The sequence below is a fragment of the Erpetoichthys calabaricus genome, chromosome 1 (genome assembly GCF_900747795.2).
Source record: "Erpetoichthys calabaricus chromosome 1, fErpCal1.3, whole genome shotgun sequence".
Classification (NCBI taxonomy): domain Eukaryota; kingdom Metazoa; phylum Chordata; class Cladistia; order Polypteriformes; family Polypteridae; genus Erpetoichthys; species Erpetoichthys calabaricus.
Genome location: NC_041394.2, coordinates 270,592,853 through 270,664,941, shown reverse-complemented (window position 1 = coordinate 270,664,941; position 72,089 = coordinate 270,592,853). Strand labels below are relative to the sequence as shown.

At 36.9% G+C, this 72,089-nt stretch overlaps 1 long non-coding RNA gene across 1 annotated transcript; it reads right to left on the bottom strand.

Moving 5' to 3' along the window:
• Positions 1 to 14,764: 14,764 nt before the first annotated feature.
• LOC127526011 (uncharacterized) lies at positions 14,765 to 52,684 on the bottom strand. Its single transcript, XR_007933637.1, has 2 exons — positions 52,586 to 52,684; positions 14,765 to 15,012 (listed from the first exon to the last, which is right to left on the bottom strand). It is a non-coding gene; the product is annotated as an uncharacterized LOC127526011 (long non-coding RNA).
• Between the last annotated feature and the right edge of the window lie 19,405 nt (positions 52,685 to 72,089).

Sequence of the window (72,089 nt, the reverse complement as noted above, 5' to 3'; positions counted from 1 at the left end):
TAAAATGTATATTTTTAAAATATGACGTAGTACCACGTTCAAAGTAACATGACATGATTCATTAGTCAATAGTTCAAATTCCTTAAATAGCATGCATTATCCATATTCAATAATCAATTTGTCAATATGATTTTGTAATTAAATAACTTTATAGACTTAAATGCCCAATTCTTGTTGCATTTAAACTTGTATTTACAGTATGTTCACGTAAACATATAACATGAATCAGTACTTAGTTTATACTACATAAATAAGCAGTTTACCTAAACTTAGATGCTATATTAAAGATAAACATATGCATGCTTAAGGAACAGCAAAGAATCTCAAAACATTAGTGGAGTCATTGTACTAAAGAATCAAAAAAATTGTTATGGAAATCATAAGGAGATGTCATACTGCTTTCTTGAGATTTTCACCCCTAACTACCAATCCAATGAAGTTTGTATTTCGGATGGAAATTCCATGTAAGGATACTAGACATGTATGGTGCCATCTTTATAGGCAGGACATAATTTGTCCTGAATTTATTCATAAACTTGGACATCAGGCAGATAGCCCCACCATCTCAAATACTGCGTATGTGATTAAATCAATTATCACAAAGCTGACAATTATGTGGTAGCAACTGAATCTATTGTTATACACAGCATAATCACAACCAGAATAATCTCACACAAAACAGAAGTTCTCATGATGAAAACTTTAAATTAAAATCACAGCATGATGATGTGACCATCATAAAGATAAAATATATATTGTAAATGGATTAGAGAAAAACAAATGAAAGGTTGGGGTCTCCAGGGGATACCCTTGTTTAATGACCAGGCTGTTGATGACAAGAAATGCACAGGAAAAAGACAGAAAATTGGCAATCATTACCATACTTTCATTTGTCATGATAATAATGCATTTCGAGCAGGTCCATTCTCCTTGGAAGCTGCTCATAGAATGAACACCAACTTCCAGTAGCAATTAAATTTAAATAATGTTGGGAGCCAGAAAGGGTGGACCCAATGAAGGCTATGCAGAATATGTCCTGCATCCACTGAGGAGTTCTCCTCTGCTCTTAGGGTGGAAACCGAAAAAAGATATGCTGTATCTCACCCACAGTCTTCCCTTGTGTTTTCCTTCACTAGAACATATGATACACTCCCCATACTTATATGCTGTTACCCATTCTAGAGGGTTATTACCAAAGAGGAAAATAATATATGTTATCATTGTTTAATCCAAGGTGTATGGAGTTGGTTGTATATTCAAACTTTTTGCACCTGTAACTAATGAACTTTTAGGGTGTTGGGAATCACCATTACGTTTAATACTGCTAACAGTATTACAGAGGTTCAGATGTCCAAAAAACATTATTTCTTGCATCACCAATTCAATTCACCCCAACAATCTATATATATAAAATTCTTTTCGTGTTTGAAACGGAAATTACGTATGACCACGCGATATGGAAATTACGTATGAAACGGAAATTACGTATGACCACGTAATATGGAAATTACGCATGACCACAGAACATATTATAATACAGGAACTAATCTGTTTGTGGACGGCATTTTTATATCGTCTTTACGAATTGTTATTATTTGTGTGAGAGTTATTTTACTGATATTGAAAAGAAGTAAACACAAACACGCCAATCTATCCCATAGAAGTGCACCCTGCGTCGTCCTCTTCCAGCCCTCCTCTATGGACTACAGTGCTGAACCGCCCGCCTCCAGGCATGTTCTGACAGAGAAGTTTTATTTATTCATCCACGTGACTGTTGCGGAAACTGCCACATTGTAACTTTTTTTTAGTTGGCAGTACTTGATAGTAGAAGAGATGCGCTTTGAAGAGAACAGCTTTGCATCTTTCTACTTTTTAACTGCGGCGAGCTGTAAACAATGTGTGTGAGAACAAAGTGGACGCTGGGAGGCGCGGAATGTTGGGCTGCTTCGCGTGTGATATATTGCCCTCTTTTTGGCATACTATTCATTGCAGAAGTATGCGATTTGAGACACAGCCTGTAAATAACATCACAGAGAGCTATCCTATAAATATTTTCCACACCACCACCACCTCTCTCATAACCTGTGAAACAATCAAACTGAAGTAACTCACAACCAAAGACACATATAAGAAATGATAGAGAGAATGACATAGACAAGCTTGTAAGATGAAGTGACTGTGGTGCTAATCTGAAATGTCGAAACAAAAATAATGAGTGTGATGATTTTTGGGGAGTTGAGGGGGGTGAGACAATAGGTTGGGGATATTTACAGTATATAATGATGCGGCAGTTTTGGATCCTAATTGCAGTTACAGCAATGGACAACTGGTGCTTTGTCATGTGTTCTCCTTTACAACATTGAATGCAGAAGTGTAATGGATGGCTTAGTGAGGAAGAATTCCCAATCATAACACTATTTTAAAGTGGTTTGATAAATTTCTGTCTGCTGACAGTGTTAAGGATTGAAAACTATAAGAACAGCAGAAAATAATGAAAGTGCGAGACAGACTTTAGAGTGGAACCCTTGAGATTTCAGCACAGCTATAGCTGGTAGTATTAAACAATTTAGACTGCACTGTTCTCAGAATTTTTCATCATTATTTATGGTATCACTCTTATAAAATACAAATGGTGCATACAATTTTAACAAATAATTTAGCTACGCAACTCAGATTTTTCACTCAGGTTATTAAACTGTTATTTAAAGACTGGGGTATGCTAAATAATTTGCAAATGCATATATAAGACTGTAAATGTATCTGAAAAGTATTATTTTTAAAAAATTATATTATGTGAGACAAGGTAACTAAGCAGAATAATTAGTTTTTGTCTGCTTTATTTCTAACTTACAGTGTAGATGTTTGAGAGGTGGAACACACAACACATCGACACTCTCCCCCACCATGAGTCAAGTGATGAAGTTAAGTGGCCATTCATGCTATCCTTTCAAAAATCATCATGTCTCACAGCCCACCTGATATAAAGAAGAAGTTATTTCTCTCAGCTTTACTAAAGGTTACACTACAAGTAAGCATTTACACTGGCAGGGATATACCTCTGGAATCAATTCCCTGTTTTATTGACAATCCTTTTGCTTTTTACTTTTGTCTTTTAGCAATATTCATGTGAGAAATATGCTTGAATGTGAACAAAAACTTTTACTATTTTGTAATTTTATAATCATTGTTATATCTATGGTTGATGTGTTATTACATCAATAATACAATTATTTTATTTGGTACCACAGATCAAAAAATTTTAACAACCTCTGCAATAAATAACAAACGATCAGAAATGTAACCAAATCATAAAAAAAATGATGTCGCTGAAATTATTCTTTAAATTAATTTGCTTACCAATCTAGTTTTTTCAGCTCTAAAAAGTCTTTCAATTATGTAAGCATGGTTCAGACAGTCTTCACAAAGCATCTTGTAACTTTAAATAAGATGTTGTCTGTAACAACATATGCCATGCAAGGTGAAGCAAGCCCTGCTATGAACAGCAATGCTAGTAAATGTATTAATTGTGATGACAAAATGGTAAAACATACACAAAAATAAAGAATTATATAAAAATACAACTAAACCTTAAAAATAATGCTTAACTCCTGATAGCAATGTAAAGATTAACAAGTTAGAAAATATATAAAAGCATTTTAGATAAAAAATTAATATGTCAATTTACATTTGCAAAAATTCAAAAGATAGAGTTATGTACCTGTACATGCAGAGATGAAAAGAGTATAAGGCTATAAAATGGATGCAAAAGGTGGCCATCTGATAAAATGAAGGGTGAACTGAAAGACTACTGGGAGGTGAATTTAAAACAGCTATTAGTCGCTGAGTGATACATACTGTGAATGAATGGATCTATACATAAAATGAATGATTGTTGTTCAAGTTCAGTCGATGAATGATACATGTTCTTAATGAAATGAATAAAAGTTGTTCAAGTATTTTGCATAGTGAATGTAGTCAAGAGAGGCATTTGGGGGTGGCAAGCGGGGCGACCGCCCCAGGTCCTGTGCCTAAGTGAGGCCCGCTTTTGAGGTCCGCACATCCTGTTCGAGAGGATTTGTCAAGTTATATTCTCCAGTTATATTTTGATAAAGTCCACATGTTATCTTGCAAAAATTTAGCTGAATACTGTAATGAGAATATCCAGTGTATGTTAACATTATTTTTATTAAATTTGCGTGCATGTTTATACAGTCCACACATACCGGTAACAGGGTTTGACATAACCGGCCCTGCGTGGGGTTGGTCAGCTCTAGGCCTCACACGCCCCTAAGGCTGTCTCTGAATACAGTAGAGAGTAAGTTAAAACACTAGCCAAGATCACACTTAACTTCAGGATACACACTGTCATAGCATCCAGATATCAGGACAACTCAAAACTCATACTCGTAGGCTGACAGTGCTAGTTTAAAAAAAATTCAATGATTTACAAACTCATGTTTAAAAATTATTTAGACATCAACCTTAAGAAACTGCAGGCACTAACTAACATAGTCCTTTGTTTAAGTTAAAGACACCACATGCCAAGGCATATGGGCACATCCTGAATAATATTGCACAAATGCCTAACACATTTCACCATGGTGCACAAACTGGAAACAGAAAAATTAATAATGTGTATAATAAAAATATTAACATGAATCAAAAGAAGCCAGTGACTAGAAACTTACACTGTAGGGATGTGAGAGCCTTAGTTCAAAAATGCACTTTGCTTCTACTGCTTTTCTTGTATTGGTTTAGATGGGGCTTTAATAGATCAGTGTGGCTATAATCAAGGGAAGAAAAATACTGTATGTCCCAGTATGCTAATGACAAGTTTTTGACCCTAATAGTTCTGAAATGATCTGCAAACTATACCCATTTCTGTGGATTGAAGAGCTATTTCTGCCTCCTAGCAGGTTTATGAGACAATCCGGTAGCTTACTTTTATAATAAATGATCCAAAGGAAGCTGATATGAAGTTTGTTGGAGATATCCATCCATCCATTATCCATCCCGCTATATCCTAACTACATGGTCATGGGGGTCTGCTGGAGCCAATCCCAGCCAACACAGAGCGCAAGGCAGGAAACAAACCCCGGGCAGGCCGCCAGCCCACCGCAGTGTTTGAGATATGTTCATAGTTAATACATTCCTGTCAGGACTGCCAAGATAAGCTGTTCAAATGCAACAAGAAGAATCTTAATTAAATAGAGCAAATCTGAACATATTTCAACTGTATTTAGCATTCTGAATTTAGAATTTGGAAATACTTTTTAATTGCTTATAAGACTTTAAACAGTCTTCTATTTCAGAATGCCTATCCTCAACTATCCCTTATGGTGAAGTATAAAAGAACCAGTGAGGAGGCCTTTTTCCTTTGTTCGCCTAATATGGAATAATTCGCTGAGAGAGATACATGAAGTTAACACTGTTTAAAACACACTTTGTTTTTTGGCTTTTCAAATTTTACTTATAATGCATCTGTTGTAAAAGATTAAAACTAGTACTGCATAATCACATATTTTCAGCTTTGCTATAGTTCACAGTGACAACAATAACTGTTTCCATAGAATACAGCTGTTTCTGGGAGGATATGTTGGCACCCTACACCATATACCCTGCAGAAACTTTTTAATTCAAGGAAGCTTGAGGATACAACCACAATGATGAAAATTGTGGCATGAAAACTTCTAGAAAATCTTCTATATCTATTACATTTAAATACAGTAAAATCCCAAGATTGGGCTTGGCACTCTTTTAGCCATAGAACCCTTATGGGTTAATTTTGTCAAGAATCCTTGCCAACTGAAGTTTTTGTTTTCTTCTCCTCTCCTCTCTGGTCGTTTTACCAGAGTTTTGTACCAATGAAGGAAAAGTTACAGAAAAATATTTTTAACTCGGGTATCAGGAAATAGAGAGAAAGATCATGCTGATCAGTGAATTTCAGCAAATCAGCAATGAAAGCCGGGTTTGAAGGCTCATATTTTCAGTAATTGCCAATAAAATTTTCATTGCATTAATGTCTTTTGTTTGGTTCATTGAGTTAACCTTAGAATATTTTGTATGCATTACCTGTCCCCTTGCTCATGTATCTGACAGAATAAAACACTGTTTGGCGGACAGGGTGAGAGATTGTGGCTTCAGCGCATCTTCGTAATTGAAACATTTTTTCCATGACTGCTTGTGATACAGCAATGGCCATGTCAGCAAAGATCTTATAGTAGGGATGTATAAAAGTTCTGCCACAGCTCAGTGATGCCACATTGGCCTCATAAAGCATTATGGGGCACTTGGAAAAAAAAATTTGCCCTTGCCAGCCGCACGGCAGATTTCTATGGAAGTATTTGCCAAACAAGGACATCAGATTGCCTAGAGCATAGCATATATTATCAAATGTTCCTTTTTATAAAGCACATTGTTGCACTTATATGTGAAAATGTCTTATGTACAGTGAACATATGTTGGTTCTGTTGTCATAATTTAGTGGCTTCTGTGAACTGTGGGGAAGATGTTTGTACAGGTTAATAGGAAGTCACAGGTAGGTATTGAAGAAATTAAGGAAATATGAATATTGTATTTCAAAAGAAGACTAAAATGGTAGAAAGGGAGAAAAAGCCAGATATAAGTTGTATTATGAGGTCAGTTTCTTTCTTGGCTGAAAGTCTCTTTGAAAAAAAATGTATTTGCACCAGTTGCCAATAACATTTTCATTAAATGAATATCATTTGTTTGGTTCATTTGTGTTAACATCAAAACATTTTGTATGCATTACCTGGTACTATTATACTTTTCCAGATGTACTTTCCTGGGATTCTGGACTCAGCTTTGTTCACAAATGTCCCTGACTTGGCAATTCACCAAATTCTTGGGATAGCATGCATGAGTGAAGGAGGCAAATAAAAGTATAATTTCTACAGAGTCAATGGAGTCTGGAACATTGTGAAGAATGAAGTGTTTAAAATTTGCCTGTGGTGGAAATAGCTTTAAAGACAGTATGAGTCAGTGGGCCTTTGGCAAAATGTACAACACCAATTCCAAAAAATGTGGAACAGTATGCAAATTGATAATGAAAATGAAAAGGGGTGATTCGTAAATTTACTTTGACTTGTGTTCAAACAGAAATGGGATGAAGACAAGGTATTTCATGTTTTACCAAATAAACAGCAGTGCTTATTCTGAAATTGATGCCTATTACACATTCCAAAAAGGTTAGAATGAGGTAGTTTAGCTTAATAGCAATGTGACACATTGAAATAACACGGTGATGTGAAACACGTGATGCTAAACAGGTAAGGCATTAATGTTATAGTATATAGGGACCCTCCAAAAAAGGCCTAGTCCTACAAGAGCATGCAAGAGCTGAGGCTCACTGATTAACCAAGAGATAAGTCAGCACATAATCCAGCACTTTGAAACCAACGTTCTTACAAATAGGTAGGATTTAGGGAACATCATTCTCTTTAGTGTAAAATATAATTAAAAAGAATGCGGTCAAAAATTGGTGCATAAAAGGAAAGGTTGAAAACCACTTCTGAGTACACGTGATCTCTGAATTCACAGACATCACTGTCTTAAAAACAGTTTTTTATGTGTTAGCTGACATTAAAGATGTTATGGACAAGCAAAACTTGCCGATTACTACAATAAAAGTACATGTGATGATAAAGCAGCGAAACTGAAAGGGTAACACAAAATTGAAAATCAAACGCAGAAATGAGATTATAGTAAGAACACAAATCCTATCACTAGGGACCTACTTTTCTGAAAACTGAATACTGCTAAGAATATCAAAAGGTTTTTATATTCACTGAGGAGTAAATTAATGTGTGATCACCACCACAGTTATACTATCATTTCCCGTAATGTCAAGACAATGACAATTATTGTCATGTGACCAAATTCAAAGACATTATATAAATACAGAAAAATAAAACAGTATCCTAAATCAACTTGTTGCACTGTCACATGGAAATGTTTTGTGTTTACTGCTTGTCTGTCTGGTCTGCTTGTGTGGACAAAGAAGATAGCCCATATGTTTGATTTTGGGAATAGACAGGTGGCTGACAGCAGCACCCCTGAAGGCTGGAGGACCAGTTTCAGAAGTAATATGCATAAATCATGCCATTTTTCGAAAGGGGGGGGGACCATTCAGAGGAACACAGCTGGCAAACTATCAAAACAGATCAACATCTGCGTTGGCAATGTAAAAGGAACTATAGATGAAGACCTAACTAGATAGGCAGAGGCCAGCAGTCTCCAGAGATGTGAATCCTGCATTGCACTTAGTTATGACCAATGAACCTCGGTGAGCTTGTTGAAGTTCTTTTTTTTATAATGGCACAGTACTAACTGTGGAAACATTTTACATTTAAATATTCGGCTTCTACAATTCATCCACCCATTATAATAAGATAACTGAAACTGGAGTATTGTGTGAACTTCAGGATGTGCTGGGGTATTTATTTCACTGTATATAATATTATTCACACTTATAGGGGATATTCTGTTTTGGGGAGGAAAAGGACATTGCAATTTTCATCTTTTTTCTTTTTTTCTGTCTTTGATAAATTGCCTTGTAACTGTCTCCTCTACATATACTGTATATATTCATTTGATTATTTAAAGTTAATTATATGGAAAGAGGGAGGTACAGTGGGGCACTTCAGGGAATAATATTGGCCTATCCCTTTATTAGTTGCTTTACAGTTTAGGAAAGTGAGTGGTGGCTCAGGACCTAGGCTAAGGATCTGTGCTGGTATATGGGAGGTTGCCATATACCATATATAGGTTCCTGAGTCCTTAAGCAAGGCCCTTAACCTGCAGTTGCTCCAGGAGTGCTGTATAATGGCTAACCCTGCGCTGTAACCCCAAGAGGTATGCAAAAATGAACAAATTCCTAATATAAGAAATTGTATAAGGCGAAATATAGAACAACAAAAACAGTAGCGATCAGCCCGCTTTCAGCATTTTGGGTCCAATCGTTATAAACTTTGTAATTTCATGTTTTAACATTAAATAAACATTTAATAAAACCTTTAATAAAATGTTCATGAGCAAAACCCCATAAAATTCACAAAATTGCACGAATGATTTAAATGATAGTTGAATGACAATTGAAGTTCTTTGATATTGTACTTTGGATACCCATAACAACTGTGAAGGCGTCATTGGAGCAAAGAGGGGATTGCTATTGTATGATTAACAAGGTCTTCATAATTCACCAGGCTTTATTGCATTAATACATTTGCATTCTACTGGAAGTAAACAGATTTATTGGTACTCCTCCATGAAAACAGAACCAACAATTGTCTGAAATAACTTGAAACTGACAAAAGTAACTGACATCCATCATTGTTTATTTTGTATTTAACAAAATCCGAATATTTATAATAATGATACAAATGAAAATGGCATGGACAAAATGATGGGATACTTAACCTAATATTTTGTTGCACAAACTTTAGAGGCAGTCACCGCAAATGAACGATTCCTGTAGCTCTCAATGAGAGGTCTGCTACTGTCAGCAGGTAGTGAGCATAATGTTTCAGCTGTGTCAGTTTGAAGGGTGCCTTCTGTAGACTGCATGTTTGAGAATAATCCAAAGTTTTGGTCTTGGCCATTTTTGGGTGTTTTTAGTTGTTATTTTGGGTCATTATCCTGCTGGAAGATACTTGACCTGTGACTGAGACATAGCTTTCTGATACAGATTCTCGCTTCAGAATGACTTTGTAGTCTTTAGATCAGTCTTTAGATCAGGGTTAACCTGAGGTCTGTGGACCCCTAGGGCGTCCCTGGATGGATTTCAATGGGTTCGTGAGGGCCCGATAAAAATTAACATTCGTTATTCACTATACAGCGGGTACTGTTGATTTAGAGTAAATGTAGTAGTTGTGGTAGCAATGGTAGTAGAAAACATAGTAATAGTAGTAGATCTGTTTTAGTTTGCACAAGAGGATAGTATTTCATAATTATAATGAGTGGCCATTACTTTTTGCATAAAGTTTAATAATACTTTGTGTATGAGACAATCAAATCTCAATAAATAAAGTACATTGTATTCATTGCATGCAAACTTAAGTTTATGTGAGTATTTCTAGGGAAGGGGGTCCATAGCTTTCATCAGACTCTTAAGGGGGTCTGTGACTCAAAAAAGGTTAAGAATCAATGCTTTAGATTTCATTGTTCCCTTCACATTGTTCCCTTCAATGCACTCAAAGCAACCCCAAAACATAACCAAGCCTCCTCCATGTTTTCATTTTCATTAAAAGATGCATTTTTATGTTTAAGGAAAATTTAGAAGGCATCAATATTTGTTTAATTTTATGAAAATCATTTTGGTTTAATTCATGGAATGGTTTGATATTTTTCTGAAGCTTGGCAAAAGTAAAACTGAACTGTTGACAAATTTAATACAATAATGTATGTATTTTTTGGCATTATATATACAGTTAAGGTCTTAACCACAGATTGTTACTTATGTTCAACTAGGAATAAATGTGCTGACTGCCAATATTCATCAAGAAAGGCTTGTACAATTATGCGGTGAGACTGTTTATGATATATTTGTTTAAAGTAGTTACCATTCTCCTTCAGAAATGTACATTAATTTTTTATGTTGGCCATTTACTGTATGTGTTTATGAGTACTGCTATATTAAAGAAACTTTTTTTTAGATTGAGATTTAGAGGAGATATCCAAAGTTTTTTTTTTTTCCATCTACTTTTAACTTTAGAAATGCAGACAGCGGATATTTTCCAATATATCTAAATAATTCTTTCATGATTGGTATAAGTGGCAGACTATTTAAACACTGACATTTCATGTGAACAAATGCTTTGAAATAGAGCAAGCACACTAAATATGAGTATAAGTGAACCATGCCAGACATGAAAGCCATCCCCTTGTGTTATTGGCTAGTTATTTTTCACAGAGATCTATGAACCACATTAATCTAAAAATGATGTCAAACCTGTGGAGACCTATAATGTGACAGTAATTTAGTATGTATAGTAACTGAACCCACATGCTTCTAATGGTTCTTAACTTCTTAAGGCAAAATGGTTCTTGTCTATTCATATATTCTACATCAGGAATTCAAGCATGGCCAGTAATTATTAATGTACACCCTGTATACAGATGATTGATCTGATGCAGTTGGGCTAGGGTCGATTTAAATTTATTGGTAGGCTGAAAATTATATGCCATATTTTGTTTTAGACTAGTAATAATGAATCCACAATAATATTGAATTTATAGTGTATACCTTATAAAAACTATTTTTGATAGCAGTATCCTCTGTATATCTTTAAAGCACAATTTTTGTTTCTTTGTTCTTTATGCACCACTTTGTTTTTCAAGCCACAGAAATTTGGCATAGCGGTTAGGGTTAGTACTTCTCAAGTCAGTTTTTTGGGGGCAGCAAGGTAATTCAGGGTCAGTACAAGACACTCTAGTGTGATCAATCAACATAGAGACAGCACCACAGAGTCTGTAGTAGTAGTGTAGTGGTTAGTGCAATTAACTTTCACTATTTTATTTTTTACCTTTACTATTACATTTAACTTCTGTGAATGATATACAAGAGACACAGATAAAGATTTGGGGGGTACCAATGTGGTAACCTCATATGCTTGGCTTAGACACGTTAATAAACAGTTTTTATAGACAGGAGCTCATAACAGAACTGAGGTAAAATGGCAAATGTAGGATTTATATGGCAGGTTGACCAGAAGGGGTTGGTGCAGAAGAACGGGAACCAGAAATGACGTCAGCAGTGGAGGGGTCAGTCAGCTGGTCTGCAGAGGGAGACAGAGAGAAAGAAAGAATTAGAGCGACAACTCCTGGCTCGGCGGGTAATCACAGTTATTCAAACCCTTAAGCTGTCTCACCTAGGCACATGAGTAACACGCTAACTCCAGAGCCCAGACCCATCAGTTTGGGCAGCCCAAACCAACAGGTTGTGAACCTGTGAAAGAGCATTTCCATTGCTATGGAAAGTGCCCTGGCGATGGAGGACAGTAAACGTTTAAGGCTGGAGATCTAAAAACCACCTTGCAACTTGCAGGTTCAATTCCTTGTGCACCGCCAACCATTGGAGAGAAGCATGGTTAGTGACAAGGGTAATCTCATGCTCTAAGATGTAACACCTCAGTTGGGTAACTGCCCATTTGATCGGCAGAGCCCTTCATTCCAAAGTCGCTTACCTGGTTTCCCGGACCAGCAGTTTCTGGCTCAGAAACATGATGGGGAGTTCAACACCACCGATGCTCAGCTCAGCATGGCACCAAGATCTGTATCCAAAGTGTCAGTCTGGAGGAGAAAAGGCAAAGAAAAGTGCAGAGCCATTAACATAAGTGCTAACATAAGGGCTCGCTTAACACTAGAATCCCTGAAGCCTATGAAAAAAGTTGTAATGCTGAGCCACCTTAAATTCCTTCACACCTCTTCATCAGCATCTTTGTTTTGCAAACGTAACACACATGAAATGTATGTATTCTAAATGACGATATATTATTAACCCTCTACAATTACAGACACCTCACACCCAGATAAACAGACTTGAGTGGGGAGAACTTCAGCTGCGGCAGTGGGGGGATGGGATAGTAGGCTGCTTGTGCTGATTGACACATTTGCAAAACAAAGACGCTGATGATTTTGAATACCATATCACTGCATCTGGAACCCGTTTCTTTGTTAGGTCAGTCAAGGGTGCCACCCTCTCAGAGAAGCGAGGCACAAACCGGCGGTAGTAACCCACTAACCCTATGAAGGCCTGGACTTGCCTCTTGGTCTTCAGATGGGGCCAATTGAGAATGGCATCTATTTTGGAACAATGTGGTCTTACAATACCCCTGCCCACCAGGTAGCCTAAATATATGGTCTCCGTTAGCCCAAAGTAGCATTTTTTTGGGGTTCATCCGGAGGCCGGCTTCATCGAATGTATGGAGCACAGCTCTAACCTGCTGTAGATGCTGCTTCCAGGTGGTGGAATAGATGACAACATCATACAGGTAGGCAGCACTGTATGTGCTGTGTGGGTACAGATCTCTATCCACCAGATGCTGAAAAGTCACTGGCGCCCCATGCAACCCAAATGGAAGGACACAATACTGCCAGTGTTCGCTAGTGGTGCTAAAAGCGGGCTTTACCTTTGTAGGAACCTGCCAACACCCTTTTGTCATGTCAAAAGTGGTCAGATATTCTGCTTTACCGACTCACTCCAGGAGGTTGTCCACTTGTGGCATTGGATAAGCGTGAAATTGGGAGAATTGATTAAGCTGACGGAAGTCATTGTAAAACCTCCAACTTCTTTCTGGCTTAGTGACCAAGACAGTGCTCATCGAGGATGTAGTGAGTCTGCTGCCTGTCACCATTCAAAAATAGAATGAGTATTTTGGCACACTCTGCTCGGTCCCAGTAATATTGGATGGTAGTATGCTCAAAAATAAGAAAATAGGATTCAAAATAATAGCTGTTTTGCAATGGCATTAGTACCTGATTGCACACAACAATATAAGAGCAGGTCGTTGCTCAGTGATGTTTGTTCTTCATAGAATATTCTTCATTTAGATTTGTTCCAGGTGATTTTAAATATGTATTGCAACAAATAGCAATGTAAACAGTTAAAGTGTTGGGGCTCTGTGATAAAAGTAGTTTAACTTGGCACAAATTAAACAAAATAATTTGGTGTAGGAAATTTCTAAGGACCTACAGCAGATACTAATTCTTCCCTGTTGGAGGATCCATCTTCTTCAGTAGCAGGTCCATGTAGCAGCAGTGACTTCCAGTTTGGGAATGTCTTAAGTAGCGGAATCAATGGAAGGGGCAGAACCATTATACTGTAGATAGGGGAGACATTATGTCAGAATTCCTCCAAAAATACCCACCTCCATTCTAAGGTTGTCACCCCTTTATCACTACTCATGTTTTTTATTTGGACAGAGCCCACAAAGTTTTGCCCAGGACTTGCATATCTAAGAGTGTATACAAAGTACAAAAGAAGAACAAAAAGTCTCTGAAAATGTTGCATTGATTTTCTTCAGCTTTTTTCCCATGTATAGTTTTAAAAATTATGACATGTTTAAGATTATACTATAGAAGAAATTAAACATAAGGACTACGGGTTACTGGTTTAATGTTCACAGTACATAAAGAACAACACAAAAACAGACTGCACAGTTATGACAAAACCTGGGCTGGGAAATAAAATACCTGTAAAAATATTGTAATGTTGTACAGTTACTTGGTTTAAACAAAATTTACATTAAAAAAACAGTATTCTGAATAATCAGCATTTGATAATATTTTTCGTTAAGATTACTAGCGTGCTGAGGAAATGATGTAGGACATTGTACATGTATTACACAACCAGCAAAAGTGTGTACTATTGTGAACATGATTTATTTTACCAAGCAGTATGGGTCTTTTTTATTTATATGTACATATTTTTGAAATGATTGAAAATTAATTTGTTGGCTTTCAATAGTTTTATGAGCTCATTTGGTTTATTCATAAATGCTGTTTTTGTTAATATCAGATTTTCCTGAACTGAAACATTCCCTGTCCCATAACTACTACAAACCATGTAATTATTTACTTGTAAAACATTTTGGCAAATATTTGTGACAGAGGGTTTTATGTTAATTACTGTATCTGTCAGCACATGGACAGTACATCTGTTGCAAGAATGCACTAGTTTTGATACATTTTTGGAAACTGTCTAGTGGAGTGTTTCTACTTTAGCACTTGTTTTGTTGTATTTCTAAAAAAAATAATTCAAAAGGTTTTCTAGTCGCCATCTTCTTTCAAGTTACTGTACACTGGATTGTGGTTCCATCAATGAACACAGACACATTAATACACTATGGAATGCCATTGTATTGCAATCACTGTGACTGACAATTCTTTTTACTGGTTTGGCACAATAATCTTGCTTCAACCTTCATTCCTTTAAGATTTTGCACTGCTCCTCCAAGCAACTGTTTTTTTCTGGTGAAATATAGTTAATGCTATCTGTTAAAATAAAAGGGAAATATTATAGACCGTTAAAAAGAAAACAGTGTATACTTCAGTCATACTCATGTACAATGAGATTTTACTTTATTGAGCATTTATATCACATTGCAATAAGTGTCACGCCAGAGAGAATGAAAGAACCAGATGGTAAACTAGAGGTAAACACCAAAGCCGAAGTCAGAAAACCAGGAAATTAAAAAAGGAATCTAGCAACAAAACCGAAACATGACGTGAAACTCATAGTTGAAAATATCAGAAACATATTTTTAAGCTTAAACAAATAAGAATCACAAACAAACTTGGCATTTCTTTAAGGAATCCACAAAATCAGATGAGGAAGTTATCCCAGAGAGTGACCTTTATACCCCTTGACCCCTAAAATCACTTGCTTTGTGACCTCTAACGTTGCTTTTAATAACTACATAACAACCATCAAACAAAGCTTCTTGTGAAGAAAAAAATGGTGTAACAGGAGAACACAAATTAATAAATAATAATGTGTTAATTATAATAACAAAACATAAAATGATCCTCCGAATAAGAAAATAATCATCATGTCAATAAGAAAAACAGTTCAGTCAATAATACAATTAAGGTCACATTTCATATATGTTTAAAATTGAATTAAAGTCAAACTTTTCACCCCTCTCCTAAATAATCTATGCAAGAACAGTGCCCATTATGAAGTAGTTGCTCACGTATATTGAGACATAAAATTTGGTAAACAGAAGTCTGACATGTTTATTTTAAAATAGTATGCATGAATTCTTGACAAATTCTGGTGAAAGCTTTGGACCATTCCTTGATGAACTCTTTATCTAGTTTTATATTATATAGGGCATAACCTACCTGCTCTGTTATGAAGGGAGGGTTTCAATTCTTCCAAATGAGTATGATAAGTCAACATGCAAGCAATGTAGTGTAGGATATCATGATAGAATTTCTGTGACACGTTGTTCCATTAGGTCTTATTTTAGATAATGCTTCTAAAGGAATAATGGGTTTTGGGGTTGTAAATTTGAAAATTTGACAGATAAGCAAATATTTTTCCCCAGAATGGGGAAATTTGATAGGAGATAGGTACCTGCGTTGTAATTTTTAAATGAATTACAACATGTTTTGGACAGATTTATCAACAATGTATCGGGTCCAGGGCTAAATTACATTTCTAATGTGAGATTTTAAATGACAGATCCTATTTTCATTGTTACCTAATATCATTCCAGTGTGCATTTCTTCTTGCTGAAAGACTGGTACTGAAGAGATATAAAATAATGGTGATGCTGCTTTTCTTCATCCTTACTAACTAGTACAGCTTCTAGCGCAGATATTGATGGAAAATTGGGGAAATTGGCAGATTTCTTTTGACAGGTTCTAACATGTACATTGAAAAAGAGGTGGTTACTGAAAGATTGTATTTGAATCATAGTTGTACAGAAGATGTATACATGTTGTCTGTACATAGTTCTCTAAGGGATATCGAGAGACGTCTATTAATTAAACACGGTGTAGATCAGTGGTTTTCAAGTTCAGCCCTGGAGAACCCTTACAGCTGCATGTTTTCATCCCAACCAATTTCACATTTAATGTGTCATTCTTACCTTTAATTGTGTAGATTGTATAGATTAGGGCAGGATTATTTGATTTTCGTGCATGATAGAATATGAGAAAAGTATCTCAGCCTTAAAGTATCTATGTTTGTAATATATTTTGTGGATATAATGTACTACCAGATAGCTTAGAAAAATAATAGTTATTTACTATAGCACAGAACAAAGCATACAGAGACAAGTTTACAAATTAGGAGTGTGTGACCTTCTGCAATCTCTTCAGTATCTTCCAAGCACCATTTTTGCATCTAGATATTACAAGAAGAAGCACCAGATAGAGCATTCCCTATTCTCCCCAAATATACACCTTTCAGAAGGATACAATGCTGAAAGAGTGGACTGTGGAAACTGTAATAATTATAAATGTTATTTTGAACATATAGGGAAAAAAATTCTACACTTATGAGTAATCTCAAGGCTAACATTCCCCTCTTCCCCAGCTGACTACTTTATTGTTATCTCTTACATTCACTTTTTTTACATGACTTAATTAGGGCAAAGTAGTGTGCTTAAGGAACCCACATATATAATGAAAATTTGTCCTTTTAGTGCACTTGGATAATAAAATCAAACATATTGTTTTAAAGCAATGAAAACTCAAATATACTTGCTTTTAAAATCAACCCATTGGTTGCAGGTTTTCATTCCAACAGCTTTCCTAATGGCACTCTGTTTCCTATTTAATTTGTAGTCTTGTTCTCTGTTCTTCAACAACGTAGAAGGAGGGTGGGTGTGGTGCAGACAGCCTATTGTCCAAGCGAACAGTTATGGGCTGTAGACAGAACAGTACATATTACTTTAAATGGGGGAGAGAGTGAAGTGGCTTAGAACTACTTAGATTCCTGTCTTGCTTCAAAATGAAATAAGAATGAGTAAGAAAGTATGCAATATGGGGAACCAAACATGAAATTTATGAACTATAAATAATATCTAAAGGAAGTGCTCAGCACCTGTATTTGAAGTGTAAGGTCTGCAAAGTATGACTTGTAAAGTTTTGAGTACGAGTTCTGTAAAGATTAAAATAAAACAATAATGCAATTGCACCCTGAAACAAATCCTGACTGAATTTAAAATTGCTTTTAATTTTTACTGGTTATAAAAGCCATGCCTGAAGGAAGTTGAATTTGTGGCTTCCAAAGATTTATGATTTGCCTGTGTTTGAAGAACAGAATTTATTATTGCTGTGTCTTGGTACATGGTGTGATATGCGCAACATAGCTTACTAACTCTTTTTGGTCTTTAAGAAATGTCCAATTCTATGTGAAAGCATTTGGCACTACTAAATTAGCAAAGGATCTGATTAAGTACAAAATCAGGATGGAAGATTTAAAATCATGACACAGAGTATTACACTCAGCAATGAATAAAATAATGTAGCTTCAAAACAACACTGCCATTGTTTCTCAAGGATTACAGTAGGATCTAAAGTGTCAGGATTAAGCCTGGCTTTTAACAAAAGGGTATTTGATAAAAATATGTCTAGCAAAATCCTCATAAGACAGCACTGTTCAATCATAAAGAGGTGCAGTTTGATGATGACAACAAATAATATAAAAAGAACCCACCAAGTAATTTGCAAACATAGCATAAAGTAATAATATTTATATACAGTGGTGCCTTGGTTTGCGAGCACAATTCGTTCCGGAAACGTGCTTGTAATCCAAAGCACTCGTGCATCAAAGTGAATTTCCCCATAAGAAATAATGGAAACTCATGATTCATTCCACAACCCAAAAATATTCATATAAAAATGATTAATACAAAATATAAAGTAAAAATACATAAAACAAATCAACCTGCACTTTACCTTTGAAAAGAATCGTGGCTGTTGTGAGGGAGAGGAGAGGAGGAGGATTATTGTGTAGGACGACTTTTAGTATAACTATTGGAATCACTGCTCTCTGTTACCTCACTGGAATCTTTTTCTTGTTTTTGCGACTTTAACAAGGTGCCTATTCAATGACAGTTGCTATTACCTCCTTTTGAGGCACTGCTACAGCCTTATTCACAATTTTTTTTTGCTGCAGTACAGTTACTAAAGAACAGTCACTACACTTGGACACAAAATAAAAAAAGTAAACAGTAAACAGTATATGCTCATACGGATGATGACTGTATGAGTGACGCACGCCGACTAAGACCAAGTGTGGGAGACAATTACCCACAATCCCGCAGGGAGAGAGAGAGAGAACCACCATTGGCTCAGTTGTGATCACGTGATGCTCAGCAGACAAAGCGTATACATGCTACTCGTATTGTAAGACCTGGCTCGTTTATCAAGTTAAAATTTATTAAAAATTTTAGCTCGTCTTGCAAAACACTTGCAGAACAATTTACTCGCAATCCAAGGTTTTACTGTACAGTGATCCCTCGCTATATCGCGCTTCGCCTTTCGCGGCTTCACTCCATCGCGGATTTTATATGTAAGCATATTTAAATATATATCGCGGATTTTCGCTGCTTCGCGGGTTTCTGCGGACAATAGGTCTTTTAATTTCTGGTACATGCTTCCTCAGTTGGTTTGCCCAGTTGATTTCATACAAGGGACGCTATTGGCAGATGGCTGAAAAGCTATCCAGCTTACTTTGTCTCTCTCTCTCTCTCTCTTGCGCTGACGTAGGGGGTTGTGAGCAGGGGGGCTGTGTGCAGCTGCTTCCTGAAGGACAGGCTGCACGGAGCTTCGCATACTTAAAAGCTCAAAGGGCACGTATTGATTTTTTTTATCTGTCTCTCGCTATCTCTCTCTCTCTCTTCCTTGCTCCTGACAGAGGGGGTGTGAGCTGCCGCCTTCAACAGCTTTGTACCGGCGGTGCTTCGCATACTTAAAAGCCGTATTGATTTTTTTTTTGACTGCTTGCTTTGCACTCCTTTGAAAAGGAAGATATGTTTGCATTCTTTTAATTGTGAGACAGAACTGTCATCTCTGTCTTGTCATGGAGCACAGTTTAAACTTTTGAAAAAGAGACAAATGTTTGTTTGCAGTGTTTGAATAACGTTCCTGTCTCTCTACAACCTCCTGTGTTTCTGTGCAAATCTGTGACCCAAGCATGACATTCTAAAAATAACCATATAAACATATGGTTTCTACTTCGCGGATTTTCCTACTTCGCAGGTGGCTCTGGAACGCAACCCCCGCGATGGAGGAGGGATTACTGTATATAAAATTCTCATTCCTGCTTCATCCATTTCAGGAACTCAGTTGGCAAGAGCCTATTCTAGCTGCATAACTTGCAGCAGGATTGAACTGTGAATGGTTCTCTATGATTCTTACTCATACATAAACCCAACTACAGATATCGTGCTAATTTTAAAGTAAAGTAAAAGGTAAATGAGATGTACAAAGGAAAATCAAGGTACTCATTGAAAGATTTACTTAGACACAGAATATACAGTATGTGTAAACACAGGGGCAAGGCAGGTCTCTTATGGCTATGAGCACCAGTGCTAACTGCATCCAGTAAGACGTTTAACATAATAACAGACAAAGCATCTACAATACTCTTAAATTCAAAAGCTTTCACAATGCCACTTGGCCAAGTGTTTTAATTACTAGCTATATATTACCTGTGATAGGACATGCTGCTTGTGGCTGCTTTTACACACATAATTTAAAAAAATGATACACAAAACAGATAATTCAGAAGCCTAAATAGACCTGAACAAATAGTTGAAACCTTCTGCACCTAATTAATATGTGTTACAGTCTTGCTATCTGGTTGGGTGGCTTTCCCACTAGGCTACCACAATATCATGCCAAAGCACACCCTGACTCTCCTTCTGTCTGTTTTACTTCAGCCTTGACTTCTTATATTCCTGCTAGTTCAGACATTTTCCATAATTCTCCCAACTCTACTTTCAATCAGCCATTGATGTTTTAATTTAATTTAACGCCTCCAAAAGGGGTACTTCCAGCAAAGCCTTTGTGTTGCTTCTGGGATTGGGATGCCAACACAACTTCTCCAAGGACAGCAGACAGAATTACACCTGAAGTCCATGTACCATTCAGTTGGTTTTGTAGCACCAGGTCTCCAAGGCAATTCCACAGATGCCTGCACTAGATGCCTGAGTGAACACACTCCCCATATATTTGCTTCTGGGATTATGTATCCACTAGCAGCTATGAGATGTAATTTCTTTCATTCAGCTCCTTGGTCTTACTCAGACTGGCACCACTGGCCATGGTCCTCTGCTCTTCAATGTCATTTGGAGCACTACATACTTCTCTCTCACCATTTTAAATTTATATTGTAGCCCTTGAAATATATCATATACCTCGTATACAAGACATTCTGATGCCTAGCAGCTCCTGTATTAGCATTGTGGCTCTCTCACATCTGTGGGACTTAAACCTGGTGGCATTGCCCCTTTCAGTCTCTTGCTAGCTAGGCACCCCTCCCTTGCATACCTGATTCAATTCTGAATGGGGTAAACACAGTGAGACGCCATAAGCTATAACTGCCTTTGCAAGCATACTGTATAAAGAATGAATATATAATTAGTAAAACTGTGTTGCTGATTCTGTTTTATACTGTTATATTTTTTTCCCTGCGATATTTGTCTGTCTTTATCTAGTACTCCTAGTATTATTTATATTCTAATAGCAGGGCTTTTTCTTAGAAAGAACAATCTGCTTTTTGTTATTTCAGCTTTAGCATTGAAAGAGTTTTTGTTAAAACAAAGAACTGGTCTAACAGAAAAACTAAAAACTTTAAAAATATTTTGCCAGTGGACAGTATATTATTTGAAAACATAAAAGTACATTTGGTCAGAGGTTTTGCTGTTACAGTGCTTGTTTTCCCATCTTTAAAAGATTTCTTGATGCACAATTCCAGAAACTATTTCTTTAAAGATTTCCAGCTACCACATATGAATCACATTAAAGGTAAGTAGACCAAACAATGTCCATGGAAAAAGTAACAGCTTAAGTGACTACAGTGCCTTCCACAAAAAGGCGCTTGTCTAATTTTATTACAACATGGTATATAATACAGGCTTATGAAGAGTTAAAAGATTAGTTGCATTCAGAAGATTAAAATTCCTGGATATTTAGATCTTCTAAGAGGCCCATAGTGTTACAAGGAGACCAAAGCTATTGCTTTGATTAACATAGATATTTATCCAAGAAGTCCGGTCTATGATTTTGTTGTGCATTTACCTTGTTAATTGATAAACAGTAGGCATAATTCCATTGAATCTACAACAGCATGACCAATGGCAAATAAGCTATCTTCTTTAACTATACATCTTTTTATAAATTACAGACCTGACTTTATCCATTGTGCTTCTAATCCCATTTTTTACTGTTTAAATTTTTATTTTTCACATATCTGTTAATCTTTTCAAAAACATGCAATTTGTAGTATGTTAAAAACTACTGTCATTACAGTGCAATTCAATATAATGTCAGTCATTTCCTTAAGTGTAAGGGCATTATGCAATACAGTGTATTGTGGTTTTCTGTTCTGTCTTGTTTATGAATTACATGACAACACTTTATTGTTGGATCTCAGTATATTAATTTTACTTAAAAGGCTCAGATTGCTAACCATACTTCATGTGAGATCTCTATAAATTATGTAATTTTTTTTGCAAGAGACTGTTCCATTCAGCCTCATTCATGCTTTCTTTCAGAAACACTTATCAAAAAAAACTCTCCTTGTCAGTTGCTGGGAACTAGATACAGAGTCTCCCATCTTTCCTTTTGGTATTATTTACCACAACATACAATGAATTATAATTAAATTTATGTCAGGACTAGGGAAAAGCATTCTGGAACTCATTATCACTACAAATTTGAAGAAGAAATATAACTAGGTTCTCATTTTTTTGAAAAGATTCTATTTAAGTGGATGATAAAAACCTCATTCATTATAGTTTAATATTGACACATATAAACTGAAACAAAATATTAATAGAGACAGTGTCTAGAGCCAGGCATAGAGGGTGGTCCAGGTTATCTGTTTCTCTTGCCCTGGCTAAAGGGTGAGAAAAATGGAGGCAATAGTTACCTTGGGATCCTTAAGGTTCACCCTGCAATTCCAGATCTCTTCTCCTAGCAATTGGTGTTGTGTTTAACAGGTTTGGTTACTTATTGTAGGCCAATGTCTTACATACGTCCAGTTAAAATCCTTAACCCTGCTTAACCCTTCAGTGAAACCCCTAGGTTGGAACACCCCCAAATGAACTTCTGGAAAAGTGTATCTAAGTCAAAGTAATATTAAAAGAGATTATTGTATTTATTAAAGCACAAAAATAAAGTAAAATGCAAATGATGTCAAATATACTGTAATACATTTAGCCTGTTGCTGCTTTAACTGTTAACTTCTATAATAGAAATATATCTCTATTATAAAAAAAAATCTTGGAAGGTTTGGAAGGAGACGATAAGTGATTTTCTTGGAGACACTTTAACGTTCTGCAAGACAAGGCATTGAGACAAAAGGACAGCTGCTGTACAGGCTTTTAAATGATCAACGTGCTGCGAGACAAGCACAACACGCAGCTCGGCAGCAGCAGCAAGCCAGTAGCTGATCCGTCCACTTATCCTTAGCATGCGTTCAGCCAACCCCCCTTCACAACGCGAGCATCAGAGACACGAAGTGGTTGGTGCATAGTGGGCCCCGAGGGTCAAGCGAAGCGAGCAGGGGGCAAAGCCTAGCCCCTAGTAAGTAACAAAGAAAATATTCATACAAAAATTCACTAGCGATGACACAGATTCAGACCTTCCACTCTGTCTTCAAGATGATATATATTTATTTCAAATCTCTTTGGGTTTTTATTTAGAATTCATGTTCAAAAGTATCCAGAGCTAGCTACTTCTTACTCATCTTTCGTCACACCCAGGACACTTCCTGCTGAGAAAGTGTACTACAGTACTTCTTATTGTATAGGCAATTTCTTTTTAAATCGAATAACCCTAATACATAAGATTAAAATATACATTTCTTTGCATAAGTAATTTTCCTAATTTCTAAATCTGTTTTCACTGCCATTTGTCATAAATGTCATACTATTCAACGTTACTATGATTAAACAATTAGTTAATTATTTCAGACCATAATGCTAGGATAATAAAACCAACTGGTTTAAAAGTTCATGTTTTCTTGCTGCACTTAACTGGGGAATTGGCTTTTGTGGTTTTAAATGAAACCCTTAACCTCATGTACAGCTCATTGCTTAATTTTCAAATTTTCCAGACTCACATCCATGTCATGACAGTCTCAGTCATTTGATATCTGAGTTCCTTTTGTCCATTTCTGACCATATCTGGTACTTAGGCTGAGCTTTCGTTGGTGGTCCTTGGTGAACTGTTTTCTTGACAACGGAATAGATACAGTTTTTGAGCTTTTATAGAAAATAGCCTTGTTGAAAACCATAAACTACTGCATGTAGTAAATAAACTGCCTCACAACTCCAGCTACCTGAGTTTGATTCCTGGCCTGGTCACTATCTGTGTTGAACATCATGTTCACTTGTTTTAGCAAAGGTTTAATCTGAGTACTTTGGAGTTTCCTTCTATTTTCTTCAATGTTTGTATTAAGTTAACTATCAACTCTAAATGAGGAATGAAGCTGTGAAAAGGTTAGAGTGAGACATAGCATCTGTAAAAAAAACGGAGTCAGTAGAGACCAAAAGGCAATCTGAATCTCTACTGAAATCTCTTGTTCGTTTCCCAGAGACTTTCTTTTTAAAAAGACTTTGAGAGAGTCAGGAAGCTCACTAATAGTAAAGGAGCTTCAAAAAGTGAAGCATCAGCCCGAGAAAGTTTGGTGAAGCTAATGAAGAAATGAAGGAGCCAAGTGCATCCAGAGAAGAGGGGAATCAGATGAAAAAAGATCAGTATAGAAATCTGCAAAATGATCATTCATTTCCAGGTTTTTTTTGGCAATATCTGTGTTTTGATTTAACAGCTGAAACAAAGGTGAAATATTCACATTTATGTATCCTGTGAGCTAACAGTTTACTTGGCTTTGCTTTACGAGTATAATATTGTGTCCTGGTATGATGTTCTTGAAATTCAGCCATATGTAAAAGTAGCCCATTGAGACTGCCCTTGGTCTGGGAATATAGACGTCAAGTGCTGGCTGTAATATGTAATGATATATGTATAAATTCCAAATTATTCAGATGTAACTTGAGCTGTGTAATTTTTTCTTCCTGTTTGATTTTTAAAACATTGGCTTGTTTTCAGTTTTAGCTCATTTTTCAAAGAACCTCTTTTACTTTAGTTTTTTTCATGTAGTACGAATAATAAGGACTACATAAGTAACAACCTATACACCACACTTAATTTGCTGGAAGTCACTTCATCCTCTGCAATTAAAATTTGTTATTATCCATATTTATGTTTTTACTGTTGTGTTAATGTTCCTAAAGGAAATACAATAGATATTTCCCTTTGATAGAGTGTACTTACACATAGGCTCAGCTATGGTACTGAAGGTTTGATTTATTATGTGTTTGTGCCCATTATTATATACTGGAAAACTTTAACACATGTTTAGACACCATGCAGCAGAACACAAGAGCAAGATTTGGTTAAACATGGCATGTCCATAATTTTTTCACAAACTAATTTCTTCTCAACTAAAATGTACTGTACTGGAAACCATAAAACTGCTCATATTAGACAGAAATTATGATCTGTTATGTAGGGAATTATTCTTGATTTTCACATTAAAAACCTTCAATCCATCTGGACATAATGTGGAAAATGATCTTAGCTGCTTACTTTAAATAGGGGAGGCTCACTCAAACAACCCCTATCCCTCTTTGGTATACACCATCCAACCTAATAAAAGGATAAGTGTCTGTGAGTCTGTCTGGTCTCTATATCTCTGTCATTCCAAACAATGGTGCACTACAAAGATTTTCTGTAACAAAATGCATTGCTTTTATTTTTCCAAAAAATGGTGCGTCACAAACATTAACACTACTTTGAGAAATCCGATACCAAGTGGCATATAACATAGATACATGAAAATGTTAACACTGAGGTCTACGATGATTACTTAGATTTTAACCCATTTTATACAGGAAACACAACCAGTGTACACATAATACTTTATGTAGATATAAAAATTTACTATCTTCATTGAAACCTGTTTTTAATCCAGATTTTTCTATTCTGAAATAAATGCAGTTACACATAAAAGTAGCTTCAAATTATTGTTAATTTTCTGAAATCTATTTTAACAGTGTCTGTTTCTTCCTATTTAATTTTTCTTAGTAGAGATGTATTCCTCCTTTCCCTATACATATACTTTGAAATAATGCCATATATATATATATATATATATATATATATATATATATATACAGTATACATCTTGAAAGTATTCACAGCGCATCACTTTTTTCATCTTTTGTTATGTTACAGCCTTATTCCAAAATGGATTAAATTCATTTTTTTCCTCAGAATTCTGCACACAACACCCCATAATGACAACGTGAAAAAAGTTTACTGGAGGTTTTTGCAAATTTATTAAAAATAAAAAAACTGAGAAATCACATGTACATAAGTATTTACAGACTTTGCTCAAAACTTTATCGATGCACCTTTGGCAGTAATTACAGCCTCAAGTCTTGTTGAATATGATGCCACAAGCTTGGCACACCTATCCTTGGCCAGTTTCGCCCATTCCTCTTTGCAGCACCTCTCAAGCTCCATCAGGTTGGATGGGAAGCGTCGGTGCACAGCCATTTTAAGATCTCTCCAGAGATGTTCAATCGGATTCAAGTCTGGGCTCTGGCTGGGCCACTCAAGGACATTCACAGAGTTGTCCTGAAGCCACTCCTTTGATATCTCGGCTGTGTGCTTAGGGTCATTGTCCTGCTGAAAGATAAACCGTCGCCTCAGTCTGAGGTCAAGAGCGCTCTGGAGAAGGTTTTCATCCAGGATGTCTCTGTACATTGCTGCAGTCATCTTTCCCTTTATCCTGACTAGTCTCCCAGTCCCTGCCGCTGCAAAACATCCCCACAGCATGATGCTGCCACCACCATGCTTCACTGTAGGGTTGGTATTGGCCTGGTGATGAGCGGTTCCTGGTTTCCTCCAAACGTGACGTCTGGCATTCACACCAAAGAGTTCAATCTTTGTCTCATCAGACCAGAGAATTTTCTTTCTCATGGTCTGAGAGTCCTTCAGGTGCCTTTTGGCAAACTCCAGGTGGGCTGCCATGTGCCTTTTACTAAGGAGTGGCTTCCGTCAGGCCACTCTACCATACAGGCCTGATTGGTGGATTGCTGCAGAGATGATTGTCCTTCTGGAAGGTTCTCCTCTCTCCACAGAGGACCTCTGGAGCTCTGACAGAGTGACCATCGGGTTCTTGGTCACCTCCCTGACTAAGGCCCTTCTCCCCCGATGGCTCAGTTTAGATGGCCGGCCAGCTCTAGGAAGAGTCCTGGTGGTTTCGAACTTCTTCCACTTACGGATGATGGAGGCCACCGTGCTCATTGGGACCTTCAAAGCAGCAGAAATTTTTCTGTAACCTTCCTCAGATATGTGCCTCGAGACAATCCTGTCTCGGAGGTCTACAGACAATTCCTTTGACTTCATGCTTGGTTTGTGCTCTGACATGAACTGTCAACTGTGGGACCTTATATAGACAGGTGTGTGCCTTTCCAAATCATGTCCAATCAACTGAATTTACCACAGGTGGACTCCAATTAAGCTGCAGAAACATCTCAAGGATGATCAGGGGAAACAGGATGCACCTGAGCTCAATTTCGAGCTTCACGGCAAAGGCTGTGAATACTTATGTACATGTGCTTTCTCAATTTTTTTATTTTTAATAAATTTGCAAAAACCTCCAGTAAACTTTTTTCACAATGTCATTATGGGGTGTTGTGTGTGGAATTCTGAGGAAAAAAATGAATTTAATCCATTTTGGAATAAGGCTGTAACATAACAAAATGTGGAAAAAGTGATGCGCTGTGAATACTTTCCAGATGCACTGTATATATATATATATACAGTATATATATATATATATATATATATATATATACAGTATACATATATATATATATATATATACTGTATATATACAGTGGAACCTCGGTTTGCGAGTAACTTGGTTTACGAGTGTTTTGCAAGACGAGCAAAAATTTTTAATAAAATTTGACTTGATAAATGAGCGAGGTCTTGCAGTACGAGTAGTATGTATACGCTTTGTCTGCTGAGTGTCATGTGATCACAACTGAGTTGATGGTTCTTCTCTCTCTCGCTGCGGGATTGTGGGCAATCGTCTCCTATTCTCTGTCTGAGTCGGCGTGCCTCACTCATATAGTCAACATCCGTACGAGCGTATAGTGTTTACTGCAGCATTGTGACTGTGTGCGCGCGCATGTGTGTTTATGTGTGTGTGCGCGCACGCGTTTGTGCTGTGACGTGCGAGTCCCCGTCTTGCACCCTAAAACACGAAGCTGAGTCTCAGTACTTTAGCAACACCAGCTTTATTCAGCTTGAAACAGGAACAGCGCGGTTAGTTATTGTAGCGGGATCTGCCGCTCTCCTATACACAGACACAGCAGTCAGGCAGGGCCCTGCACATTTATAATGTTCCTTGTGCCTTGTATCACCCATTGACGGCAGGCGCTTATAGCATGTCTGCGATCTTTTCGGATTCGCTTTTACGGCGAACTGCTACAGCGCTGGGAGACTGCGATTGCTTTGGGACGCTTTTCCGCGTGTCGTCCCATTGGGTGCAATCCCACAAGAGTTTAGAAACTCACTCACACCAGCCATGATTCTTTTCAAAGGTAAAGTGCAGGTGAATTTGTTTTATGTATTTTTACTTTATATTTTGTATTAATCGTTTTTATATGAATAGTTTTGGGTTGTGGAACAAATCATCTGAGTTTCCATTATTTCTTTGTACTACGAGCACATTTCCGGAACGAATTATGCTCACAAACCTTGGTTCCACTGTATATATACAGTAATCCCTCCTCCATCGCGGGGGTTGCGTTCCAGAGCCACCCGCGAAATAAGAAAATCCACGAAGTAGAAACCATATGTTTATATGGTTATTTTTATATTGTCATGCTTGGGTCACAGATTTGCGCAGAAACACAGGAGGTTGTAGAGAGACAGGAACGTTATTCAAACACTGCAAACAAACATTTGTCTCTTTTTCAAAAGTTTAAACTGTGCTCCATGACAAGACAGAGATGACAGTTCAGTCTCACAATTAAAAGAATGCAAACATATCTTCCTCTTCAAAGGAGCAAACAAATCAATAGGGCTGTTTGGCTTTTAAGTATGCGAAGCACCGCGGCACAAAGCTGTTGAAGGCGGCAGCTCACACCACCTCTGTCAGGAGCAGAGAGAGAGAGAGAGAGACAGATAAAAAAATCAATACTTGCCCTTCGTGCTTTTAAGTATGCGAAGCACCGTGCAGCATGTCACTTCATGAAGCAGCTGCACAGAAAGTAGCCAACGTGAAGATAATCTTTCAGCATTTTTAGACGAGCGTCCGTATCGTCTAGGTGTGCAAACAGCCCCCCTGCTCAATCCCCCTACGTCAGGATCAGAGAAAGTCAGCGCAAGAGACAAAGAAAATTAAGCTGGGTAGCTTCTCAGCCATCTGCCAATAGCATCCCTTGTATGAAATCAACTGGGCAAACCAACTGAGGAAGCATGTACCAGAAATTAAAAGACCCATTGTCCGCAGAAATCCGCGAACCAGCAAAAAATCCGCGATATATATTTAAATATGCTTACATATAAAATCCGCGATAGAGTGAAGCCGCGAAAGGCTTTCTAGTCCGGCCCTCACCCCCAGGCCGCCAGGAGGAGCTCTCCCAGCAGCGTGGACATGCCCTGAGTTCCAGCAGGGCCTCATGGACTATGTAGTTTTTATACACAGCCCTGCTGGATACCTTGGGGGCCACCAGGCGTCGCTGTAGGGGGGCTCGTAGGCTCGCATGTGCCCTATAACCCGGGAATACGTCACGGTCACGTGACAGGAAGAAACGATGTGCTCCCGAGTTGAAGAAAAGGACTGTTTACCCTGACCCGGAAGGGAAAAGGAACTGTGGACTGTTGAATGGGAACACCTCCGGGTCAGGGTGTATAAAAGGACTCTGGGAAGCCCAGTACACTGAGCTGAACTGGGAGGAAGGGTGGCGAAGTGTCTGGGAGTGTGGAGGATTATTGCTTATTGTGTTTATTATTGATTAATTATATGAGTATTGTGGAGTGGAGGGTGCTTGGTGCACATTATTATTATATAATAAATAATAATTGGACTTTTATCTGGTGTCTGACGTCTGATCCAAGGGTTCAAGGGGTCACGGAGACTCTTAATCTGTCACAATATATATATATATACGATTCACTTATTCATTTTTTTTTATAATTTCCATCTACTTATGATCAAGACTAACAGGACCATAATGTGAGCATTGTTACACATGCGCATCAGTGGATCATCCTCCGGACTCCTCTGAGGTACAGTATGTACTACCACCTCAGGTCAAGAGGGGGCACTGACAATAAACTTATACCCTTTTATTCCCTCCACTCCGGTCCTTCTGCTACATATCCCACGGTTCCTGAAAAGAGGTGTGACTCAATATGAGAATGCAACACAGGGTGGTGTTTCTTTCCACCGTGACTATAACCAATGTAGCCAACTTTGTTTGGCAGTGATCAAAATTCAATGGAATGAAGAGACATGGACATCCAGGATCATGAACAATAACCCATTAATTTCTTTTTACAAAAGTAGAAAATGGGCAGTATTAATGCACAATACATACACTGGCTGCTCTCTGTTCCATCTCAAGCATCTATTATGCTTTGAGAGAAAGCGCGGAAGAGATCAGGAGGTATGCCAGATGCGTCACATTAATAATGTCCCCACCAGAAACTGATTAGAAGGAACTCTGTGCACCACACTTCTGTACCCCTAATTACTATAACACACTCTACAACAAAATTAAATATATAAGACCACTGAAACTATTCTTTTCACGCTGCTACATTCTCCCTCATGAACTTCACAAAACTTTCCCATACAGAGCACAACAGTAAATGGTAGTCTTCTGCACACACACCGTAACTTTCATGTAGCATTAGTGCAAACCAAATCTTAAGGGTAAGTGACACCTAGAGCTGATCAGACTCAATAGTACCCCTTGCTTGGGAAGTGCCTTATACACAACCTTTAAATGTGACCAGAATGACTTTAATCATTTACTCATCCACTGGTTTCTCAACTAGAATAGGAATTTCTCAACACCCTTCATGACAGTAGTGCTCTTGCAAAATCTAAATTATGAGCAGCCTTCTGTCTCATATTGTGAATTAACCTATTCACAGCTTTGACTAATCTACCAGCTTGGGTTCCAACTTCAGCAATAATTCCTGAGTCATCTGGAACTAGTCCATGTACAATAGGTTTTGTAGATACCACTGACTTTGACATTGTGGTATTGCTGCGTCTCTCACATCCAACTTCAACTTGTTTGTCAGCTGGAAATGAACGGAATTTGGCGATATTCTGCCTTCAATGGCATGCTCTGGTTCATAGTCCTCAGAGGAATGCACTCTTTCAGGTTCACTTGTGGTGGACAGGCCTGCCTCCCAATGTACAGGCTGATTTGAACTCATGGCACTGAGCGATGGTTCACTTCCATCTTCATCCACATTGAAAGGCAAAAAGTTGATGTGTAACAGCAAATTTCACTGAATTACCTTTTCCTGGCCAGTGACAGTATTTTTGACGTGATAGGTATGATATCTAGGGTATTTTGACATGATAGATAGATAGATAGATAGATAGACAGACAGACAGACAGACAGACAGACAGACAGACAGACAGACAGACAGATAGATAGATAGATAGATAGATAGATAGATAGATAGATAGATAGATAGATAGATAGATAGATAGATAGATAGATAGATACTTAATTAATCCCAAGGGGAAATTCACATACTCCAGCAGCATACTGATAAAGACAATATTAAATTAAAGAGTGATAACAATGCAGGTATACAGACAGACAATATCTTTGTATAATGTTAACGTTTACCCCCCGGGTGGAATTGAAGACTCGCATAGTGTGGGGGAGGAACAATCTCCTCAGTCTGTCAGTGGAGCAGGGCAGTGACAGCAGTCTGTCGCTGAAGTTGCTCCTCTGTCTGGAGATGATACTGTTTAGTGGATGCAGTGGATTCTCCATGATTGACAGGAGCCTGCTCAGTGCCCGTTGCTCTGCCACAGATGTCAAACAGTCCAGCTCCATGCCTACAATAGAGCCTGCCTTCCTCACCAGCTCGCCACAACCGTCTGGTAAAACATCTGCAGCATCTTATTGCAGATGTTGAAGGACGCCAGCATTCTAAGGAAGTATAGTCGGCTCTGTCCTCTCTTACACAAAGCATCAGTATTGGCAGTCCAGTCCAATTTATCATCCAGCTGCACTCCCAGGTATTTATAGGTCTGCACCCTCTGCATACAGTCACCTCTGATGATCACGGGGTCCATGAGGGGCCTGGGCCTCCTAAAATCCACCACCAGCTCCTTGGTTTTGCTGGTGTTCAGTTGTAGGTGGTTTGTGTCACACCATTTAACAAAGTCCTTGATTAGGTTCCTGTACTCCTTCCTCCTGCCCACTCCTGATGTAGCCCATGATAACAGTGTTGTCAGCGAACTTTTGCACGTGCCAGGACTCTGAGTTGTATTGGAAGTCCGATGTATATAGGCTGAACAGGACCGGAGAAGGTACAGTCCCCTGCGGTTCTCCTGTGTTGCTTACCACAATGTCAGACCTGCAGTTCCCGAGACGCACATACTGAGGTCTGTCTTTAAGACAGTCCACGATTCATGCTACCAGGTATGAATCTACTCCCATCTCTGTCAGCTTGACCCTAAGGAGCAGAGGTTGGATGGTGTTGAAGGCGCTAGAGAAGTCCAGAAACATAATTCTTACAGCACCACTGCCTCTGTCCAAGTGGGAGAGGGATTGGTGTAGCATATAGATGATGGCATCCTCCGCTCCCACCTTCTCCTGGTATGCGAACTGCAGAGGGTCGAGTTGTGTGGCAGACCTGTGGCCTCAGGTGGTGAAGCAGCAGCCACTCCATGGTCTTCATCACGTGTGACGTCAGAGTGACAGGCCGGAAGTCATTCAGCTCACCTGGACATGATACCTTTGGGACTGGGGTGATGCAAGATGTTTTCCAAAGCCTCAGGACTCACCCCTGTTCCAGGCTCAGGTTGAAGATGTGCTGTAGAGGACTCCCCAGCTCCAGTGCACAGGCCTTCAGCAGTCGTGGCGATACTCCATCTGGACCCGCTGCTTTGCTGGCACAAAGTCTCCTCAGCTCTCTGCTTACCTGGGCTGCTGTAATTGTGGGTTGGGGTAAACTCTCACCTATGCTGGTATCAGCAGAAGGTTGGGTGGAGGGTGCAGTACTTCGAGGTGACAGTGGGTTAGGGTGGTCAAACCTGTTAAAAACATTGTTCATCTGGTTTGCTCTCTCCATGTCTCTCTCGATGGTGGCATCCCGGTTTGAGCTGTAGCCAGTGATGATCTTCATCCCATCCCACACTTCCTTCATGCTGTTATTCTGCAACTTTTCCTGTACTGTTCCTTTGCAGCCCTGAGCTAGACTCAGAGTTCCTTCTGCACGCGCTTGAGCTCATGCTGATCACCGCCTTTAAAAGCCCTTTTTTCTGGTTCAAAAGGCCCTTGATGTCACTTGTAATCCATGGCTTGTTATTAGCATAGCAGCGTACTGTTTTGACTGGAACTACAATGTCCATACAGAAGTTGATATAGTCAGTAGTGCAGTCAACAACCTCATTACGTAGAGGCTGGATTCCCAACATTCTCCTAGTTTCCATCAACCTTGTTCACCTTTGTTGGCGATTAACACATGGTCACCCTCCTCAATCTCACATCCCTTCACCTTTCTGTTGTAAAAGTTGGTATGATGCTGCTGACTCAGTAGCATTAAATTGAGCAAGAGCCGGAGTTTCCTTGAAATCAACATGGATCTTCCTGACATAGCTATCATCGTCCGTGATATCATTGTTTCTCTCAACACTGTGAAATGTGACATGCACTGGCAACCGGGGAATCCTTCTAAACATTAGGTAAAAGGGCGCATAGCCAGTAGACTCATGAACAGTACAGTTGTATGCAAACGTCAGAGTCTGTAGCATTTGTGGCCACTTCTGCTTGTGTCTTGGAGGTAGGGTCTGTATCATGTTTCCAAAGGTGCAACTAAAACGCTCAACAGCACCATTACTCATTGGGTGATAAGTTGTTGTTCTAGACTTCTTCACACCTGAAATCTGAAGTAATTCTTGGATAAGATGGCTCTTAAAGGCAGTCTGATCTGTAAGTGCCCTCTTTGGAAATCCATAAATACAGAAACACCTGTCCCATAGCTGACATGTCACTTGTCTTGCAGACTGGTCACAGCATATGAAAGTGTGGGACATTTTTGTAAAATGATCAATGATTACTAAGACATCCACAGACCTGTCCTTTGAATCTTCTACAGACAAGACGTTGATGTAAACTAATTCAAGTGGTCCTGTTGTCTTCACAACAAGCCGTCCAGTCTGGTTCCAATGTTTTATCAACTACACAAAGATGGCAACACTTGACATATTCTCGAATGTCCTGGTCTATGTTAGCCCAGAAGAATCATTGCATTGCTAAATGTAGTGTTCTGCCCTGGCCTTTGTGTCCAGCCTCATTATGAATGCCATTTAAAACATCTTTGAGCAGTGAAGTTGGCACAATGAATTGGTGATATTTGTTCCTTGTCAAAGGGTCTTTAGTGATGCGGTACAATGTTCCACTCCATAAATTTAACCCATATTTTTAGGACCTTGGGTCTCTCTCGCCATAATGGACTTCTGCCACAGACTATATAGGGAAAAATTTGGGACAAAGCAGGATTTTCTTGCTGCTTGTCTTGAACCTCCTTTGTTGAAAATGCTGGCAGTGCACTTTGCCCAGATGGTACTAGATTATGAATGTCTTGGGCAAGCCATAAGCTTACTCATTCTCTTGGACCTGTACTCAACTCAGTATTTCCATTCAGAATTACAGGAACCTCACTATAGGAAAGTGAACGATGCTCTAGCTCACAATCTGAGGAACTGTGCCCCACGACTTCACATTGTGCACTCAACTGGAAAGCACATTGAACTATGTCATATTTGAAATGTTCGGCTTCCTCCATCAAGGTTTGATTGGGTTCGGACACAAAAGGCTCTCTACGCAAGGCATCTACGATTACATTTCTACTTCCTGGGATGTATTGTATGCTATCTCTATTTGCCATCTCTAATTGCATGCATCTAACTTTGGCTTTGTGAGGATATGTGTCAGAGGGTTGTTGTCCGTCTATACTGTGAAGGTTTGGCCTTTCGGCCAATGACTGAACTTGTCACAGATTGACCACATTAAAGCCAGAAACTCTAAGTGATGTGCTTACTCAGAACAGAAGAGAGGGCTTTACTAGAAAGAGGTGATGGGGCTTTGCTTCAGTCTCACCTTCAGGGACTTGTGACATCAAGCAAAGCATCTGTTGAAAGAATAAATAAGCAATTGAAATCAGGAGGAGCAAGCACTACACAGTTCAGAAGAACACTTTTTTAAAAAAAATTATTGATTTTATTGAAATCACACAGCATTCCATATAAATAGATCAATTTTACAAAAATAGGATTGAACACAAATCAACACCCAGCCCTGAGAAAGAGAGCATGGGCAGCAGAATAAAACTTAAAGCTAGTAAAAATAAGTAAATAGATGAATTAATAAGTGAATAAAGATAAATGGAGAAGCAAAAAAAATGAGGAGAGAATCTGCTTCCTCAGTGCTTTAAAAGCTAATTCTAAAATATTATTGATAGCAAAATACCCGCGCTTCGCAGCGGAGAAGTAGTGTGTTAAAGAGGTTATGAAAAAGTAAAGGAAACATTTTAAAAATAACGTAACATGATTGTCAATGTAATTGTGTTGTCATTGTTATGAGTGTTGCTGTCATATATATATACATATACACATATACACACACATATACACACATATAAAGATATATTATATATACATATACACATATATTTTTTATATATATATTTTATATATATATATATATATATATATATATATATATATATACACATACATACATACATACATACATACATATACACACATAGATGCACTTACAATAACATAGAAATCAATATAAACAACATTAACATCATTATCATATGAGAATATGAAGTAATATATAAGAAGCACATTTCATATAAATATAAATTATTAAACAGTAAAATCTTCTTGTATAATTTGCTACCGTGGCTTTTCGTTGGTCTGTCCAGGATTTTAAATCACCTGTAGCTTGCAAACCGTTTCACCTATTGACTTGAAATCTGGTACACATATAATACGTCACGTCTGCTATCCGCTTTATGGGTGATGATTGTATTACTCTTTTTATGTTTATTTTATTTTAGAATCAACTCCTATCTGCGCACACCAGGGCGGCCGTGGGCAGATGCGTATGGTGTATTCACTCCATGTTATCGTGCATTGCGCTGTCACTGGTATTTTGATAAAAGAATTTGAACAATATATAAGAAGCGTATAAATTATTAAACAGTAAAACATTAACATTTAAGAAGTAAAGTTACATTGAGTACTACTGCAGTGCCTTCGGGTATACCTCATTTTTTGTTTGCCCATTACATGCTTAAATGTATACATTTTTTGGTGTACCTACCCGAGAACACGCGACATATAACCGAGCGTGGGAGAAGCATGGATTTTAAACACGCGTTGAGTTCATCTGCTGGTCTCCCTCGTGGAATAACTGGTAATGTTTGACTAAAATGTACAGCGAGTAAAACGACATTACCTCCTTTTTTTTTTTTTACGATCTCTGAGATCTTGCTTTTTTTGGTTCAAGGCTTCATAAGCTCTTTTATGTGCCATGGTGTACTTAATAAGTACTAATTATCCCAAACCATCATCTTTGAATGTTGCAAGACTTTCGCCTTGTATGTAGATCGGGGTAATTACATTCATTGCATTCCTAGTCTGAATCACAATCTGATTGTATGGGTGGTTACCTGGCACTGTAGGGTTGCCACCCGTCCTTTAAAATACAGAATCGTGCCGCGTTTGAGAATGAAATTGCGCGTCCCGTTTTGAATCAATACTGGACGGGATTTATCCCGTATTTTTTTATCATTTTTTTTTTAAAGCAGCGTGTCATGCAAATCATCCCACACGCATTTTATGAAGATGCCTCCTTTCCTACTTTTGATTGGGTAATACTTGATGTCATCGTTAGTTTGATTGGTCTTTTTAACTGTCCAGTGAGGAGGGCGTGTCTTTTAAGTAGAGTCTGCAAAGTGTTGGCACTGAGATGTGGCGTCAGCGCCATAGTTGAAGCCCCTAACGTTGCGGTCAGCAAGTCGGCTAACATCCGCCATGTGCCGTCTTTCAGTTGCGAGAAGCAGATCATAGAATGGTTGAAACTGTTGCCCTTAACGTTGCGCCACGGCGTGTGGTTCGTTTATACCTCGTGTCTTCTCATTAAACTTTTATCTCGCGAATATGTTATTGCAATCCGCAGCAGGAGCGTTTCTATAAACTTAATTTAAACTTACGTTTTACACCGTGCTTTGTTTCCCTTATGAACATGCTTGTATGCTTCACTCGCTCCGTTCTCAATTGTTTAATTAATTTTTTGCTCTTCGCTGTTTCCGGCTGTTCCTCCATTTCCCCCTACTTCGTTCTTTTATCTCGCGAATATGTTATTGCAATCCTTAATGGGAGCGTTTCAATAAACTGATTGAAAATAGTTTTGCATTTACCTTTTTAGTAAAAGGCGAGCTTTTAAGCCTGAGAAATCACCCCGTAAATGCACATGTTTAATTGCACATGTGTTAATATGTATGGTTACACAGTATTAAAAGACAGTGAACAACGTCAGTTACCTTTGTTCCCGCGTTTGATAAAAGGTGAGCTTTTAAGCCTGAGAAATCACCCCGTAAATGCACACGTTTAATTGCACATGTGTTAATATGTATGCTTACACAGTATTAAAAGACAGTCAAAAATTAACGTCATTTACCTTCGTTCCCGCGTGTGACTCGTGCTGTAAATCTCTTCCTTGTTTTTACTTCACGTGATTACGTAGGAGGCGTGATGACGCGATACGTGACTCTGCCTCCTCCATTACAGTGTATGGACAAAAAATATGTTCCAGTTATGACCATTACGCTTTGAATTTCGAAATGAAACCTGCCTAACTTTTGTAAGTAAGCTGTAAGGAATGAGCCTGCCAAATTTCAGCCTTCCACCTACACGGGAAGTTGGAGAATTAGTGATGAGTCAGTCAGTCAGTCAGTCAGTGAGTGAGTCAGTCAGTGAGGGCTTTGCCTTTTATTATTATAGATTAGATCCTGCCAGGTTTTGAAAAATTTCTGCACAGATCCTCTAAGTGAGAATTTGATTTTTTCCAGTTTCAAATAGTATATAACATCAGTTACCCACTGACTTAAAAAAGGAGAGTTAGGATTCTTCCAGTTTAGCAAGATATGTCTACATGCCAATAGTGTAGTAAAGGCAATCATAGTTTGTTTGTCCTTCTCCACCTTAAGCCCATCTGGAAGAACACCAAACACAGCCGCTAGTGGGTTAGGAGGGATTGTGACACCAAGGTTGTCTGAAAGGTATTTAAAAATTTTGGTCCAGAATGATGTTAATTTGGTGCAGGCCCAAAACATTTGACCCAGTGAGGCTGGAACTTGACTGCAGCTTTCGCAGATTGGATCTTGGCCTGGAAATATTTTGGACAATTTTAAACGAGACAGATGTGCTCGATATATAATTTTTAGTTGAATAATTGTATGCTTTGCAAATATGAAGCTCAAGTGAATTCACTCCATTGCTACCTTCTACTTCTTTTCTGAGATGTTGAGTGAGAGATCCTTTCCCCACTGTCCTCTTGGATCTTTGAAAGGGAGGGACTGTAAAATGTTTTATATATTGCAGAAATGCTGTCTAAGTCCTCGGAACTGAGCAATATTTTTTCCAGCATAGAGGGAGGTGGGTGGTGAGGAAAATCGGGCAGGCTATGTTTAACAAAGTTTCTAATTTGAAGGTAGTGAAAGAAATGTATTGCTGTAAAGTTAAATTTGGAATATAATTGTTCGTAGGATGCAAAGACATTGTCTATGTACAGATCTCTAAGTGATTTAATCCCAGATATTTTTCAGACATAAAAAACTGCATGTTTGCGAGGGTTGAAAAAGGTGGTTCTTGTGCAGAGGTGTCACCGATAAAAGATTCTCTATCTTAAAATGCTTCCTACATGGTTCCATATTCTAAGTGAGTGAAGCACAATTGGGTTGTTAGTATATTGGCAATAACTTGCATTTATTGAGGCACAAACCAAGGAATGTAAAGAAGTACTGCAAGATTTTATTTCTATTGCAGACCAACCCTGTATATGTTCATCTATTTTTGTCCATGTCCAGATTTTTATAGTTTATATGTTTGCTGCCCAGTAATAAAATTGAAAATTAGGTAGAGTCATGCCACCTTCTCCTTTTGGCCTTTGTAGGGTCGCTCTTTGGATACGTGAATGTTTGGAATTACAAATAAATGCGGTTATGGTTGAATATAATTTCTTAAAAAACAATTTATTGATGTATAATGGAATGTTTTGAAATAAGAAGAGAAGCTTAGGAAGGATATTCATCTTAACAATGTAAATTCTTCCAGCTAAAGTGAGATGAAGGGTTGACCATCTATGCAAGTCTTGCTTAATTTTTTCCGTATAGATGGTGAAATTTTGTTGATAAAGAGCTTTATATTTACTTGTGATATTTACCCCATGGTATTTAAACTGATCTGCAATGATAAAAGGGAAGGTGTCAATCTAATATTGTGTGCTTTAGAATTCACTGGAAAGAGCACACTTTTATTCAAATTAATTCTGAGACCAGAAATCTTTTGAAATTCTGTTAGTGTTGTTAGGACTGCAGGCACAGTATTTTGTGGCTCTGATATATACAGTACCATATCATCTGCATATAGAGAAATTTTCTGTTCAAGTCCTTCTCTTATAATCCCCTTTATCCCATAAGCATTTCGACAGTGAACTGCCAGTGGCTCAATGGTGATTGCAAAAAGTAGTGGTGACAAGGGGCTTCCTTATCTGGTATCACGTTCTAGTTGATCACGTCAAGATTATTTTTCTTGAGTAGGGGTTTAACTACAGCAGTCTTAAAACAGTCTGGGAAGACCCCCATATCTAATGACGAATTTACTATGTCAACAATATTATCAAGTAGCACGCCCGATACTTCTTTAATTAATATCATTAATTTTTTGGTTGAAAAATACAGCAATAGCCTCACAGGTTTTACTGGAAGTACTTTGGAAGCATTCCTTTGCGTTACCTGGGTTTAGCAGACTATCAATCATAGAAAATAAGACTCTGGGATTACTAGCATTGTTATTTATAATCTTAGAGAAATAGCAGCGCCTCTCAAGACGGACTGTGTTATTGTATTCTGTTATTTTAACCTTCAATATTTCATAGTGGATAGTTAGTTTAGTTTTCCTCCATTTACGCTCAGCTCTACGACATGTTCTCTGATTAATTAATACAAATACAATACAAATTAGTACAAACTTAAGCTTCTGGATTGGTATACAGTAGTTTGATCCATGCACAAATGTTCGGACCAAACCCAAATTTCTCCAATGTAGTGAAAAGGTAGTTCCATTCAATCATATCAATCAATCATATGAAATGCTTTTAACATTCTTAAACTTTTTAAACGAATCATGATGCTCATCCAGCAGGGCTCAGTTTTTTAAAAGTAGCAAAATCTTTTCCATCGGTTCTCTTTCCTTTTGACGCAGCAGTCAAGGCGAACAAAGGCTTGGCAATACTCAAGCAATTGGGTATGAAGCGCTGATAGTACATGACCATTCCCAGAAACGATTTAATCTTCCATTGTGACAAGGTGACACCATCCTCCATCATAAGATCAGCTTTAGAAATTGCAGCAATGGTTTTAACATTGTCATGGTCAGTTGCCATTCCACTTTCATTAACAAAAGCCCCAAAAATTTTATATTCTGCCCAAGTAGATGGCACTTTTTTGGGGCAAATTTCAGTCCATGTGCTCTGAGCCTACTCAAAACAATCTCAAGTCTCCTCAAGGCCTCACTTTCACTTGGCACAAAAACTAGCAAATCATCCAGATAGCACATTACGCTGAGAATGTTCTGGTCACCAAATATGTTCATTAAATGCATGAATCACACAACCGTTGTGGCAAATGGCTAAACTCTAAAAGTTCCCTTGGGCATTGTGAAGGCAGTGTATTTTTGGTGTTCTTCAGCCATTTTAACATTATAAAGTCCATGGCACCAAAGATGTTATTCCCTCCCTGGGCAGCTAAACAATCTGCTTGATGTGGCAGGCGGTGTACAGCTTTAACAGTTTGACCATTCAACCATCTATAATCAACACAGATGCAGAGATCTCCACTTTTATTCCACACCAACACCAATGAAGAGGCACACTCAGTAACAAACTTTCGAATTATCTTCTGTTCCTCCATCTCTCAAAGGACACATCTAAGCTTATGGTAGTGACCAAGGGGCACAGCCAGTAAGGAAGCCTGAAGGGCTTGTTATCTGTCAAATGTATGTGATGGAAGAAGTTAGTGGCTTTCCACAATCCAATTTATCTTTAGAGAAAACATCCTTATACTTACATACCAGGTCTACTAACTGCCCTTTCCAATATGGAGACAATTCACAAAACTCTATATCAATGTCATCCAGACCGATCTAGCTCAACTTTTCATCAAGTTTGTAGGGTTGTGGAGCACCTACAGTGGAATCAGTCAGTGCCTGACTTTGACTGTCCCCTGTCACATTATTGCAAGAATTCTGTTGGAAGACAATGCTTAGGTCTTCAAAACCAAACAGTGGACTACATTAGAAATTATTAAGTTTCTTCTAAGGGTGATTGGTCTGTCACCAGGGTTCAAAATTTTGACTGGAACTCATCTATTGGCATTCATAAATGCAATAACTCTCCCAACGATTACATTTTCTTTATGAGTCTGTGACTTTGGCTGTTCTGTGAGAACAGCACTTACCACTGATATTGGAACAGTTGAGAGCAATTTAGACCAGACAAGGTGCTCATGCTGTGCTATCAAAGTTACTGAAAGCAATAGTTTAGGCTTCTGCTCAGCATCTTCACTAATGGCACATGCCATGGACCCATTGCCCAGCAAGGCATGTAAGGGGATAGTACCTTGAACTAGTACATCAGTATAGAACAGACTGTTTGCTTTTTTATCTTCATTGCATTTTGGAATATAACATTTTTATTTATCATTGTCCACCAATCTTCCTCATATGACAATGCCTCATTTTCAAGAGTGAGGGTACAATAGTTAACACTCACATCATCCCCTCCCAAATGTGGGCCATTTAGTTTCCCTGACCCTATGGATTATCACTGTCTGGTATGTTGGTGAAACAGAACTTAGACAGGCTCTACATTGATGATCTGTCTCTAAACAGGTAAGACACCTTTTTTCTCTCATGCAATGTGAGCGAGTGGAATATGAGGTTTCACCAACCAGACTCAGCAAGCTGAGGAAAGAGCCCATCTTGTTGGTTAGATCTTTCTAGTACTTTTGCCATCATGTCAAGAACATGCTCATATGCACTTGAATCAGATGGGACCTCTTTTATGGGGGCACACGCTACTGTATTTACAGACACTGGTTCCACCTCTGGGGGATTTACTGGGCTTGTGATGGCTGCAGCTGCTACTTGGGTGTTCCGTGGTTTTGAAATGTTCAGGGATTTATAACATTCACTCCCCTTCTGGTGTTCTTCAATGGCCTCTTGTACTTCTTCAACTGACCTATTGCTAAAATAGCACCTTAATACATCATCAATTTTCTCTGGGGTGAGAACAGCATTGGATTTGCAACTCTTCTAACCAACTCTCATTGTCTTCTTTGCTCTACCAAAAAGGTAACTCAGGATTGTAGATCCTTTGTCTGAGTCAGGACAATTAATCTTCTGCAGATAGACATCCATAACATCTATCCACTCTTGAACCGTGTACTTGTCATCTTTATCTCCCCTGAACATAGGTGGTTCTTTAATGTCTGTCCTAACAATTACAGTGACTATGAAGAGTCAGGACATGTGTAGGAGATCTCAGGTCTTTCCCTGTCTAGCACTACTGCATGACTAGGAGGGCTCAGGCTTTGATTAGCTAGTATTTGGCAAGTAATGTACTCCCCAATTTTGTTCTCAATTTCACCTATAAGCTCCTGCAACCACTGAGTAACATTGTCACTACTATTGGCAGGACTGGAACACATTGGTTTCAATGGGTCACTATTGGGGCTATTTCCCAAAGCTGGAATGTCATCTTGAAACGACACCCCTGGCCTGACCAGTGGACTGCTGCCTGTCATAAGTAACCCTCTAAAATGGCTGGGATGAATACATTAAAGGTCTCTCTTCCCCTACCAGTCATGATGAATAATACAGATAAATGTAAGAATAGCACACTTTCAAGTATGTACAAATACAAATACAAAAAAATAACTTTAAACCAACAATGAACAGAAATATGGTCTTTTAAATGTCTAAGTGACACTTAATGTGTATCACAGATCTTCAGGTCCAGTAAGGTTACATCACACAAATTCATACATGAACCCTTGGTGATCAACAGTGGCTGATAAAAAGAATCTGAGTCATGACACCAGCTTTCTGTAACCAACTTTATTTGGCAGTTTGGCAGAAATTTTTTTTATACATTTCAAAGTGAGTATGGAAATGGGAGTATGCCACATTTTTGTGCATATGCACCATTTATATATGAGTCTCCAAATCTAATCAGGTTCAATACTGTTCATTAATGTAACGAGTATTCAGTCTGTATTTAAAAGCTGATACTAATAGGGTAACCTTTAAACAAGCAGACAGATTGCTCCACAGTAGCTAAAGGCTTGGCCTACCATAGCATTTTTGTACCATGTGAATGTCACTGAGAGAATAAAATTGAATAATAAAAAAACAAGCGCTAAGTTTTACAAGTAGCCAAAATTTACACCAGGTGTTACAGACTCAAATCAAATGTATGTTTTTATTATATTGCAGAAATAATAATAATAGCAGCTCACTACTCAAAACACAGAGTGCCAGGTCTCAAACCCGGAACTTTCAGGTTATAAGGCAGCAGGTCTTACCTCTGCACCATTCAAGAATACATGTAAACTCCCTGTCGATTGACATTTGAGCATGAGTTTTTAACTCATTGACAGTCTCATGTAAATGGAATGCTTTTTTTCTTTGGTTATATTCTTGAATGAAAGCACACATGTTTATTTGATATTTAGACTAAAGTCTTCACACATGATAAACTTCACATCATTATTAGTCTTTTCTTTTTCTTTCGGCTGCTCTCGTTAGGGCTCGCCACAGCGGATCATTTTTTTCCATACCTTTCTGTACTCTGCATCTTGTTCTGTTACACCCTTCACCTGCATGTCCTCTCTCATCACATCCATGGAAAAAGTTTCTGCTTTAGGTATGTGTTCAGCATTTCTTGCATTTCTCACATTTCCTTTCATCCTACACTTACCCAGATCTTTGTAGATATGGAACACACATGAAATGCATGCATTCCAAATAACAATACATTGTTTTATTTACCCTATACAACTCCAGGCACCTCACACACAGATAAGGAGCCTTGGCTTGAGCTGGGAGAGTTGAGCTCTGTCAAGGCGGGGGATGGGACAGCAGGCTGCTTGCTGCTTGTGCTGATCCGACACAATTACAAAACAAAAGATGCTGATGGAGAAGTGCAAAGGGATTTAAGGAGGGCCAGGATTATGAGTTTTTTCGTAGACTTCAGGAATTCTACTGTTAAAGCCTGGCAAGGTAAGTGATGTGATCTGGGCCAGAACCAGAAGTGACGCCATCAAGCTTGGAACTGGAAGTGATGTTGTCGGGCCCAGAACCGGAAATGACATCATCGAGTCCAGGCGAAATTTCCCATAGCTGATGAAAAAGAAGAAGTATCAGTGCACCCTGACACCCCTTGGTCTGGCATGGAATTATCCCTTTGTGAGCCCTTCAGCTGCATCCCGTGTGCATGTGCGTGACACACAATAGAGTGGTTAATGTTATAAATAATGAATATAGCCCATGAAACTGTAAAGTATTTGTAAAATTATGCTTAAATATAAAATTTTAAAACCTTAATGGATGTGAAATCACCTACATTTTGGTAAGCTATAGTACACCCATCTTATAAAATGGACACCCATTTGACTAATATTTCTTGATTTATGAAAGAAGGCAAAAATATTGTATAAGCCTGAACTAAAGACATTGTGCACTTGGTATTATTTTCTTAGTGTTTCAGAATGGCTTTATTTCCAAGCAAGGGAATGGTTAGCAAACTACATTTTAAAAGTCAATGACATTTACTTATCTACTTGTTTTATACTGTTAGTTTTAATATAAGCTACATTACCAAAGCAAGCACACCTGCTGGAATATCTGATTTTAATTCTAGGTCTAATTATCCTCTTAGTTTGTTTGATTGTTAGTTGATTTCAACTCTGTTAAATAATTCAGTTTGTATAATGCCCAAGTACCTGAATTTTGTGTTGCAGATGCAATTTCAGAATCTAAGAGATTACTAATTTGTGATTTAGATTGTACTCTGACAAGTTAACCACATTTTGGCATAACATGTAACATACTTTAAACTTGGAATGCAGACCATCCATCTTGAAAAATCATCTCAAATATTTACAAAGCCCAGGCTTTTATTTGTAGTAAAAGGAATTCAGCTTCCTATATACTAACAACCTTCTATATAATCTTGGTAAGAGCCAAATACAATTAAGTTCCAAGATTCACTTTCAGCGTCAGTGCATATACATATAAAGTTCATCTTTAATAGCACAGATTGCTGTAAACTGGAATTTTTGGTGTCATGAAATAACAAAGTGGATAGTTTATCATTGGCCACAGAGCCTAATTTAGCCTCAATATCAGATACCTAGGGAGGCATCATACTTGAACTGATGAATTTCCATAGACTGGAATTCTAGCATTCCATGCCACAGCATGTAGGCATGGATCTTGGACTATCTTACAGACAGACCTCAGTATGTGCATCTCGGGAACTGCACGTCTGACATTGTGGTCAGCAACACAGGAGCGCCGCAGGGGACTGTATTTTCTCCGGTCCTGTTCAGCCTATATACATCGGACTTCCAATACAACTCGGAGTCCTGCCATGTGCAAAAGTTCGCTGACGACACTGCTATCGTGGGCTGCATCAGGAATGGGCAGGAGGAGGAGTATAGGGACCTAATCAAGGACTTTGTTAAATGGTGCGACTCAAACTACCTACACCTGAACACCAGCAAAACCAAGGAGCTGGTGGTGGATTTTAGGAGGCGCAGGCCCGTCATGGACCCCGTGATCATCAGAGGTGACTGTGTGCGGAGGGTAGAGACCTATAAATACCTGGGAGTGCACCTGGATGATAAATTGGACTGGACTGCCAATACTGATGCTCTGTGTAAGAAAGGACAGAGACGACTATACTTCCTTAGAAGGTTGGCGTCCTTCAACATCTGCAATAAGATGCTGCAGATGTTCTATCAGACAGTTGTGGCGAGCGCCCTCTTCTACGCGGTGGTGTGCTGGGGAGGCAGCATAAAGAAGAGAGACGCCTCAAACCTGGACAAACCAGTGAGGAAGGCAGGCTCTATTGTAGGCACTGAGCTGGACAGTTTGACATCTGTGGCGGAGCGACGGGCGCTCAGCAGGCTCCTGTCAATAATGGAGAATCCACTGCATCCACTAAACAGTGTCATCTCCAGACAGAGGAGCAGCTTCAGCGACAGACTGCTGTCACTTTCCTGCTCCACTGACAGACTGAGGAGATCGTTCCTTCCACACACTATGCAACTCTTCAATTCCACCCGGGGGGGGGGTAAACGTTAACATTATTCAAAGTTATTGACTGTCTGTATACCTTGTATGCATTGTTATCACTCTTTAATTTAATATTTTCTTTATCAGTATACTGCTGCTGGAGTATGTGAATTTCCCCTTGGGATTAATAAAGTATCTATCTATCTATCTATCTATCTATCTATCTATCTATCTATCTATCTATCTATCTATCTATCTATCTATCTATCTATCTATCTATCTATCTATCTATCTATCTATCTATCTATCTATCTATCTATCTATCTATCTATCTATCTATGTATCTATCTATCTATCTATCTATCTATCTATCTATCTATCATGTCAAAATACCCTAGATATCATACCTATCCATCCATCCATTTTCCAACCCACTGAATCCGAACACAGGGTCACGGGGGTCTGCTGGAGCCAATCTATCTATCTATCTATCTATCTATCTATCTATCTATCTATCTATCTATCTATCTATCTATCTATCTATCTATCTATCTATCTATCTATCTATCTATCTATCTATCTATCTATCTATCTATCTATCTATCACAGAATTACAAATAACTTTGTTATTATCAGTGTCAAAGCTGCCAAGTGTCTGAAAAGGTGACCTGGGCATTGGGGACCCACATTTGGACTTTGCAGAGCCCCGCCTCACTGTTACTCAAACATCCCATTGCCAAATTTGTGCTAACTGACTGAAGAGAGCAACTAAAACCAAATCATAAGTGGCAGAATAATCTAAACAAGCTAAGTCAATACATAATCCTCCAAAGTGCATACACTTTCCACCAACTAAGCATTCTTGACAAGTAAACTTATCTGGACTATTGGCAGAGACGACTAAGCAAGCATATTAAATGACACACAAAAAATTAAATAAATAAAATACTGGACATGTAGCATCATATCTATTTTGATCGGATTGGCTCTTTTAAGTAGAAAAAAGTTAAAGGATGCTGAGTCTTATCTTTGAGTTCCAGAGAAATACAGCTGTTTGGAGGCTATTGCTGTGTCATAATTATTGCTCATCTTTCTTATCTGGCCAGATGAATACACCCAGCATTTACAGATGAGAATTTAAATCTACCTGTTTACATCTATTTACATAATGCTCATAATATCAGCATAGCTTTGAGGTTGATAAAACATGTTATGAATCTTATCCTGCTCAAATTATGATGCAAATAGGTTAATCTGTTTGTGAGTTATTGCATTAGTAGTCTTTGTGAAATTCAATATGATTTTAAATCATAAATTGAGTTTGTTTCCTATTGGGCTACTACGTATGTAATAATAATTTGATAGGTTTAACAGCTTTGGCAGTATATATTATGGAAAATGTATGCAATCGATCAAACAATTTGAACTACAACTGTGTACCTTATTGTGGCTTATTATCTCACAATTAGTTATGCTTCACTTTCATTACATTTGGTGCCTTTTCACTACGCAAGTCCTAAATACATTATGAATGGAAAATGATTCCACAGGCAAAGAATACAAGAACAAAAGGATTGCCTTGCTACCTCCCAAGTGCTGGCTTGGAAAAAAGGAAATTGGAGGGAAATTTCACTAAATAGCACTCTCCTGCAGGATTCTGCATATAGGAATTTAAATGCATGGCATATGACATGGAAGAACATGCAGCTCAAGAAAAGAATAGACAAAACCCTTGAGCACATTGTTTCTTTTCAGCTAATCCAGCATCTAAATGATAACCATCTGTTTGAGTTTTCCAGTCTAGTTTCCGGCACCACCACAGGACTAAAATTGTTCCCTCTCACAATATCAATGATCTCATTCTAAATGTTAATACTGGATTACTCTGTGTGGTAGACCTCCTTGGCCTTACTGCTGCATTTAACACCAGTTACCACACCATTTTCTGAGCATACTAACTGGATCCCAGTACTTTTCCACTATCTTTCCTCTGCATTCTCCAACTAGGTGGAGACTGGGTGTTTGGTTTCTGTAAAACATCTCTTTGTTATGTGTGGTCACATGGCATAATGAGGTAATACACAACTAGAGGCAGATATTTTCAGCTTTTCAATACACCATTGGCAGGAAACCCATGAAGACACAAGGAGAGCATGCAGACTCCATGCTGGTTGGACCTGGGATGTGTACCTGGGTCTCCTTAATGTAAGGCAGCAGCATAAAATGTGCCAGTGCAAAAAATAAGACACTGTATTAGTACCTAATAAAGTTGTATCTTATAAATTAATAATCTAATGTACTGTATATTATTATGGTTTATTGCATTACTTTTTTTATTAAGATATGCTCTGTGATATTTAAGAAAGCAGCTTGAATGGTTTTAGGATGCAGGAAGAAAACAAAATTATCTAGAGTGTCTGAGCGGACACAAAAGAATCAATTCAAAAAGAGCTGGGTGTTTAATTCGAACCCAAAATGCTGGATCAGTGAGCCAGCAGCCCAACCACTGCACTGCATGTTTTATGCTGCATAGCCCTGCTCAAAGACACTTGAAATTTTATAATTTTAATTTATCATTGAACTATGGTGTTACATGTGCTAAGCAGGAGCTGTCTTATTAGATACTAGTTTTGCATTTTAAAACTGAAATGTAAACTGATATTCTATTCATGCTTCTTTATATCTGACAGTCTGTGTAGTGTTTCTAAGCAAACCTACTGTGAATAGTGCAATAAAAAAATGATTTGATTTGGTGTATTATTTCAACATTTATGATACATAATATCACCAATTACTCATACAATGTTTTCTCACTGTCTGGCTACCACATTTAAATTGTAAATAACTAAGAAATTGCTGTTTTGACAGAATAATTATGCAATTATACAATAAAGGGTAATTCCTTCCTTTACATTACTCCAATGTCATTAAGTTGAAAAAAAATCAAATAATTATGTAAGACAATAGGTGGTACTTTAAAATGTATCTGTTTTTCATGATGAATTATTCTACAATATTTGAGTAATATTTAATTATTTATTGACTTAATTTATAACATAGATTTTAATTTCTTATGCCATTTTTATTCTTACGCTGCCGATACACCGCTACAAGTTTAAAATTTTTCTTCAAATAGCGAAATTATGCCACATATGGCAAGAGGGCGCGCCCCACAGTTTGAGAACCGCTGAACTAAGGAGATAGCAGGATTAAAATGTCCAGGCGGTCAAGTATGTAGGAATACATGGATACTGAATAGAAGCTCAGACCTGATTAGTAATAGAATAACTACATGTGGAAAAAACTGTTTAGGTGATAAGTTGTTTTAGCTTTCATTTGCCAAAGGAAGTCTTTGGCATAGGTGATAACCTGGGTGAGTCGGATCAGCAATGATCTTTGCAGCCCTCTTCCTTTCCCTGGCCTCTTAAAGGACTTCAGTGTGAGGTAAGTTACAGCCAATGATCTTTTCACAGGCTTTGATGATGTGCTGCAGATTGGTGTTAGCCTGAACAGAGGCAGCACCAAATCAGACAATTATAGATGAGGTCAGAATGGACTCAGTGATGGCTGTGTAGAACTGGACCAATATTGCTTGAGAGAGATTGGATTTCCTCAATTAACAGAAAAAGAACATTGTCTGATGGACTGTCTTAATAACGAGTGTAATGTAATTGTCCCATTTAAGGTTTTATGACAACACAGTGCCCAGAAACCTAAATGATACTGTCATTCCAACAGTTGAGCCATTTATAACAAGTGATAGGTGAGCAGGTGACTTGTTCTTTAAATTTATGAAGTTTAAGGACCAAATTATTGCACCACAATCTCAGATTTTCCACCTCTTGTCTTTACAGTATATGGACTCATTATTGTTTGAAACTGAGTTGTTTACTTTTACAAAGCTTATACCTTCAAACTGCAAATCTGTACTTTTTAAGAGCTGCTTTGTTCAGCCTAAAGTATTTAAAAATTTTGGTGGTTTCTTTAGAATCTTTAAAAGAGAGTTCCTTGATTTCAAACAAATGTGGACTATTGGGGGCACTCCAAACTGATCCATGAACCCAAACAAAACACAAGGAATCAAAGAAAATACAAGAGCAAAGGTTTTTTTTCAGAGGAAGTTTAAACATAGCAGCGAGAGCACAAAGCACAACAAAATCAGGAAAAAATAACATATAACCTAATGCCACACATGGACTAACTATACATAAGAAAGCTTCCGGCCACAAGGCTGGTTCATTTTTTCATAAATATTGCACAAAACACTACCCATTCCTCCCTCCTTTGTCTTTCACCAACTGTTTCTCTTCAACCTCACCTTTACATCTTCCCACAAGGGAGCCTTTGCCAAATACTCACCTCCTAAATTCAATGGCTATGACCAGAAGGGGTTTTTAAGCTATGAACTACATTCAGAGCTTCTACATGAAATCTGGTACTCTCTTAAGTTTCTTAAAGGTAAAAATCAGGAGAATTTTAAGGTTGTTTTTAAGGTTTTTATGGTTGGGGCTTAAAGATCCCTTGACTTACTATTATTAAGTAAATACTGTTGCATTAAAACTAGGATTAAAACATAAAATCATATAATGCCAATTCTTAAATCATTTCACTGGCTTCCAATTACGTTTAATGCCACTTTAAAAATCTTTCTTCTCGGATAATAAGATATTAAATGTTTAACTCCCCGTTACAGAAATTTATTAGGGCCAATACTCTAAGGCATACACTGCAATATCTGATGCAGGTCTGTTTGTAATTAATTTAAAGAACACAAATATTATGGAAGGAGGCTACACCTATAGCTACAGAGCACTAAAACTCTGATATGATCTACAGGACAATATTAAAGAAGCCTATTATTAAAGCATAGATGTTGTTCATATCGTGCTGTAATGGATTGCACAAAGTACTGTATTTTTGATTGAGCTTGGCAAATTTATTTCTATCTTGGCCTATGTACTGGCACTTGGTTTGTGTTGAAGTTGATGAATCCTATCAAAATACAATATTTCCAGACATTTTCTATCAAAGTGAAAGCTGTTGTTGTTTGCCTGTGGATTAATTCAGTTTTTTTAAGCTGCAAATTAGATTTAACATGAATGAAATGAATATTGTGATAAGCTGGGAAATGGTGACATAAATACCTATTCACACAAGCAAGCATTAAGATTGTGCAAATACATTTCTTCAACAGTGTGCCAAACAAGTGTGGAAAAGAATACATTAATTAAGCATACACATATAATCTTGGAAAAATGCATAACTTTAACATTTCCAACATATGCCAACATTCCAGCATTCCCTAGATGTAAACCAATGCTAGGCTTTAGTTTTGTAACGCAAAATTGCCTGTGAAATATAATCCAATATTTTTGTTAGAAATAATATCTAAATAGAATAGAAAAACATGATTTTTTGAATTCAAAGAAAGCATGACTGTAACAGTGCTTGTTTGCTTTATGTTTGCTTTTAAAAACAGGAAGGAGTTTTTATTTGAAAATCGGAACTTCAGGGAGCTTGATGCTCAATTACATTCTGAGTCACAAATCAAAATGCAGGAAATGCATGGCACTTTATGCCAAACTCTTTTGCTATACTTTAAGATTTTTTTCAGAAATTTGATCTGATACATTCTCCTATGCATCATGTCATCAAACATTTTGTCCCATCAATTGCTGGTAATGGATTTTGCTGCACTGCACTATCGACAAACAAGGAAAAATAATTATGCATTTAATTTCTAATAGCATTGTAATAAACCATGTCCCAAACAGACTTTTAGCATGTTTTTCCTGCTATTTAGAATCAAAATATAGCCGACCTCTTATTTAACTTATGAGATAGCCTAATATAATAAAGATTTATGTCAAAATGATTTCACAGGATAAAAACACTGAATCTGTGTGATTCTTTTACTGTTGTAATCACAGTACCTTTTATTTTTAAAAGATGAAGCCCTGCTTAATCACCAGCAATGTCCTCCTTCTTCAGATTCCCTAGTCTGACAAGCCTAGTTAAGCTAGTTCACCCTCACAGAGTTCTTCTCTCTCTTAGAGCTGGAAGTGAACTGATGACCCACTGTTCCAAGTTTCTTTTACCCCGATCTGTGGAAAACTTACTGCAAAATGCCGTCCACTTCCTCATGATGACATGCACAGCAAACTCATGTGCACTCCAACATTCACAGGATTCAGGAAAATTTAGTCTATAAACAAAATATCAAAATATGGAGGGAAAGTAAAATAATGTCAGGAAATCTATGTAGACACAATGACAATCTATATGGACAGTGACTGGGTCAGGATTCAACCACAGATATCTGATGCTGCAAAACATTTTTCTTTTACTTCATTCTAAATGTTCTCAAAGCAAGTACCTGCTATTTTCAAACCACCGTTATCTATAAAAAAGATATAATTATAAACAAATAATCTAAAATCTTTAACATATAATGTAGAGTTTGACTTGAACCCCATGTAGTTAAAGCTAGAGCTCTGCTGTTTCCTGTCTTTCACCCAGTGCTGTTGGGATAGGCTCCAGCCCTCACACCCCTAAATTGGATTAAGCAGGCAGATGAATATTATGTCATATTGTGTTACTACTGGAAACTTCTGGGATGCATACTGAGAAAAGGGACAAGCCATCTAATTAAAGGAGAAGCTCAAATAACAGCAGGTGAAAACCTGCTCAGCAGAATTGCCAATGTTAAATTACCCACTTTTAGAGTATTAAATGCGTGAACACAATAAATAATTTTAAAAGGTAATTTTAACACTATAAGATATAATTTAACAGTGGCAATTTTGCTGTCTGCAACCACCATGTCTTTCCAAGAACAAGTTACACTTTAATGAACTTATTAGTCGTGAAATGCAAACTGACTGCTAGCAAATGCAGAACATTAAGAAATGACAACATAATTGTATTTATGCTGTCACATGCATCCATAACAATTAAAAAGAAAACTTATTTAAAATGACTTGATTATTGTCACTGTATCTGTTTTTATTTTTGCCTCCGAAATCTGGTGGACACATTCAAATAAGTGATAACTATTTATATTCAAACAGTCACCCTAAAACAAATAGTTGGGCAGAAATGCAATGTGTTTAAAAATAATTGTAACTGAATGAAAGCAATATTAGTGGTGAAAAAGATACATTTCCACACAGCTAGCCAGCAAGGGCTTGGCAAGCAGTATCGAATTTGCTTCATAGGATTAGTATCTTAGTGTTGCTTGCTGGACTGTTTCTGCCCATAGTTTAGGACTTGTATCAGAAACTACTACTTAAGAAACTGGTAGCACCATGGACTTGTCAGATGTGTGTGATTTCAATACACTTACACTACTAATTGTACTGTAAAAGTTAGAACTCTTACATATCTCACAGAGAAGCCGTGCTTTGAATGTGCATTTCCTCTGTAGTTCTGGAGCTGCAGTTACATTTTGGCAAGAGAGCTGGATTCTAAAGGGTCATGCAAACCCTGGAATGTACAATTATTTATTCATGCTGTCACCTTCTTCTTGGCCTAGAGAGTGGTATTAAAACTTCAAGGAATTTCACAGTACTTGAAGGAAATTCCTCTAACAGCTTACACTAACTTCATATTCTTCATCAGGTAAGAATGTGTTTTTGTCTAAATGCTGTAATCAGTGATAGGACATTGATTCACTTGGGACAACCTTCTTGTGTTACTTTTTCATAAAAATATTTTTTGTATTTTTTCCTTACTTTTTGAAGGCTTAGGAAAATATACCTTGTAATTATAACAGTTTTGATAAGCCAACACATGTGGCATTTATAACGTGCTTATTTGTTCAAATATGCATAGAATATGTACAAAGATATTTGAAAATAACTTTATTTAAAGTGTTCTACATTAATTTGTGAAGAAACAGAAATCAAAGCAATGTTAATGTACATTTTATTTGAAACAGCATCTTATATTTTTCTGTTTTAGTGAACTGTATACAACTCTAAAGTGACATAATATGTATTAATTGATATGAATAAATCATGAGAAGTACACAGTTCAAAACCTTTTTTTTTTCTGATTCCAATTAAAATGACTTCATTTGCCATCTGAAAAAGCTGCTGACATCAAGATTGCTTTTTATTAAAGGCATGTGTTACACGGGTGTTTTTGATCCTATCAATCTTTAAAATGTTTCCTGTATCTGTAAACATAGCAATTATTACATAACACTGTTTCAAATTATCAATTTCAATAATAAACAAAACAAACCTTAGGAGATTGCAACATGAACTTGGACAGAAATAAAAGAAAAAAGCTGAAAGTGCATATGATTTTCACTGTATTCTATTTTATTTTTCTTCCTAAAAGTGAAACAAACAAACAAAAAAGCTTTAACAGAGGGGCAACATGTGAAGAAAAATGGGGCTTCCACTTTGGCTTAAATTGATATTAAGGAAAGTCCCAGGTGATGCTAAGAGCAGAACAGCTGAAACTGTGACAACCACTTCATCAAATCTAACCTTCTCTGGATATTTAATAGGGGGGATAACCAGACCTTACAGACAGGGAACTTATTTTGACTACATAGCTTTTCCTGTCTGCTGAATACCTGCGATTATATTTCTGAAAACATAAGCACTACAGCACCCATTTATGGCGGTAATCTAGTATTTACTATGATTATGCATTAGTCTATTTTTTTACAAAGCTAAAACTGATTTTTTTTTATAAAATTAATACTGTTATTAAATTCATTAATGCTGTTTTTAATGAATATATGACTTTATATGAGTCTGTTCACTGGATTTTCAACTGGTTAAATATTTCAGTTAACCTTTAAGTAAGTTAAAAGCATTGGTGGTGCTGTACAGAATATGATACCTATTTATATTCAGTACTGCTCACATAAATTCTATTGCCAAGATAATAACACCTTGAAAAATAAAGAATCGTTCTTCAAAACTTCAGTTACAAGCATCGTGTGATCAGGATGAATGACAGAGAATAGATTCAGCATACATTTTCCTAAAATGTATTGTATTTTATGCAAAAAAAAATCTTAAGCAGAACCTCAAACCATGTCCCTTAAAATATGTACTTAATTCACTGTTATGTTCACTTGTGAGATAGATAATTGCCATGTACTGACTGGCTCAGTGTCTTGATCTCTTAATTAAAAATATGAAATCACCAGGAAGCAGGATCTCAAACCACAGATTCAAATTATTCTCCTTCCCTTACTTTGTCACACTTAACCCGATGATATTCCACTTAGCAAAATGTAAATATGTTTTTCACATGATGTAAAGATCACTATTTTATATCCTCGAAGTATATCAGCTCATTAAATATATACAGTTAGTATTCTTACAAAAATAAACAATTGAAAGTATCTTTTCTCTAACATTTAGTCTGCATGTTTTTAACCAATTTGCTTATGTACAGCTTTTGAACAAATCCTGCTCAATTTAATAAATCCAACTAATCACTGACCTTACAGCATTATGGAGCAAGTGTACATCTGTATTAGTGACTAAGGCACTGGATCTTAAACCTCAAGGTTGCTAGGTCAATTCCCGTCTGTGCAACCCCTTCACTTAATCTGCCTGTACATCAACTGCACAAAATAATAAAAAATATGTAAACAGTTTAAATCACCTGGGATAAAAGCATAGGCCAAATATACGATGATAATAATAATAATAATACAGTAATGAACTTTACCTTCAGATCACTATATTCCCCACAAGCCATAGACACAAAAACTGCTGCCCGTTAAAAGCTATTGATTTGTCATCCACAGTGTTGTTTAGGTTATTGCTACCTGTTAAACTGAACATATTTTACGGCATTGCAGCATTTAAAACTCTTTGCTTGTTAAGCACATTAGTTGAGTGATTCTTGCAGCTCTGTTCTTTTGGTTATGGTCTCCAGTTTCTTGTAATTGAAAATAATTATGTGGATGATTTTCCTTGAAATTGCAAAATACAGAAAACAGAGTATTTCATTTTTATAAGACTGATTTTTGTTCTGCAATTTATTTCCACCCCTGGCATGTTCCTAACTCACCAGTTGTTGTACTGTACTTTAAATTATATTCTTTTGTTTGTTAAGTTTGTAATTTTTTGTCAGTATTGCAAGTAAAATTATTTGTTTTGTAAGCAGCTTTGTGTAAAGGTGTCTGCTAAACAAATACTGGGTGGTTTACTAACAGAAAACAAATCAAGGTAATTTTTAAATGTTTTATTAACTTTAATGATGTTTGTGAAATACTTAACATAAATCAGTATTCTACTGATTTCTGTTGTGTACTTATTCTACAAAACTTAAAAAATATTACTTTTTTAGAAATACTTTTATTCAGTAAAACAATTATATGTGTAAAAGCAAAATTTTGCCTGTGACATTTATTATTTATGTATATGTGTGTTTTACTTATTTATTCCTTCAAAATATTTCATTTGATTCATTAATTCTTATAACATAATTAATTTTCTGAATGTGTAAACTTGGTGACACTGTTTATCTAAATAAAGCTACAGTGTATTCGTGTTAAATCTCATATATGAGGTTATTTTTTCGATATAAGTGGAGGTCATTTTGTTTAAAACTGCTCTTCTCAAATGAAAATTACTACTGAGGAGAATTTTAAGAGGAACGTGCGGCTGAAGTCTGTTTAATTTCACATAGGTTTCATGAACTCTATAATCCTTTTTGAATGAGTCTCTAAATCATTCTTCCAATCCAATGACATAGTTATTTCTCTCCTGACCCAGAAAAATATGTAAGTAGAAATATACAAAGAATTAATAAAGGCAGGGTAATGAGCGGTATACAAAACATACTGACATTGATACTTCTATTGCTGTCATACTCTTTGTTACTGAATTGTATGCAGACTTACAATAATCACTGTGTACCATCGAAAATAGTAGCTTCTTCATATGACTATTACTTATGTGTGTAGCAGGGCATATATGATAAAGTTATATGCAATGACAAACAAAAGATAAAAAATAAAGCAAATGACTATATGTATAAAAACAACCTAAATGAGACGGTCAGATGTTTAATACGCCGGTTGGGGGCATGCAGTAATACCCAAAGCCCAGTGTGGCTGGGGATTCAAGAACCTGCCTGAAACTGGTCTGGCATCTTTCAGACCCACATGCATATTGCATAGACAGGCATGAGGAACAAATTAAAAGCACAGATTGAGAAAAGGTTTGGAAAATGTAAATGTTCTGAAAGTGCAGGGTAGTTAACTGGGAATTTCTGATTAATCAAGTCAACAAGACAAAAGGAAAAAAAAAACTGAAATGTTAAATGTACAGAACATCATATTGCAAACTAAGAATTTTTACCGTGTTTACATGCAGAACTTTTTGGAGTCCTTGTCTGACCTTTTGACTACAACTAAAGATCTTTTAAATTATGACTCTTTAATTAAAGAAAACGCAATTGCATAATTAAGAGTCAAGTGTTTTTCACAGTCAGTAACTTGTAAAAAAGGCAGCCTCCAGACATCAATATAACTTAGCACTAGACCACAAAATTAGCAATCATTAAACAATTACTCTGTTCTTTAACTTTAATCATTTCACTTAGTCCTCCAATTACTATGAAGAATGTTAATTAACAGATTAATAAACAGCACGATGGATTGCTGAGCACATTCACTTGATGTCTGCAAGCACGAACAGTCTTGACTTCTTTCTGGAAGTTTTATTATACATATTACCTTATTGGATGGCTACAAGTCTTCTTCACAGCATTTAAAATACTTATTCAGGAGGGATGATTTCTTTTTTTTTTTGTTTTGCATTTTGAACAGTGATACTGCAACTGTTTCTAAATGGAAAGTTTCAAAGAAAATATATTCTTCATTAAGGAAATTTCTAGTTTTCCTATGAGTAAACAAACATAAAACTGCCTTAGCTTTACATTATTTTGGATCTTTTAAAAGAACAGAAGCTGGACAATGGTTTCATTTTTGGCAGAATATCTTCTTTTCATCAGCATACTATTTACATGACAGACAAACACTACTATTCTAGTGTTTAGAATACAGCTGTAGAAAATTGTGATTGAAGAATATAGTACAAATATCCATTCAAAAATGGAATGTTTTTTTATTCAATAAAATATTTGCCCTGTCAAATGGGTACTCATGTCTTTACAATAACAAGTACATTTACTTTTAACCGAATGTGCTTTCTATTTGTATTTAGTGAGGGTTACATTCACAACTCTAATGACTTGGGCTGGTTAACCGAAAAGTAGGAATAGCATCAATCTGAACTGAAGCATCAATGTTACCTTCTGACCCAGTCATCTGTTCATTCTTCTGCCTCTTCTTCATCGTTTTGTTGGGAAGTTGATGCCTTGGCAGCAGTTTGCAGCACTCAACAGAGTTGCACAATCATGAAAGGGCACACTCAGGCTTGCATACTGGACCAATATTAGAACTGTAATACAATATGTTTGTCTTTTTCATGAAACTGGAGAATATGCACCTTTTGAACCGACAACATTCTCAATTCTTAACATTTCTGAAGATGTGAAAATGAATAAGCTAGCAGAAAACTCCTTTAGATCTTAGAATGGTTTTGTTATGCCACTAGCAGAAACATGCAATGTCCTGAAAGATCCACAGCTGGGACGCCCACCTTCCGTCCTTTTCCCAACTCAACTACCCTGAGTTGAAACTGGAACTATGTGTTAAAGAGAACTGCTCTGATTTTAAAACAGTTACCCAGGAGATGTGTGTTTTCTTCAGAAATAACACATTTTTTCTTGAGAACTAAACCAATGAGCTCAATAGCAATCACTGAGAATTGCAAAGAGCCGTTAATCAAAATCTTATTAAACAGCTAGCGCCAAAACACTAGACGCAAATCAAGTAGACACAAACAGTAATAATTAGAAAGCTAATACTTAAAATGGGACTTTTTTATAACACTTTTTCATAAACTGAATTTATACAAGAAACAGAAGGCAAACTGCCACAAGACAAAAATGTACTACAATTATGACACAAGCTATTAAAAACAACACTTTAAAGAGCTGATGTTTATGTGATCAGTCATCAAAAAATTAAAAATTCTCTTTGACTGGAGGATGATCTTTTAACGCTCAGAAAAACACATGGTGACTGAAAGATGAGCTGTTGCCACAAAAATCAAAACTATGGCATTCCCTGTGACTGTAAGGTGAGTTTTTACCACTTGAAAAATCACTGTGTCTGGAAGGCAAAATGTTACTACAACAACCAAAAATTGGAAATTTTCTGAGACCAGAAGATAAGCTTTCACCACTTTCATTTGAAAGTGTTCACCCCTCAGGGTGTGTGCTGGAGAATCAAAAATCTCAGATGAAACGATTATTGTTGATTTTCTTGAAACATAATATTTGTGATGTAAGTCATTAAGGCAGTGCTTAGAAACCGCGATGTGCATCTTAGCAACTTGTTATCTGAATCCTGAGAAGTCAAAATCAAATTTATGATGTGCTTAAAATTAATAAAACAAAAAAAAAAAAAAAAAACAAATTAAAACAAGAATATGAAAATAAAACACATACATGAAAAGTCATCAATGCAGCTTCTAAAATATTTACAGCATTTTTAAAAGCAAGTTAAAAATACATTTATGTGACACAGTAAGCATTTCATTGATCTTACAATAATTTGCAAACAGATGTATTTTTCCCCAATCAAATATTACTTATTTATGTAGTTGATATTCTTATTCATATCTACCTATAATTTATAATGTAATGAATCCATGCACAAAAACATTTTACAGGAACTCAATTGTTGGCACTATTAAGGTATCCTTATGATATAGTTGGCAGTAAGCATCAGGGTTCATTACAGTGATTTTTGTACCGTACGTAAAATAAATGCCTTGCTTTCCGCATTTCTGTACTTGAAGAATCTTACTAGCGCTGTCGAGGTATAAAGACACATCAGCAAAATGACTGTTTGATGGATACATTGCATTATAAAAATGAAAGGATATGTTTCAGTAAATATAATTTTTTTGATATAAAATGTATACTTCAATATTTTACTCTAAACAGACTTCTTTTTTAAAAAATCTTAGGAGGAGGCTGACTATTGTTTTTTTTTTATTTCCTTTCTGTTTCTATTTGTCATTTGTTTTCTCTGGATCGAGTCTGAAGTAAAATTATTTTGGTTGTACCTGTTGTTTTTATCGTTGGATTGAGTAGTATGCCAATGTAATGTACTGCTTTTTGTAAAAGTACAAAATTTATTTTGTATAAAATATTTTTCTGAGAACTGCAAGAATAGCAGTATATAAATATGAAATAAAACTATCTACACACTTGCCACATTATCCTTTTTTTAATGGTTCAGTGTTGGTCATCTACCTGACCCAATTAATAACAGGTGATTACATTACTCTTCTATAATATACTGTAGATGTACTGTATTTTTTTATCTAAAATTGGTAAGTTCTCACAAATAGCTAAACATTTGCATATTTTATACATTTAACTTTTGCTGCAAACTTAAACCTGCGCCTGGGAATTAGCCAAAGCTGACATGCTTAGAAAAAAGAAGTTTTGTCTAAATGATTCCAGTTGTCTTTTACATGTACAGCTGGTGGGAAAATGGCACAAATTCAGGTTTCGTACCCATTTCAGTAATCCTCCCTAAGTACAGTTAAAATCATTATTTGGTGTTGAGCAATCTGATATCCTCTCTGCAAATACCAAGAGTAATGAACAGCTGAAACGTGTACTTTTTATTAATTGAAGTCTCTTAGATCTCTACTGATAAAATTTTATTTAGGTGATCTAACAAAAATTATTTGAACAGACTCACTGATGCTGAAATTAATATTTGTCTTAGAAACTGAACAATTATAACGAAGTGTTCTGGGTTCAGACCCTAACTAATGCAAGAATTTAAAACAGACTCATTCTGAGAAATAAATTCTGTTTTTTTAATTACACTTTTCAGTTTTGCTTTAATCTTAGCAGATATTTTATAATAAACCACTGTATTTTATTCTTTTAAAAAGTGTAATTGACAATTAGGACAGTTCTTGTTTTGTTAATCAAAGGTTTGAGAAAGATTTCGGCCCATTAAATCAAGCCATCCCATTTGCCAAATACACTTCTAATCCTAACACATTCAGGTTAGACAAACCTACAGTTCTTACTTAAGCATACTATTTTCACTTTCTTAGCATCATTACTTCCAAGTATGAAAGTCACTATTGATAGCTTTCATAGAGAACTTTATTCACCTTGAGGTTGGTAAGGCAATTTAAACCTTGTCACTGTTAGGCCGGGTTTATAGTTCATGCGACGAGACGCATGCTCCAGCAGATGCTACTGCTACACAAGTGTTGTACTCTTTATATTTGCATGCGTACTTTATGTAAATTTGGAAGACTCCACCAGGTAGCAGTGTGAGATATCATCATGGTGAGAGCAGGTTCGGCTTCACTGTGTTATGAATTGTCTGAAACACCCATTAAATTCTGAAGAACACCTTACCGTAATATCTCTGAAAAGGATAGATGTTTAATGATTATCAATCCAAGGATGCCCCCATTCCAACTAGCATTGGGCACGAGGCAGACACAATCCCTGGATGGGGCATTAGCTCATCGCAAGGTGAATACAAGCATACACATACACTAGCGTCATTTTAGCATCACCAGATCCCCAAACCTGCATGTCTTTGTTAGGAAACTGGAGCACACTGTGAAAAACCACCAGGAAAACATGCAAACTCCAGGCAGGAAACACCAGGGACATGACTCCCTGCAAGATAGCAGCACTACCGCTCTGCAACCATGTCGCCACCACATGTGTAATTATTAACAGTATTCATTATTTAAAGGAAGTTAACAATTTATCTGTAAAATGTAATATACATAGCTTACTGTATTTCATCATGAAAGTGATGACAAGTATAAGTCTAAGGATTTTTAAATGTGCAGAGAGCTGGAATATCATAAATTTAATGTGTTCTGTGTGGCAGTTGCTGCTTGTCGCTGCCGTCAATGCGATAGGAAGCCACAGAAGCATGTAGCGATTAAAAACTGGGTCGGTTTTAAGATTAAGTTCACGACGGTCTACTTTAATGACAAAATAAACTATGCGATTAAAGTGGACATTTCGAGATTTAAGCCGAAATTTCCATTTTAATCAGAAAATACACCTTTTCACTGTGTACCTAGCTTTTTTTCTCTGTAGTTCAAAAACACCCCGTACATTCTGATGTTGTTGTAAATGTGCAAAAGAAAAAAAGACGGCACAGAAGATGGTATGTGGTTTAAAATGTATCGTGTCATTACGATAGGAATTTGCGATACTTGAATATAAAAGTGCCACGAATGCATTTGTAGGTCGCCATTTTGCTTCACCACATTGAACCATTCATCAAACATCGAAGCACACACATCGATCCTGTACGATCCATAAAGTGGCTTTCTGTCACATGTAGATAGTAAACAGAGACTCTGATGTCATGTTCCGACTCTATCACACTGCACTCCCTGACTTTTTTCCGGATACTGCAACTCGTTGTGTTAATTTCTGAGGACCTGCTCAGAGGATGCGTCAAATGAACGCTGCAAACATGTGGCAGTCGTGATGCGTGCGCGTATGTTGTTTTCAGCGTGAAATATAAACCAGTCCTTAGGCTGTCAGATTCCTGCACCTTTGACCTTTGTCACATTTTAAGGGTTCATTTGATGTCATCATCATCAGAATTAGCTTTTACTCAACTGATCTAAAAGAGTCAATACCTCCCTATAATGTAACTGTCTTTTCAAGCAAATGTTCAATTAGTGACTGGATGTTTTTACTCATCCAAATGATTATACATTCTACTCATCTGTTATTTGCTATTATACATATAAATACACAGGAAGACAATGATAAGAAATTTTATCAATGAGTTGAAACTATTTAATCATTCTGCATATTGCCATTGTGATTGGGAACAGATTGATATAAACGTATCATTTTCCCTTATGAACCTTCTTCAAGAACATTCGGCTGAGGCTCTTGCTACAAGAACTGTGAATCTGCAAAATCAAATGGCCCTGGATATGCTTTTGGCAACCCAGGAAGGCACCTGAAATGTTATAGGGCAGAAACGCTGCCCCATACATTCTGGACACTTACAATATATCTGACCTGGCGTACAAGGTTCTTCATGCAGCTGATCCCATTTTTGCTCCTGAGTGGACATTAGAACTGAATACTGAATGGCTTAATACATCTTTCTTTTTACCTGGCTTGGTTAAAAGCAGTATCTGCTGCTCTAATAACTGCTTTCATAATCATTCTATTATGCCACTGTATTTTAAAATGTACTATGTGAGTCTTTAGGCCACTTGTCACCAACATATACTTCTGCTCCACTTCCTGATATTGGTTATGTTGCCCTGTCACTTGAACTGCCTAATACCAATGTAGACCTACCTGAATCAGTTGCTTAAAGTAAATAATAATTGATAAATGTTGTTTTAGAAGAACAAATGGAGGAATTGTGAGAGCTGACTTTTACTGATAAATATAATTTTTGCTATTTAATTTATATATTGATTATATTGGATTATTTCTGTCCTTGTTAACTATTAGCTTTTGCCTTTAGCACGAGGGCAAGTATTGATAAGAGTACCAGTATAATCTAGTGTAGCAGAATCCTTACTCCAAGGGTCCTGTTTATCATTACTAGCAAAGACATCAGAAATAAAACAAACCACATATTTCTATAATTGACAAGTGTATTTAAGAAGTGTTACCACTATCAGTAAGTCAGTCATCTCCATCCACGTACAAGTGGCTCCACGTACATGTCAATAAAGGTATTCTTCCCATCCTGAACTGACTTTGTGAATCTGACTTTGACAGTATTTTCTTTTAATGAATGGATAACTGCTTCACAACTGTTAATCTTGTACTCTACACTATTTCTTACAAAAAATAAGTGTTTTGCATTTTAATGTCTTCTTTAGCCTGTTGTCTCCTTGCAGTTTGTGCTTATGTGTTCCATTTTGCCGTATTTCTCATCAAAGATTTTGTTATGAGTTAGGCATGGAGCCAAAGAAGTGCTCTGGCTCCCTGTCTCTTAAGCCTTATAATTAAAATGTGATAAAAAGGCTTTAAAGCACCTTATATTAAATGACAGGTCTTGTTTGCCCCAACAAAAAATTTGAAACTGCATGCCTGGCATTGCTACAACAAATCATCAAGCTGAAAGAGTTTTAATGGTTTCAACTGAGAGCTTATGTTTTACATACTGCTTCTAGGGCCAATTTAATGGTCTTTATATTATGAATAAAATACATTAAATAAATCTACTATGCTTAATAGTTACAAAAGATTTTTAGAATTAATTTTTGATATACCAAGAATGGCATAGCACCTCACTATGAATAGTTACCAGTTGTGTTTCTTGCTTGACATCTGTGTGGACTCTTTGTTTGCCTGTGCCCTGATGTCTTTGGTTTCCTTCTATAGTCTAAACACAATATTGGTTTAACTAGCAATTCCAATTCACCAAGCATGTCAGCATGAATTCTGCGCCTTAAACACATTGCTGTAAACCTCTGTCACCCAGGCCAGCAAAATGCAGGATTAGAAAATATGTAAATACATGGGATTTTATTAGACCAATAAAGGAACAAAATGCTTAGGTTAAGATTAAAACACTACTGTTTGCTCTTTGCTTCAACCTTTACTTCAACAAGTTATCCTTACTGTATTACAAGAATTATGACAGTGCCATGACTAATGAAGCTTATCATGCATTTCTTGATACTCCTACATGCTTAGAAACCACCATGGTGCTGTCAGGATGAGCCCACTTTGTCTGTCAGGACCCTTCTTGATCTCTGGTGGACCACTCTGTTTTATGCTAGGACTGCATTACTTGAACTCAGTATCCAATTTCTCTAGGCGCCAAACACCACCTGTGCACCGCTATTAGAAGTCTTCATTTTAAATTCTACCTGCATTTTCTTCAGTAAAGACTTTTCTCCATGCATAGAACACAGTTAACCCTTAATTTCCCCTTATTCTTTAGTTCATCAAGCTATTTTTTCTGAAGAAAACACTGGAGAAACATAATATAAATTAAAAAAAAAATCAGTCAATCATAAATCAGATGTTTGCTTATTTATTTAGCATTTCTGCAACCAAGGGAACCATACTTGGAGCAATTACTACACAGCAATGACAATAAAATGTATACACCTCCTGTCTAGCCTGTCACAAGTGCAATAACTTTTTCTAAGCATGATTTATTTCTCCCTTATCTTCCTTCCTCCCAGTTTCTATGGGGCTCATTACTCTCTTCTTTCCGATATTCTTTCAGGCTACCTGTCTTCACTCTGTAAGAGTCATTATCACTCCGTTTTAAACTCCTTTTGCATGTGTGCAATTTCTGTCATCAAAAGTTCTCATGGTTACATATACACCCTTGCTCCTTTATTGCATGTTTAGAATTTTATTCCTTTGTCTTCTGCATAACTTTCCTTTATTATATATAAAAAAAGTTTAACTATATCAAATAGGAGTGTGATTTTTTTGCAAGCAGGAAGGATTAAAAAGGGTAATAATGTGAATTTCCCCTTGGGATTAATAAATTATCTATCTATCTATCTATCTATCTATCTATCTATCTATCTATCTATCTATCTATCTATCTATCTATCTATCTATCTATCTATCTATCTATCTATCTATCTATCTATCTATCTATCTATCTATCTATCTAATGCTTTGCCCCTTCTTTAAAATGCTTTAACCAGGGAATAAATTCAGCTGACACACACGTAACTTATAAATAAAATAATCAGACTTATCTGATACTTTATGTTATTATATTTAATACAACAGTACACCGAGTTTTACAGTATCAGTCTAGTAACTTAAAAGAGGGATTTAAGTTCTAAACTATAAAGAGACCCAAAGTATTGCTTTAATTACAAAAATTACTCCTCACAAAGTATACAAACATGTTTGCTGAAAACATTATTAGGTTACTGTTTTTGATTTATGTTTCATCTGAAGTGGATGAAGATAAATGACTTCATTCTTTTTATACCTCTTAACATTATTCTCCTTTAAAATGAATTGGTGTAGACTCCATTTTTCATTTCCACAGATAACAGTAAATGTTACAGGTGCCACACCACGTTAGTTAAAGGATTCTAATTGACTTTGTCAAAATAGGAAAGAGGCTTAAAATCAAAGGAATCCCTTTACTGCCCCATTCAGCCATTAATCCTTTCATCAAGTATAAGCAGCTGTTTAACTCTCAATGTGCTTTATCTTTCCACTGATAACACTGAAACTGCATATGCATACACCCTTAAAGATGCCTTTGAGAGTGGGAAAAAGTAGTGCTGTCATTTTAATATAACTTATTTATCAATGTGCCAGAAACATACTCTCAAGGCATGCTGGCAGGAAACATTTGATCTGACTTTCAATAAAATGTTAAAGTACTAGTGTAATTGCAAATGGCTAATGGACACATTTAGATTTTCTACAAGCAATTAATAGCATTATGAAATATATTTAGTTGTATGCATTGCTTATAGGTGTCCAGTTTTATCATTTTAAGTGGGTTACAAAATACATATATTAATAGATTTGTTAAAAGACAGCAGTAAACATAAAATTCTGCATGTACAAGATTGGAGTTTTGCCATCTCTGTCATTTAAGTTGTATTCCATCGGAAACAGTTACTGTGTATATTTCTAATTCTTACAGCTGAATTTACAATCTTTCCAGGCAGGACTGGACACATTGGAGGAAAGAGCTCTGGTCAGGGCACTTGTACACTTGGCACATGTCTACGCTCTCTTATGAAGAACTGAGTCAGAGTCTCCCTTCCATATAATCTATCTATTGAATATATATATATTAGTTTGTCTGGTGGCACAGAAGTTAGTGCTGTTAGTGCTGCCACCTCAAGTTTTTGTGTGGGTTTTCTTTTTGTACTCCAGTTTCTCTTCCACAGAATATAGATACTTTGGTTTTCACATCAAATACAAGCCGAGTAGGTCTGGTAACAAAAAAGGACATATATAAGAATGGGCAAAGCAGACTTACTTTCTTTCAGGACCATGTTACTTTAATGTGGGTGGTGACAAGTGAAGAATTAACTCCACTGAATTTGCAAAGTCTGTGATTTGGTGAAAATGCAGAAATGTTTGGGAATTTCAGAAAGCTGTTTGAGATGCATTCAATAAAGGAAGGAAAAACTGAAGTAGTGGATTATAATGGTGCAATGGTTTTTTAGGTGACACTGAGGGGTAGGGAAGCACCTATACAGAACTGGTTATTGGGGCTAAAAATGTGACCTAAGCTGTGAGGCAGCAGTGCCTCCCTGAGATAAAATTATACCCTGAGTCCACAATACTCCAAGTCCTTTGTCTTTCTCTGCATCTCCTGAGCTCTAATCACTATGAATAACTAACACCTGCAGAGTCTGTCACTAAAGGGATCACCATTATATACTTGGGGGGGGGGGAGGGGGTCTTTTCCTGTCACTACCTGATTGTGCTACATGGTAAGAAGCATAGCATGCTTAATTCAGGAGTGAAGACATATTGTATAATGAATCTATTCAGAACAATGAAGTATTTTCATAATATTCACATTATGGTCAGCTAGTGAACCTCTCCAATGAAAATACTCTTAAGGTTTTTTTTGTTTGTTTTTTGTTTTAACACATATGGCGTATAAATCCTACCTGGAGTATCAATCGGGTAATCACATCACACATACATTTATTTGCCATCATTCACAGGGAGATCAGGCAGTGCCATAAAGTGTGAGGTGGAGTACAATTTCAGTATGCATCTGTGAAAACGCAAATTGCGGTGTTAGAGCAGATCGGGTAGAGACATCCCTATACAACATGGCTACTGCATCTCTGTGATGTCATGCTGGCCTTGCTGGGAAAAAAAACAAAGTTTGTCTAAACCAGCCACACAACATTTGATGAACAATGCTCTTGGCAAACCCACTGAATTCGCTGTGAAAAACACTTAGGTAAGTTTTGCAGATTGGCACTCGTTTACATGTTCTGTACCTCTGTCAATCCTGATTGACCTTCTATGCTGCAGTGTGCTGGTCTGGTAACATCACTTCAAGAGAGTCCACCACTTCAACAAGCTGAATAATAAAAAAGGCTCAGTTATAAAACACATTCTCACTTGGTGGTAGTAGCAGAGGAGAGAATGAAGACAAAATATGTCAGCCATTATGAATGCTGCGCATCCTCTGTCTGACACACTACCATATTTTAGAGTATTTTTAACCAACAAATTATTCAGCAGAAGTGTCTAAAAAATGGTACTTGCACATCTTCATGCCTCCAGGAATATGCCTGTATAATGCTTCACTGTGACTGCTCTTTTATCATTAACCAAGTCAGACATTCTTTTATTTTTATTATTTGATATAAAATTTCTATATTTCTTGAGCTTCTGTAACATCATATTTTTTTCCTTGAGACAAATAAAGTACTATCTACAGTATCTATATATCTATATACTGTATCTATTTAACCCACTGCATGTTAGATTAATGGTGATTCGAAATTGGTGCAGAGTGACTGCATGTGTAAGCACACCCTATGGTGACTGCCACCCTATCAAGAGCTGGTACCTGTCATACATCCCATAATGTCACTTATATCTCTGGCTTTCTGTGACCTTTAAATGAAAGCAGTGTTTTGACAGATACCCTATACACTATTGTAATATGCTCTGAACAATTTTAGCCATCCTCCCACCAGTTCGAATATATAGAGAACTTCTGTTTGAAATTTAATTGTTTTATAACATAGCTAAAGAAAGAACTAAACATGTTCAAGGTTATTACCTGCTTCATTATGTATGACATTGCTTGAACAGTTAAATTACAATTTACAAGCTTAGCTTAACAAATTCTGAATAAACTATCACTAGGACAAAGGAACTAAAAAAAATTAGGTGGGGCATACCAATCCATAGATGTATATGACAGCTAATGTAAAATGTATGCCATTTACTTACTTTTTGCAGTAAACCTTTATTTATATACTACTTATTGTGATTATTTTCTATATTTACTTTTTGATATTTATTGTTTAAGTTTAACATTATTTTTGTAATGCAACATCACTACTATTTATCTATATTTCTGGAGATTCATTAAATTATAAATGAATAAATTATATTGTATTCTGTAAATTCTAAGTACATTCTTCACATTGTTGTTAGTTTTAACTCCCAATGCCAGAATCTCCTGCAACCAACTTCGATCCAGAAAAGTAGTCATATTTGCCACCCTTTGTCCCTACGTTGTTGTGGCAGGTCTTGGTACTTTCTTTTTTTTTTCTTTTTTTTTCCTTTCTGGGCCTCTTGGCAATCATCTTCCCATGGGAATGTCAGTTCAATCAAGATCATTTTCTTTGCCTCCTCAGACCATACGACCACAGAGATGCCCCAGAGATATTTGAATGACCTGGGAGAAAGTTAACTCAAAAACTAAATAAAGTTCTTAATGTTTAAAGATCTATTAAAAAAAAAAAACAACACTTTTAATGCAGGCAGAAAAAAGGAAACAAATGGGTTTGGCCAAAAAGGCAAACCTAAGAATAAAGAAAGCCAAAATCATAATGAAGATATCACACTTTTAAAGCAGTACACTACTCAAAAAACATCATATCCAAATACAAAATGTTAATTAAAAAAACAGGAATTAAAACCCAAGAAAGCTAATTCTCTATTCCTTCTGCAGTGGTTATCTCCCAGCTTTATAATTAGTTGGCTCCACTTCTTGATTTCTATGTACAAGCAAATAACAATTTAAAAATAACCTAACACATACAATGTAAACATAATAAAAATTACACATTAATTTATAAACAACAAAAATTAAAATAAATAAAACACAGAAAGAACAAATCTAAAAACAGAATTATCTGTAAAACACAGCAAAAAAAAAAATAACTTGAGCCAAGGCAACAACCCTAGCTGTACCATAAAAAAAGAAGATTAGGAAAACAAAAGAAAAAAAACATTTTTTGTTTCTGTTTTGGAGAAAAAAAATACTTATTTTTGTTATAAGGTACAGAATATTTGTTTTCAGGATTCATCTGTTTTAAAGTGTTTTGTTCTGTTTTGTTTTGTTTTTGATTTCAGGAACCTGGTTCTCTGAACTGAGTAAGAGCACAAGGGAAAAAAATAAGGATTTTTGTATTTTGCTCTTCTTAAGCCAACTATCCAGTAAGCAAGTTTGTTTTTTTTTGTTTGTTTCTGTTCAGTTGTTCGTTCATGTTGGCCTTGTTCATCGGCCCATCTTGCCTGCCCCCAGATAGCTGTGTCTCCCTTTGTATCTGTGCATTTGCCAACCTTCATTTTAAATTTCAGTTTACGTTTTACTGGTTTTGAGTCTGTACCTTTGGCTCTTTCACTTAAAAGCTCCTTTATTTTTGTCTTTTCTGTACAGGTTCATGCCTTGCATTCATGGGGCAGCTATCTTATTTCTTCTAATCGCACAGTTAATTGGCTGCTGTTTTTATTGTTGTCTGTCTAGTAACTGTCATTGGTGGCATTTCTTTGATTGCATACCCTGCAGTCCCTTTGCAAATAACAACAGATTATATGATTACAGTACTTGGTAACAAGCCCTTGCTTTTATGATCATGACTCAGCTGCAGAATTGGCATCAAAATATAAAATTATGTAATGGGCCTGAAAGATTAATTATTACTTTTATTTGCTCAGCCAAATTTGCTTTCACCTTCTAAGATAATAAAATGATTTTATTTTTAAGTAATTAGACAAAAGAACTCCATAAACACACAACATTAAATACCTCTATATTTCCATTATTAATATTCAATATGGTTAGATAAAAAAATGCTTGTAAAATAGTGGTTTTCGTACTTAATGCAGTTCAAGAACTGTTCACAGAAATGAATTAATATCAGCTTGAACTGCCATAGTGGGGTAAATGAAAGGAAATTTGAGCCAATGGCCTGTTTATTGCAAATCAAAACACTGAAAAATAACAGGCTGAGAACTGTTCACGTCAAGTTATTACCTACCATACCTACCAGGTTACACACTTAAAAGCTCTGATGTTTTGGCCTCGGGGAGTAACGCAAATGTCTCTGTAACCCACACTGGTGTTCTGGCCCTTGAGCACACCTAAAACGTCTCTGCACCACTCTGTCTCTGTATTTCTGTTCCCGGTATGCAACACGAATGTTGTTGTAACCTGCTTCAATGTCTGGCCCCGGAGCATGCCACAAACATCTCTGCTCCAAACTCAGCTATAATGTCCTCAGAGCACAGTAACGTAAATCCCTCAAGTCCACTCTGATGTTCTGGGCTCAGAGCATGCCTGCTTCCCATGGTAAGTTCCACTTGAGAATCGTACTACACAACACGCCACTC